This window comes from Nothobranchius furzeri, chromosome 4 (genome assembly GCF_043380555.1).
Source record: "Nothobranchius furzeri strain GRZ-AD chromosome 4, NfurGRZ-RIMD1, whole genome shotgun sequence".
NCBI lineage: Eukaryota > Metazoa > Chordata > Actinopteri > Cyprinodontiformes > Nothobranchiidae > Nothobranchius > Nothobranchius furzeri.
In genome coordinates this window covers 46,520,374-46,592,182 of record NC_091744.1, presented here as the reverse complement: position 1 = coordinate 46,592,182, position 71,809 = coordinate 46,520,374, and the positions used below count along the sequence as shown (strand labels likewise).

The 71,809-nt window shown below is 45.1% G+C and overlaps 3 protein-coding genes and 1 long non-coding RNA gene across 8 annotated transcripts in view; 3 read left to right on the top strand and 1 right to left on the bottom strand.

Annotated features, from left to right (window-relative positions):
- Positions 1-9,029, top strand: part of LOC107388413 (uncharacterized) — a 19,162-nt gene extending 10,133 nt beyond the window's left edge. For 3 of the 4 annotated variants that reach the window (XM_070550645.1, XM_054732860.2, XM_015963935.3), the window contains 6 exons: positions 529-709; positions 825-1,360; positions 1,463-1,586; positions 2,888-2,962; positions 4,052-4,204; positions 6,393-9,029. In XM_070550645.1, the coding sequence (XP_070406746.1) occupies positions 529-709; positions 825-1,360; positions 1,463-1,586; positions 2,888-2,962; positions 4,052-4,204; positions 6,393-6,575 (1,252 nt within the window). In that variant the 3' untranslated portion in view covers positions 6,576-9,029. The remainder of the gene's footprint in view (positions 1-528; positions 710-824; positions 1,361-1,462; positions 1,587-2,887; positions 2,963-4,051; positions 4,205-6,392) is intronic. The other variant, XM_015963938.3, reaches the window with a different exon arrangement.
- An 8,750-nt stretch (positions 9,030-17,779) lies between these two features.
- On the bottom strand, positions 17,780-19,840 carry LOC129160606 (uncharacterized). The gene is made up of 4 exons (XR_011520292.1): positions 19,789-19,840; positions 18,963-19,289; positions 18,682-18,839; positions 17,780-18,237 (listed from the first exon to the last, which is right to left on the bottom strand). It is a non-coding gene; the product is annotated as an uncharacterized lncRNA (long non-coding RNA).
- Positions 19,841-42,062: 22,222 nt separating this feature from the next.
- rerglb (RERG/RAS-like b) lies at positions 42,063-56,650 on the top strand. The gene is made up of 5 exons (XM_015941078.3): positions 42,063-42,869; positions 49,660-49,716; positions 51,617-51,690; positions 52,654-52,802; positions 53,879-56,650. The coding sequence occupies exons 1-5, from the start codon at positions 42,818-42,820 to the stop codon at positions 54,162-54,164; spliced, it is 618 nt and encodes a 205-aa protein (XP_015796564.1). The 5' UTR covers positions 42,063-42,817; the 3' UTR covers positions 54,165-56,650.
- A 237-nt stretch (positions 56,651-56,887) lies between these two features.
- On the top strand, positions 56,888-59,178 carry LOC139069618 (uncharacterized). 2 transcript variants are annotated; one of them, XM_070550205.1, is made up of 2 exons: positions 56,888-57,130; positions 57,191-59,178. In XM_070550205.1, the coding sequence occupies exon 2, from the start codon at positions 57,677-57,679 to the stop codon at positions 58,949-58,951; it is 1,275 nt and encodes a 424-aa protein (XP_070406306.1). In that variant the 5' UTR covers positions 56,888-57,130; positions 57,191-57,676; the 3' UTR covers positions 58,952-59,178. The 2 variants fall into 2 exon arrangements, with proteins under 2 accessions (XP_070406306.1, XP_070406307.1); XM_070550206.1 differs by having other exon boundaries at positions 56,888-57,215; positions 57,276-59,178.
- Positions 59,179-71,809: the final 12,631 nt, after the last annotated feature.

Sequence of the window (71,809 nt, the reverse complement as noted above, 5' to 3'; positions counted from 1 at the left end):
TAGCTTTAACTAACGTGTACAATAAAGTAGTTCATCCTGGAGCTGACACTCTTTGTTAATACTGATTGTGAATCGATTTAAATTGTGAATCAAGAATCGATTCTGAATCAAATCGGCACCCCAAGAATCGGAATCGAATCAAATCGTGAGCTGCTCTGAGATTCACATCCCTAGAAGATACCCAAGGAGAGGGGGGAGGGCTTCGTGATGGTGTCTGATTCAACACACTTGATTCACCTGTGCAGCAGCTCATCAGGCTCTGCAGAAGCCTGTTAATCACCTGCTGATTGAAATCAGGTGTGTGGTAAATGGAGTTAAAACTAAAACTTGCTTTACACCTGACCAGAATTGAATAGCCCTGGCTTAAAGTATTAGAAACTCTTTATTGTTGCTTCAAATTTGTAATTTTTAAGTAATTTTGTTGATTTTTTTGTGATCCAAACAGTTTTCCAGTGATCATAAAGGATTTGAAATAGAAATGTGATGCAACTTGCTGTAAACTCATTAAGCTTTGATTTACTATGGCAGGATTCACCCAGAGGCCCAGAGGATTCTGGGTAATTCCTCCATCGCTGTGGTGAGCCTGGAACGTCTCAACTTCCAGACTGTGTCCTTGTTATCTCTGCAGCCTGTTGTGTCATTGGTCCGACTGCCATCTCAAACACAAACCGAGCACCAACACGATCAGGATTTAAAGCATCATCAGCAGGTGCAGAGACAAAGAAAACAAATCAAAAACACTAACTTTCAGAAATTAAAACATGTGTAAGTCCCTTTTTAAAGAGTTCCACTATTCTTGTTACCTGTGTCTTGATCTTTCCCAGCAGAACGGATTCAGACCAAAAGACATTCTGGAATTAAAAGAAGTTTCACTCGATGCCGAGTCAGCAGAAGCAGCTGATTGGGATCAGACAGGAGCAACATCTTGGACTGAGCTGTATCATTCAGAAAGCGCTTCGTTTGGAGAACCAGAACAAGATTCTGGCTTTGACTGTGAATCCAATCCAGATCAGTCCTACATCCTGTTTGCTTCAGGATCAGAGGATGGGAAAAGCGATTCAGAAACATTCTATTTGGATCCGGATGCAGAACAGGCTGTGCTGTTTGAACTGGACCCAGAAGTTGAAGCAGAACAGGGTCATCTTCTGGGGCTGGAGGATGAGTCTGAGGTAGTTGAAGTGGATCACGGCGAAGATCAAAGTCTGGAGCTGGAGTGTGAAGCGAGAGCAGAACCTGAACAGAGTGAGAGTGAAGATTTTTGTGCCGTTTGTCTGAATGGAGGAGATCTTCTCTGCTGTGATCGCTGCCCAAAGGTTTACCATCTGTCCTGTCATGTCCCTCGTCTCACCAGCTTCCCTCTGTAAGTTCCAGTCACAAAGAGCAGGCTTAAACCTGTGTTCTGCAGTAGGACCATCCAGGTTTGTTTCTGAAGTGTTTTGTTTGTCTGGTAATTAAACCACAGAGGCGACTGGGTGTGCACGCTGTGTCGGTCGGACCAGGAGCCTCCACAGGCCTACGACTGTGAGAACACACACCCCGGTGGAACCGTAAAAGTGCCTTACACACTCTCCCATCAGGACCAGAGGGTGAGCTTGATGTAAAATCCCCACCTTGTCCTTATATGGCAGCTGAAAAACTATCCTGGATATGACAAGGAAATAAAACATCAGAAACTCAACAAAACAGTTCAGAACTTTACTCAGAGTGTGTGTTTGATTACTTCTTTGTTGTAAATCTTCTACAAGTGGAAAAGCGGTTTGTGTCCTCTCAAATGGAGCCACATTTGTATGTAAATTCATTTGTGGGTTGATCAGCAGAGTTGAAGAACCTGCCCAATCGAAACTCATTCTGCTATCGACTTGTTTAATGTTGTTTATCGAATCGAACAGTTCAAGCCTGAAGAAACAAGACATGCTGGCAACAAGTCCGGAATGCCCCGTTGGCTGATGATTTGTATGGTTGCGTAGAGAAAAAGCAACAATTGGGACAAAATTGGCATCTTAGTAACAATTCCTCTTGTATGATTGTGTATATGCAGTAAATGCTAATTCTGTCAGAATGAATGAGTGAATGAAAGTCCGGGCTAGACTGTGACATGGTTTGTGTCATGCACAGTGTGCAATGGATCACATACAAACCAACAGTTTCAGAACAGTAAATGCTTACTATTATCATCCATCTGCAACCAACTTCTCTCTATACCAGGGTAAGCAATTCTGGCCCTCAAGGGCTACCATCCAGCATGTTTTAGTTGTTTCCCTGCTCCACCACACCTGATCTCAATCATAGATGATTAACAGGCTTCTACAGAGCTTGATATTCTGGTGAACAGGGATTCAACCATTGAATTAGGTGTGTTAGAGCAGGGAAACAACTAAAATTTGCTGGATAGCAACACTAGAGGATGATAGCTTAACCCTGCCCTATACATATGGAACAATTTACCTCAATACGTTTTTGTCTTAGGGATTTGTTTAACACCAACAAGCCAAACTAAAGTAGTAAAGAGGCCATTTTTAAAACACAAGGAGTAGAACGTAGATAGTTGCATGAAAGGAGCAGGAGTAAAACAATGGCTAATAGATAATTACTCCAGTGAAGTCTGGATACCCAAAATGTCAACGTTTTTTAAACTGGACACCTTTGGCATGAACATCATCAGACAACAACCAATAGTCTACACTCCAATGCGCTGGGGCTCCATTTACCAAGACAATAATCACGTTTTCCAACAAAAGGAGATAACAGAAGTCATCAACTGAACACTAATTTCCTTACTGCACTTTCTAAATGTTAGTGTAACAAATACTCTCTTTACTCTGGTAAAGAAAGGATGAAAAGCTGTGGAGGTGAAGTTAAAAATGACTTTGTTCTTTTCTGTCTGCAGAGGTGTGAGAAGTTGTCCCTGTTGTTGTACTGTCACACACTCAGCGCTCCTTTCCACGAACCCGTCAGCCCACTGGTCAGTCCAACAGAACCATGAGGAACTATCTGCTCGGCCACTTATTACATATAAAACCTTCAACTCTTAGCCTGGTAATCCAGACTAAATAAATATATTATTTAGCAGAGATGGGAAATTGTGGCATCAACAAGTCATCTCCATGTCGTGTATTTGTTCTGCTCAGCAACAAAACCAGGTCATTTCAATCAGCACAGTGAATGAACCTGGTTTTGTTACTGAGCAGAACAAAAACATCCCATGGAGATGACATCTCTGTAATTTAGGTTGGCAACGCTCCACTGACAGTTCTTGACGTGGGGCGGCTTCTACCGTTGTCTTTCAAATGATCTCTGCATGCTACTGGACAATAACCAACGTGATGTACTCACCATAACAGATGTTGGTAAACGAGGCAGTCTGCTGCTGAAGAAGGCAAAAAATACATCCTTTTTGTAAATGAAGGACTTAAATACATCTATCTGCTCCTGATTCTAATTAAGCCCATGTCCAAATCATCCAAAACTGATATAAAAATTTGGTGCAAACGAGCTGTCTCCATCATGTTCCACTCCGTCGCATCATCCCGCCCACCAGACAAATACAGGGCGCTGATTGCCCCACAAAGCCGATAGAACGCTGCGATTGGTCCACAATGGACCAATCACAGCGTTCTATTAGTTTGAAACCCCATACAGAGCTGTGATTGGCCAGCCAGAATGCTGCTAGGGGCTGCGGCGGTACCAATGGAGCGACCCTAGGTCAAACTTTTCACAGCAAGAATTTGGTCTAGTTCCCTAGGCTATTCAACTGATTATTATACAGCTCTACAGCGCTATCCGGCCCCTGATGCAGAAATGCCACAGCTAAGCATTTACCCCATTAGTGTATGACACCTGCTGTGTGAACCTGTTAAAATCTGTCAGAAGACTTGAGAGCTTTATAAATGATCTGAAACTCTGCAGGGCAGAAACGGCCAAATATGATCACAGTGCTTGTTTTAAAACCACATTACTCACTTTTCTGAATTGCTTGTAAAATGTTCTGCTTCATATTTATTATCAAACGTGGTGTGAACATTACTTCATATCTTTGACACTGTTCCTCCAGGCCCGGAACTACTACCAGATCATCAAGAAGCCCATTGATCTATCAGTCATCCGACGGAAACTAGACAGGAGCAACACTCTCCATTACTTCTCATCAGAGCAGTTTGTTGACGATGTCCTGCTGATGTTTAAAAACTGTGCCAAGTTTAATTATGTAAGGGGGTTGTCCTTTCCACTGTTGCTACATGCTTGCTTAGAATGGGAATTGCTGTATAATCACTGACACAAGTCAGTGACTTGATGGAATCTGCTGGGTTCCTTACAACTTTTTACTCATTGGAATATTGAAAGAAACTCTATTGGATCTATTTACTTTAGCTAGTTTTCCATGAGCACTGCTCAGCCTAAAACAGCGCCATACAGCCAGCAACCAGTGACTCCACCCCCTGGCAAATCAGCGGCCAGAGTCGCGATGCCAGCGTGACTAAGCCTTTCCAGGTACCTCAATAGAGCAGGGACTAAAAATTGGGGAGAAAGTAGAGAGAAAATACTGATCCGTGTCCTTGGAAACTGTGGCCGGGCCGAGCTGCACCGGCCCGAGTTACTCTGAGTACTGCCCCTGGAAAAACTACCTTTTACGAAGTGCCTTGAGACAACTCTTGTCATGATCTGGCTATAAAACAAAAGTAAAGCTGTCTGCAATTTTCATTCTACAAACCTACAGTAACCATGTGGGGCTGCAGCAGTTGGAACTAAACATCGAATACATTCTGTTTAAAAGTAAACTCTTACTGAAGTTAATGTGAGCCTGACGTTTAAATCTCTTGACTTGGGTCCTGTGAAATGGATATGTGTGTCTGTTGTAGAGAGCTTGTGGAATGACCTCAGTTTGGAGAACAGAGTTTACCTGACAGGATTGATCAGCTAACAGCTAGTCACAGTGGTTGTGTCTCCGCTATAGGAGTTCCAGGAAACTTCTGGGAGGGAGAAAAGTGACCTGGAGATACAGTATGATGGCTCTGTCATTGTGTCTCCCTGCTAAATCAGCCCTTTCAAGACTTTGCTACGACGTTAGCATATCTCCTCTGCTTTGGCAGAGACAATGAGACAAACTGGACAAACCCTCTGTGACCTGCAGGTTTCTATGGGGCAGAATTGAAGCTCAGTGGGCAGGTCCGATCACCGCTATCTTGGTCGTGTCACACATCTCGACACTCCCGGACAAAACTAAAAGAAGCAAAGAGGTGGGGCTGAGAGTGGAACTCTTAGGAACTGAGTCTGCAATTCTTTCCAATTACAAGCTAACTAAGATAATCAAAGCTAACAGAGCTTTGCGGGGCATTTAGGCACGGTTGAGTGCCTCTAAAGCGAAGTATGCATCACCCAGCACCAGAGTTGCTGAGGTCTCCCTCAGCGTGCTCCACAGGCCTCAGACCGCATTGATTGGAGCCAGCCATGGTGGGGCGGTAGAGCCGGCTTCTGCCCCACTATTCTCCGACCGCTGTGGGGGAGCGTCGAGCATGGGCTTACTTACGCCGCTGCACTTCTGGAATGATGCAGTGAGAAAATAAACCATTGGGTCACATGTGAGTTTCATACATACACATATATATATATATATATATATATATATATATATATATATATATATATATATACATACGGTACATATACATATATATATATATATATATATATATATATATATATATATATATATATATATATATATATATATATATATACGGTACATATACATATACATATACATATATATATATATATATATATATATATATATATATACATACGGTACATATACATATATATATATATATATATATATATATATATATATATATATATATATATATATACGGTACATATACATATACATATACATATATATATATATATATATATATATATATATATATGAAATAGCATCACTGCAGTACTTTTATTTTGAAAATTACTGGGGATTTTACACTGAAACAGTGTGTGCTTTCCTGTCTAGCCCGACATTAACCGTGTAAATTGATGCATCCCAGAAGCGGCTTGCGGCAAAACTATAACCTGATGCTATACGTGCTGGTGCGGCGCGGCACTGCTGGACACACCTGGACACACCTGGAAATTGCCTCATCGCTGCTGGTTTGAAACACTCCATGGACTATAATGGATTCTATTTGAAGCAGTGACGTTCCGCTGCCGTTCCGCGCTGCCGATGCTTTCATTGTGAAACAGGGGTCAGAGTGACTGATCACTTTCAAAAAGGCAAAATTGGTTTCTCAGTGAACATGTTCTTTAAGATTTGCACTGCACAAACAGAAACATAACGTTTATCCATCAGTTACCAATCGATTAATCCTTACTGTGGTTTTTCTCCCTCTGCTCTGCAGCCGGACTCGGAGGTGGCCCATGCTGGCCGGAACCTTGAGATGTTTTTCTTGAGTAAACTGAAGGAGATTTTTCCTGACCAGACGTTTCCATCAGCCACTCAGAACAGAACGGACAGAGCTCGGCTCCAGTGGTTCAGGAGGAAGAGAAGAAATGTCTTTAGTGGGAAGAAATATTACCTATAAACACAGAAGGCAGTTTGGCAGTTGGTCAAGCTAATGAAATGGAAGCTTTCAAATGTAACCCTCCCACTGTCCTAATGGGTGTGACCCCGCAAGGAAAGTTGACTATTGAGCAGGGTTGATGGTTTATCCCTTGAGGTCCACTGCCACGTGGACCTCAAGGGATAAACCATCAACCCTGCTCAAAGGTCAACTTTCCTTGCGGGGTCACCCATAAAGACAGTGGGAGGGTTAAGAAACTTGTCAAACTCAAAGTATTTAGTGAGCAATTTCAGGTTATTTCCTTTTTAGAATAAAATCAATCATATGTTGTTCTTGGCTATTATTTTGAAAAAATCTTTCATGAAACATAATTTTCCTCACCACTTGGGTAGAGGGTAGAAATGCTTTGTAAATACATTTCTGGGGGTTGGGGGCGAGGACGTGTGTGGCTGGTCTTTGGCTGAGCAGTTGGGAGGGAGGAGGGCCCTTTTGGGGAGTGTTGTGACATGGTCATCAGTGCTGTCCATGACAGCTTTTCATTGTCTCACTACTCTTGTGGTTCTAACCATCAACATATATACTGGACAATTTATGTCCATAGGCTTGAATTGTAGAGTTTTGTTTCCAAATGGGAGGTTCTCTCCACTGCCATTTTGATAGTGTCACACATCCCGTCACGTCCAGACAATCCAAAAATGGGAAAAGAGGAGGGACTCAGGGTGGGGCTGTTACGGTTGGAACAAATGAACCAAGAAGCTAAGAAGGGGCTCCCGGGACTGGGATGTCCCACCCGCATGGCCGACTGGCTCCCGTGCGAGGCTGTAGTCATGCTGGTTGCCTGTGGAGATCTAATATGGCAACACATTCTCACACCTGAAGCTTCGAAAAATGACGTTGGGTGACCAATCATTTGTTTCCGACATGTTGGGAGTCTCCGTTTTACCATGGCAGTCGGAAAATGACGCTCTGGCATAGCGCGTCACCTCCTGACATGCTGGGGCTCCCGACGTGTCGAAAACAAATGTTCGGTCACCCAGCGTCATTTTTTGACGCTTCGGGTGTGAGAATGTGTTGAATATGGACTGAGACTGTTGAATTACAAGCAGAACCTTTGACCACTGTGATCGTAGTTGGGTGCCGTGGCCTTTTACATCAGCTCTTCCGCCATGGTCAGAGATCAGATTAGAGATTAGTTATACGCTAACCCAAAGCTAACCAAGGTTTTCCGGTGGTTTTTAGCAAGAAAAATGCAGTAGAGTAACTTCAAATTGAACGCACTTCCGGCCTGCTTAGTAACAAAATCATAATTAGGTAAGCTGACTGAGGATTTCAGGCTTCGCTGGTCCACCGCTGTCAAAGATCCTTGAGTCCGCCGCTGTGTCGACATCCCACGGAGCTGAGAGTCAAGTCGACAATGGCGAGCACGTGGATCAAAGCCCGATAGCCTCCACTATCCTTGTTCAGATATGTAGCTCCATTTTTTTTAACCAGCAGCCACACTAACACGTTATATTTCAACCCATTTTAGACCAAGCGGTGTTACGGTAAACTCACAGAATTTCCCTCCATTCAACCAGCAAACTGTTAGTGAGAAAAATGCGGTTGAGCGACTCAAAAGTGAAGCAGCTGCGGCATTTCTGTGGTCTCCCTCAGAGATCCACCAATGACCAGCATGATTACAGCCTCGCTGGCCCAGGCAACGGGAACAGCCAGCCGCCTGCTCTAGCAACCGTTCTCAGGCAGGAGACAAGAGAAGTTTTCTTCCACAACTATGGCAAGCCTCAAGGACAATAAACACCAATTACAGTACAACAGTCTCTTCACTTTCAGGTTTTTCTTCTATAGCTCTAGATTCCAACGTGTCACACACACCGTAAGCAGTCTGGTCATAGCCACGCATCAGGTCGAACAATGTGAGAACATGATTTGTGAAATGTGTGTAAATCATTGAATGTTTAGTCATGCAGTGTGAGCTGGAGGCCTACACAAAAACTGAAAATATCAGGCAGTTTCTGCTCTGCTTTCCCACGTCTCCTCTGGAAGAGCCTGACTAGTGTTTTCCCTCTAAGTCAGGGGTCTGAAATCGAGCATGTTTTAGTTGTTTCCTTGCTCTAACACACCTGATTTCAATCTGCAGGTGATTATCAGGCTGAACATGTGATTCGGTCATTGAATGAATTGGAGCAGGGACACAAGTAAAACATGTTGGATTGGGTGGCAGAGTTTGAGACTCGTGATCTAAGTAGTTCATTGTTGGGCTCTGTACTACTGGGATGCATCCTTGCATGTGAGTTGCTTTGGATAAAAGCATCAGCCAAATACACAAACATTATTTAAATGGATCTTCCTGTTGGCTGGAGCTGGAGTCCCCCTTTGTGGGTAGCTGCTGTATCCGTTCCTGTTCCTGGTTGGTACATGCCATGTTTTATGTGTTTGTTTTCACTTTTACTGCTGAATAAATCGCCCCCTCCATCAGTTATCTGTGCATCCCTGCGTTTGGGGCCAGAGGGGTCACACACACACACACACACACACACACACACACACGCACACACACACACGCACGCACGCACACACACACACACACACACGCACGTGCGCACACACGCAGACACACACACGTTTCTGTGGAGCAGCAGTGTTTTGTCTGATGCTGGGACAGGATGCCAGAGATCTTATTAAGGGGAAGTCTGATGTTTTAACCTACTTTTATCCAGTCTATTAAACTTTAGTCACATGTCGGTCTTCCTGCTTCCTATAAAGCTCCAGTCCCCCCCCCATTGTTTTGAGTTGCACTGTGCAGAAGTTTCATTGAAGAACATCAAAGCCCAGGAATGAGCCCCTTTGCTCTGTCTGTTTTAATCACTCATGCACACGAAGAGCAGGAAATGGCAGACATACCTCACGCTGCAGAGGAGATAAGAGCTAATATAAAAAACCTTTAACATAGTTGTGATTACTCCCTGATTCTCCTCCTCCATCTCACGGGAACATCGCTTTAAAAACATATATTTCAAAAAGGCCCTTGCTGAGATTTACTGCAGCTCTTTGTGTGATCTGGGGTCATTAAGACTCATTTCCTCACTTTCCCGATAAGCTGTTGCAATAGAAAGAGTTGAATCTTTGGATTTACTTCAGGCATGAAGCATGTGATGTTTTCTTTAGCCGCTGATTTTTTTCTCTTCACCCTCCTGTCAAAAAAACAAGTTGGACTTTATGTTTGCTCTGGAAAATAACAAAAAGAAGATATTGTGGCCCTTTGAGCTCAGAATAGTAAAAGCTGAGAGACTCCATCAGTCATTATTTATTTCACTAGATAATGGTGAACTCCCAGCAATGGAAACAGGATTTCTGAAGCCAACATTTGAGAAATAAACATCAAGAATAGCCTGACTAATTATGTGAGTACGTTACCATGTCTCTTGCTTTGTTCCTTGTTTGGATCTGTTCAATATCTGTTCAATGGAAAAAGAAGAGGAAGAAATGTCCCTGGGTTGGATAACCACAGGTTCTGGATTTCATCCATCCAGCCTCATAACAGAGGCTCAGCTCAGAAACACGTTCAAGATGTTTGTGTGAATTAGTGTGACAGGATCTCTATGGCATGACAGTAAGGGACGGACACAGCTTAGATCATACGAGCATGCTTAAAATATTAAGGAACAATCAGCAAGTGGCACAAAATGATGGCCTTCATCTCTGGTCTCTGAGAAACAAAAAACATATTTGTCCTGTGCTAAATCAGAGGTTCTTACTGTTTATGTTCTCTGAAAGAGATTGTTTTTGTTTCCTTCAGTCAACTGCAAACATCTGGATATTATGAAAGAACTAATGAAACATTTTCAAACAGCTGTAAATAATTTTCTTCTCATTTTGTATCACAAAACAATCACACAGAGTCAAAAAGCTCTGCTGTCACTTTAAGGAGATTGAGTTAGGATGCACCTTTCTGGTACCGAGGACTGAGACCCATTTCTGGAGTGGCTGGTGCTGATTGTAGGGTAGGCTAAGAGATATATAATAAAATGCAGCAGATTTTATTCTAACAACAGAGCATAATATAGATGTAAATGAATAAAACCTGCTTCAAAACAACATTAGGCCCCTTTCCAGCACAAAATAAAACGCCAAAGCCATGTGGTAAATGTCCTGTATTTGTATAGCGCCTACTTAGGGGTTCTACAACCCCCCAAAGCGCTTCACAACAGCTTCAGTCATTCACACACATTCACACGCTGGTGGGGATGAGCAACGATGTAGCCACAGCTGCCCTGGGGCGCGCTGACAGAGGCGAGGCTGCTGAACACTGGCGCCACTCCGACCACCACCAGTGGCGGGTTAGGTGTCTTGCCCAAGGACACAACAGAATTCTCTGGTCAGAGCAAGGATCGGATCTGCAATCTTCCGGTTACTGGACAACATGCTCTGCCTCCTGAGCTACTGCTGTTCGAAAAGAGCCTCTGTTACAGAATAGAATAGAATAGAATAGAATAATCCTTTAATAGTCCCACAAGGGGAAATTTGGTTGTGTCAGCAGCAACATCACACATATACAAACAATGCAGGACACAGAACAGAAGCACAGTTATTACATATTTACATCATGGACAATAGTTACCAGAGCAGAGTACAATACAGTTGTTTATATAAGCGCACACATAATGTGTAAGCATAGCAGGATACTGAAGATGTTAAAATAGTTTTAAAAGTTTAAGATGATTAAAAGAGTGCAGATTGTTTATTTTTTACCCGTTCATTAAAAAGTAGACATGTAGCCTTCAATAAATTATTGCATGTATAAGCTGAGAAAAAGTAATGTGTAAGTTATAATTGTAGAAGTTATTACAGCACTGATGCCGACAACTGTTTTTTTTGGGAGCAGTTCTGATTGTACAGTCTAACAGCTGCAGGGAGGAAGGACCTTCGGAAACGCTCCTTCATGCATCTAGGATGCAGCAGTCTGTCACTAAAGGAGCTCTGCAGTTCAGCAACATTTACATGCATGGGGTGGGAGACTCTGTCCATCAGAGATGTTATTTTGGCCAGAGACCTTCTGTCTCCCACCACCTGCACTGGGTCTAGGGTGCATCCTAGAACAGAGCTGGCCTTCCTGATGAGTTTATCCAACCTCTTCCTCTCAGCTGCCAATAAACTGCTGCTCCAACATACCACGCTGTAAAAAATGACAGATGCTACCACAGAGTCATAGAAGCTCTTTAAAAGCGCTCCCTGTACCCCAAATGACCTCAGCCGCCTCAGCAGGTAGAGTCTGCTCTGACCCTTCCTATAAAGAGCATCTGTGTTGTGGCTCCAGTCCAGTTTATTATTCAGGTGAACACCCAGGTACCTATAAGAGTCCACTATCTCAATGCCCACTCCCTGGATGTTCACCGGTGTCACTGTGGTGGGTCTGCGTCTCCTGAAATCCACCACCAACTCCTTGGTTTTCCCGGCGTTGATCAGCAGGTGGTTCTGCTGACACCAGTCCACAAAGTCCAGAGTCCCCCGTCTGTACTCTGAGTCATCCTCACCTGTGATGAGGCCAACTATGGCAGAGTCGTCAGAGAACTTCTGTAGGTGGCAGCGTGGGGAGCTGATGGAGAAGTCAGCAGTGTAGAGGGTGAAGAGGAACGGTGCCAGCACAGTTCCCTGTGGGGCCCCCGTACTGCAGACCAGCGTGTCAGAGACACAGCCCTGTGACCTCACATACTGTGGTCGTTCTGTGAGATAGTCCAGTATCCACTGAGACATGTGGTGGTCCACTCCCGATAACTCCAACTTATCTTTCAGAAGTCGTGGTTGGATGGTGTTGAAAGCACTGGAGAAATCAAAAAACATGATCCTCACAGTGCTTCCAGGCTTCTCCAGGTGAGTCAGAGCTCGGTGCAGAAGGTAGTTGATGGCGTCCTCCACCCCAATGCCAGGCTGGTAAGCAAACTGTAGTGGATCTAATGAAGACCTCACCAGGGGACGCAGATGGTTAAGAACCAACCTCTCGAGTGTCTTCATCAGATGCGATGTGAGGGCTACCGGCCTGTAGCTGCTGAGGTCCTTGGGATGGGAGGTCTTTGGTACCGGTACCACACAGGATGTCTTCCACAGCTGTGGTACTTTCCCAAGCGATAGGCTCAGGTTGAACAGGTAACCTAGTATGCCACACAGTTCATCTGCGCAGCACCTCAGGAGCCTGGAGCTGACGCCATCTGGGCCTGCAGCCTTATGCACCTTGATCTTGCGAAGCTCGTTCCTCACTTGAAATGCTGAGATGGAGAGAGTGGGTTTTGGGGGAGGGGTGTGTATAATGGAATCCACAGAAGCCGGGGGTGGGAGTAATGACTGGGAGCTGGGAGGTGTGAAGCTGAGAGGTGTGAATTCCTGAGGTGAAGGACAGGCAGTCCCTGAAGACAAAGGAGATTGCAGCAGGGGGGACGATGCTGTGGGAGGGGTGGGTGGTTGATCAAACCTATTAAAATATTTATTTAGGTCATTCACCCACCCCACGTCTCCCACAGCCTGGGGGGTTGGTTTTTGTCCTGAGATTGTCTTCAGGCTGTTCCAAACCCCTCTGATGTTGTCCTGCTGTAGCTGCTCTTCCATCTTCCTCCTGTAGTTTTCCTTTCCTTGCCTTATCTTCCATTTCAGCTTCTTCTGAACAACTCTCAGCTCCTGTTTGTCCCCCGATCTAAAGACTCTCTTCTTCTCCTTGAGGAGAGCCTTAATTTCAGGATTTATCCATGGCTTGTTGTTGGAAAAACACCGTATCTTTTTGATGGGTACGGTGTTGTCCACGCAGAAGTTCATGTAATCCGTAATGCAGTCTGTGATGCTGTTGAGGTCATCCTCCAGGGGGCTGCAGAGGTTGTCCCACACAGTCGAACGGAAACAGTCCCTCAGGGCCCCTTCAGTCCCTGCCGACCACCTCCTTACTGTGCGTTTCACTACTGGTTCTCTGCGTACTAGAGGTTTATACACAGGCTGGAGATGAACCAGATTATGATCTGAGCCCCCCAGGGGAGGGAGAGGTGATGAGCTGTATGCCTCCTTGGTGTTGGCATACAATAAGTCCAATGTTTTATTGTCTCTGGTGTGGCAGGTAACATACTGGGTGAAAGTGGGGAGAGTGGAGGACAGGGAAATGTGATTAAAGTCCCCAGAGATCAGGAAAAGGGCCTGAGGGTGCTGTGTTTGGAGTCTGCTGGTTACAGTGTGCAGGACCTCACAAGCTGCTTCAGTGCCAGCAGAGGGCGGGACATACACAGCTATCACAATAACATGTGTAAACTCTCGCGGTAGGTAGTACGGTCTCATGCTAACCGCTAGCAGCTCAATGTCCTTACAGCATAGCCTCTCTTTGATAGATAAATGCCCAGAGTTACACCATCTATCGTTCACAAACACAGCCAGACCCCCTCCTCTCTTCTTACCGCTCTCCGTTGTCCTGTCGGCCCGGATCAGATGAAAACCATCCATGTTTATGTGTGAGTCCGGAGTTAGCTCAGTTAGCCACGACTCCGTGAAGCACAACAGGCCGCACTCCCTGTAGCTCCTCTGATGTCGGGTAAGAGCCGCCAGTTCGTCTACTTTATTGGGGAGAGATCTCACATTCCCCATAATAATAGATGGAATCGCTGGCCGGTACCTCCTAACTTTACTGCGACGCCCGATCCCGGCCCGAGTACCGCGTCTCTTCCTCCTCACCTCGCGGGGGATGTTAGCTTGCTCAGCGGTAGGCATAGCAGAGGAGGCTCCGAGGGCTAACAGCTGATCCCTGCTGTAAACAATGGGAGATTGGCCCTCCACGCTCTCTCCAGACAAAGACGCCGTAAAAAATGTGATAAAGAACACAATTGTCCAAAAAATTCTGAGCTCCATTGTGGGGAGCAGCACTCCACAATAGAAAAACAAAACAAAAAACTCAAAAAAAAACAACAGAGAAACATATAATTAAAAAGGGACTCGGTCCGGTCAGAGCTGCTGATACTGGCTGCCAGTAAAAAGTTTTAAAGGGTTTGTAATTTAAATCAGACTTTTAAATCTGCTGCTTTGTGTTTTCACGTTGATTTTAAAAGTTGACATTTCAGGAGGAACAAGATGTCAGCCTGTGTTCCCAAACCAAGCCTTCTTTTGATAACACCGCAGGATTGCTCACTCTCATGAAAAGGAACTTTTACAACTCATAAATTAAATTAAATAAGAATATGGTTGAATGAACAAATGTTATATGAATACTAATTAAATGTTTTTGATTAATCTGTGCTTAAATTACTGTGGTTGAAATGAATTCTATTATTACAATGAAACATGTTGGTGTTATGATCAGTAAAGTTAAAGTAATTTCTGCACTTAGATATTTTCTTACCCACAAATCGGAGCATCCTGTGTCTGAAAGAAGGTGTGATGTTCTGAGGTTTGTTGTTAACACCTCTTAACATGGCATGTCCCGATTGGCCAAGTAAAGCATAATATGAGAATATTAAAACAGAATCACTTTCGGAGTGATTCAGCATTCCAGCATTTCCGGCATGCAGCATTCTGTGAGATTCAGCATTCCTTTAGCTGAGTTAACTCTGACTGGCCATCGGAGGGACGCTCTGCTCACACCGCATCTCTTGACTAGCTTTCAACAAGCTAAAAGCTGCCTACAGCTAACAGCAAAACGGTTCCTTCAGCTATTCAGAAACAGCTGCTCTAGACGCAAACTAGTTCCAACCTGTGTGCCCGGCGACATCTCTGGACTGGATCGTCGGTGCTGCGGTTAATCTACTGTACCTCGGTGCCCAGAGGTCATCTGACCTCCCTGACCTCCGGATCCGCGAAGAGGATCTCCAAAGAAAGCGTGAGGTAGACACACATGATTGTGTCTGATGCCGTTTTGATAAGAACCAACTTCATAGTTTAATGCAAACCAAATCCTTTTCACACCCAGAACTCAGTTCTTCTAGATACAAGGTTCTGATAAACACACACCATTAAATCACCAAACCTCACATCCCATCCACTTAGATTCATCCATCACAGTCGTCTTAGTGAATTGTTTAAATTCTGTAAAGCATTCAAACTATAGTTATCCTGTTTCTCTTTATTGTTTATAGTTTATTTTGCTTCTGCACGTTTTTTGGCATTTAACTACTTCCACAACTCTTCAACTATTTACACGATTTTGGTATCAAAACGTTCAGCTCATTCAGCTTATGCCGGCAATGACTTTTGGTATTACAATATTTTATACTTTTTGAGATATTCAGCTTTTTCTGCGATTTTTGGTCCCATTGAAATGAATGGGAGCGCTCAATTTTCAGCTAAATCCTATCACTTTTTTGAACACTCACTCTTATAGGTTAACCCTTTAGGCGCCATAGTTTTCTCAGTAAAATATGATTTTTATATCACTATTTAAAGAGCTTGTAGCTTAAATCAGGTTAGAGATAGAGGAATATTGTAAATTAGAAAAATATTCAGAATGAGACAAATTTTGTGAAAGGAACAAATTCACTCACATAATTTGCACATTATGACGTCCTCATGTGGCAGCCATATTGGATTGTATCACATTTGCAGATTTTTCTTTTTTTGTTTTTGTCTTATTTTCTTAGTGTTGTTATTGTTTATGATACATCAATACATATTCCTGTGTAGACATATATAACTATGTATGTATATATATAATATTTATTACTTTATTGGTATTTTGTTATGTTTACTGCGTATCAGTCAAGACCACTGTTTCTGGTGCTTCAGTGTCATGAACACATTTCACTCATCCCTTTTTTGGTTTATTTCAGGGGTGTCCAATCCTGGTCCTGGAGGGCCGGTATCCTGCATGTTTTAGTTTGAACTCTGTTTCAACACACCTGATTTCAATCAGCAGCTAATTAACAGGCTTCTGCAGAGCCTGATGAGCTGCTGCACAGGTGTTTCAACCACTGAATCAAGTCTGTTGGAGCAGAAAAACCACAAAACCTGCTGGATACCAGCCCTCCAGGACCAGCATTGGACACCCCTGGTTTATTTAGTTTATAATATGTACGTATACATGTGTATATATATATATATATATATATATATATATATATATATATATATATATATATATATATATATATATATATATATATATATATATATATATATATATATATAATCCTCAATCTCAGGCTTTTCCACAAGCCCCATGCAGAACTGAATGAACGCTTTCATTCCTGGGACAGTTACATCGTACCAGTCATTATATCTGGAGCTAGATTTCAGTTCCTCCCCTCTCTAAATACTGGTGAGCATATCGGTTAGTTTCAGTTGTGATGAGGGTCCAGAATTCCTCATCCAAAAAAACTGACAGAAAATCAATGTGTTCTGAATTCGACAGATCCTTGTCTCCACAGTATCCAACTGGCTCATCAAAATGCTGATCCACTTGGAATACTGTTCCTCTTCTCCCAAACTAACTCAGCCATCACCATTATTATTGTCACTGAGGCTGAGTTGGGCCACCCCCTGCTAGCAGTGATTTTCTTTTCCCGCAGTTCCTCCCCCTCCTGCTGCATTTCCCGCGGATTACACCCCTGGGGCTGAATCAATCACCAGCGGAGTTTTCACTGGCCCGACCACCGCCACCACGTACCCATCCCCCCACCCCCACCCCCCCACCCCCGGCACGGTGGAGCAAAGGATCAGACCTGGTACCCCCCCGCAACGTCTCTTTCCCAGACCACGGACACGGTGACGCGAAACATCGGACAAGGTAAGGGCTGGATGGGCTGCTTGTGTAACCGCGTCGTCAGACTCCCTGTTGCTGCGTGCTGAAGCCACGCTTTCCGTCTCGCTAGAAGACCGCAGATCATCCTCAGAAAGGAAATATTCTTCCTCCGAGTCCGAATCTGCCAGTACTACACGAAGAGCTTCGTCAGCACTGAACGTTCCTCTTGGCATTGTGTTTTTTTTCCTCTACCACAGTGGTGGCTGGTGAAAAATATTTTTGGTGGGGCTGTGCTATTTTTTATTTTTAAACAAACTTGTGCTTTCTGAGCTTTGTGCACAACTTCACTATTTCCTGAATTAAGTACAGCTCTTTTATTTCCTGTCTTACATCATTGGACAAACTGATTAATCCAGGTGTGTCTGACTATTGGCACGCTGCCTTGCAGACCAAGGTTGAAAAATACTGCATTAAATTGCACATAAAATAACACGACCATAAATGGTAAATAGGCAATGCAAGAGGCAAGTAATAAAAACATTTTGTTTAATTTCAACATTTGAGTGAACACCAAAAATTATGAGCAGGTCACTGTTACAGTAATGGTAGTAAACACCACTTAGACAAAATGCCAGAAATTTACACTGTTAAATATTTCTGGAGTGTTGTGCCAAGGTCAACTTTATACAAAGATCAAGTGGATGCATTTGTGTGTGTGTGATACCTCATTTGTACAGAAATTTTGCCCTTCTGTCCTTCTGAGTGGCAAAGCTCTCGATTAGCTTTTTATTGAAGTCAGGAATGTTTGTGACAAGCTTTTTTTTCCCATGGAGAGCATGGCAAGAGCATTCAGCCCATCCTGTGTCATGGTGTTCCTCAAGGAAAGTCTTAATCCTCTTTAAAGTAGAAAAGCACCTTTCTGATTCGGCTGTGGTCATGGGTGTGGTGACAAGAATCTTCTTTTGCATGGCTCAGGATGGTGTGAAAAACCTGTCATATGATAAATAAAAAACAACAGATAAGTACATAGGAAACACTTTCATAGGAAATAATGTCATCAGTATCCTCTTACAAATGTCATATTTCCCAGTTTTTGGGACAATAAAACATTTCTGATTCTCAATCAGATGTTTTTACATTTGAGGTAAAAACATCTAATTGAGAATCAGAAATGTTTAATTGTCCCAAAAGCTGGGAAATTTGTTTGCTGCAGCAGAAGTGTAACAAGTAAAATGGAATCAGATTGATGTATGTACAAATTTACATGAAATACACATTTACGTGATTAAATATGTATAATAAGTATGTGTTGAAATTAGTTTTTACAGTTATTGCACTTTAAACATGTTATTAAACAAATGTCCCGGTTTGTGGGACAACCAAGTATTTCTGATTCTGATTGTCTTGTTCACAGAAATGTAATGTACAGCTTACCTCTGCACAGCTGCTGTTGTTCCCTGCATGGCAACGTTAGCTCTGCTGCCTAGCATGGCTAGCTTCACTGTGTTGTTGTCCATGTGTGCCCGGGATGACTCGTGTTTCTTCACCTTCTCAGAAAAATGTTTCATGTCCGTAACTCCTCCATGCCTTATCTGTCCCAGCCGTTTTGAATAACAAACACGGAAAGCAAAATAACGCATTAGCGTGATTGCATCCAGCTAGCCAAGCCTTCCTGGTGTACCAATTTTGGGAGAAGCCTAGTGTGTACAGTTTACCTCTCTCCTTCTCCTGCTGGCTTATCTTTACGTCGGGCTGATCTGGTCCAAGCTCTTTGACATTCAGTTTTTCCACCATAGTTCTCATCTCGAACGGATACTGGAGAAGTGACCGAACTGAATTCAGTGGCTGCTGAGATCCGGTATCCATGCTGGTTGTAGTCACTGGCGGTGTGATAGAGTGGGAACTCTGGAAGTTATTTGCTGATCTGACAGTATCTTCAAGATAAGGGCTCCGGTCAGAGAGCAGGGCACGGAGAGACAGTTTTACGTATTTAATGACAGTTGAAGTATGGACATCTGTACATTTCTGTGGTTCCGTGTGGTCTGTTTAAATAAATACAAAGAATGATGTAAAAGGACTGTACAAATGGTGAAATAAATGTGCAAACGTTAAAGACTATGCAAAAACAAATATATTCCCAAATGATGCACATTCAAGGGTTACACAGAGTAAATATTGTGACTTCCAGCCTCAGAGGCACTGACAAATTATATGGTCTTCAGGGACCTCTGGTGTTCAAACCAAGGTACTGCAGTTGCAAGTACCACACTACTAAACCATGCTGCCAATTAGCCTAGCATTATACCACACCTCAACTGAACTGACGTCATGGATGGATACACAAACCAGTATTTAGCACACAACACAAATTAAGAGAAATGAAATGCAGACTACAAGCGAGAATAGCAACTGATACCAATTAAACTATAGGAACTCCCTCTAAATAATCCAAACAATATGTCCAGACAGATATAAAGAATACTGAATGAACTTATAGGTTATTTATGTATCCATAGAGGTGCTACGGTTGACCAAACTTACATGTCAGTCATGAAAGCACACGAGGCTGTCTGCCATCACCAACAGCTTGGACAAAATGGTAGAAACGGCTTTACAGGAAGTGACTATCTAGAGGAAGTGATGTCACAAACTGTACCACCAAAATAAGAGTGGGGTAACTTTACACATGGATCTTCTAGAACTGCCATAACTATAGCCATAACTATAAGCCTTTCAGACAAAGCCGCCCCCGAATTTAGTTAAAAATTCAAAAACTAGAGGAAAGTCTTATCGGGTGTTTAGCCAGAGTCATCTTCATCTTCCCAAGCTGGCAGTCGCACCAGGCGCACAACTGGTCGAAGATAAGTCTGTCTCTTTATCCTCACTTCAGCAGCCCTGACTCGACCGTCTGAGCCTGGACATGCCTTGACAATCCTCTAAAGTTTGGAAGCTGGTCTGTAGTTCAGCCCCTCCACCTCGGAAATTGGTCCCTCTGTCAGCTAGGATTTCAAAGGGTTTGCCATGGCGAACGATGAAGCGACGTAATCCCATAAGAAAAGCATCAGTGTCAATGCTCTCCAGCAGGTCGAGGTGCACACAACTCATTGTCGTGCATTTAAAGATGATCCCCCATCGCTTCTCCATGCGTCGACCCACCTTGATATTGTAAGGGCTGAAGCAGTCCACTCCGGTAGACCAGAAAGGTGGCTTGTATAGACGGAGTCTTGCTGGGGGAAGATCTGCCATTTGTGGGACTACAGGACTAGCACGCCATTTTTGACATTCCACACAGCTGTACTGATGCCGTTTGATAGATTCTCTTCCACGTAGGATCCAGTATCTTCTCCGAATTTCAGCTAATACACGCTCGGGGACCGGATGCAGGAGCTGTTGTCATATTTCTTGATGAGGAGCCTGGTAACATGATGTTTTGGGTCAAGGATAATTGGATGCATGGTATCTAGATCCAGATCTGCTCTTCGCAGCCTGCCTCCCACTCTTATCAGCCCGACAGCTATATCATACTCAGGAGCAAGCATGAGTAGGCGGCTTTGTTTGGAGATGGGATTCCCCACGGCAAGGAGTTTCACCTCTTCCTGGAAGGTCTCACTTTGGGATTGTCGTAGGAGATGTAGTTCAGCTTCTTGTACATCTGCAGCTGTCATGGTGGGGCTCGCCAGGTCTTTGGCTGCCCCGTGAAGGCTCATATCAGTGGCTCTAACAAGGTCATCCCAGTTGTCGATGTTAGTAACATCCACTTCATGAGAAGGACAGGTAGCTGCTGCACAAAACACTGTCTTGCGTAGCGCATCCTCATCTTCTTCCTGAGCTACTTCCATTTGTAGCTCTGGCCAGGTGTCAATAGGCTGGTGAAGAAATTGTGGACCCTGACTCCACCAGTTGGGCTGACTGAGCTCATGGGGTGTCTTCCCGCGGGTAAGGTCATCTGCTGGATTATCAGAGGTGCTGACATACCGCCAAGTTGACCCTTCGGTAAGTTCTTGAATTTCAGCGACCCTCGTTCCAACAAAAACCTTGTATCGACTTGAGTCTGATTTCAGCCATGTCAACACTGTACTTGAGTCGGTCCATAGTGTAATTGCTCCGTAGGCTCTTTCGGAGGCATCGCAGAAGATTTGCGCTTGTCTGTTAGGCACTTCAGGGGCCAAGGTTGCTGGAACATAGCATCTTGGGATTTCCACTTGTGGGAGGTAGACCAGCTCGCTCTCCCATTGTGTCCATATTTCCAGTAGAGCCTTGGGTTGAATCTGCTCATCCCAGTCAACTCCCACTTTCCACAGGTCTTGGATGAGGATCTTGGCTTGAGTGGTGAATGGGATAAGATAGCCCAGTGGGTCATACTGCGTGGCCTTCACCTTGTAGACCTTTCTTGCCTTTCCATTATGGTGGACAACATGGTGAGGCAGATACCAAGACTCCTGGGAGCTGTCTACTGTAGCTGAAGGAAGAGGTTTGGCATAACCTAACTGTTCAAGTTTATGGATTTCTTGACAGTAGGTATCTGCCAGAGCTGGATCTTTAGCCAGACGGCGTTCAGTACTACGTAGCTGTGGGAGCAATGTGTTCTTTGATGCCCAGAGGAGGGGACTATCCTTGCGCCTGAGAAGTGGAGTAGCATATCTAGTCACTCCATCCACTTCCACTTTAGTGGTGCGTTGCTCTAACAGGTCTACAGCCTGTTGATCCTCTTTAGAACGTGTGGCAGTCTTTATGTTCACATAAGGCGAGGTGTCAACTTCCCACAGACGTTCTACATGGCGCTGGAGCTCTGAGTTGGGAGACATGGTGAAGTAGCAGTGCGGGTGGTCAGCAGAAACAGGACTGAAGTTGGCTGGGCCTTGTAAGGTCCAACCAAGAGGAGTGCACACCGCTAGGGGGCTCCCAGGTGGGCCAGCTATTACTGGTTGCTTAGGGATGAGTAGATGAGGGAAATCAGACCCAATAAGAAGTAAAGGCTGCACTCTGTCCAAAAGTGGAAGTGGAAGTCCTCCCAGATGGGAGTACTTTCACTTGAGTGACTTTACAGGGTAGCTGTGTTCTGAAAGACTTAGTTCATCAGCAGTGAAGGCATGGTGAATGCTGTACTTTACTTTGGGAGTGTGAACTGGAGATATTTCAAATGAAACTGTTGCTCCCTGAAGGTGAATCACCTCATGGCGGACAGTGCGCAGGGGAAGGTTTTCAGGCTTTTTTAGTCAGATGGAGGCGTCGCACTGCTGATGGGAGGATAAGAGTCCTCTCGGACCCGTCATCGAGGATAGTAAAGCCTTCCAGGGAATACTCAGCATTGTGTAGACATACTTTGACCAACTTGAGCATGACTTTATTTGGGCGGTTTGGACGGTCGATGTACACTGTCTTGGAAGCAGCGTTGACCATTAACACCTTCTTCGGTTCTTGAGGGCACACATCATGGAGCACAGTAAGATGTTGTTGCTTACATAATTCACAGGGCTTCTTTAGAGTGCAAACCTCAGGTGCATGATTCCTGCCGCAGCGCCAGCAGCTTCTGTGTTTGATCCATGTGGCAATTTCAGCTGCTGAAAGAGCATTGAATTTAGGACACAGGCTCAGGTAATGTCCTCTGTAGTCACAATAAGTGCAGTAAGGTTTAGGACCTGATTTAGGCTTAGGTGATCTTATATGGCCAGCTGGATCTGGAGGTGTGGCTTTAGCCTGGTTCTCTGTGTTGTAGTACACATTGGATGAAGGACCCTGAGGTTTCTTCTGATTCCTCAGCTTTGGTTGATCTTGACACATGTACGCTGCTCTAGCGGCGATTCGCTTGGCTTGTGATTTCAACTGGAGCCATGTGGAGAAATTTGACAGGGTATAAGTCTTATCAGTCCCAGTTGTCAGAATGCCACGGTTCAAGCTATACTCAACAAAGCTGTCTCTGTAGTTAGTGGGCAATTTGTTAAGTAGCCTATCAACATGAGAGCCACATTTGAGTTCGTAGCCATTTTCACCCTCTAGCGATCGGAGCATGCCTACTAAAGCTTGTACTGAGAGGGCAAAATTGTCAAATCCATCTGGATCACCAAACCTAACTGGAGGTAAGTTTAGGATGGCTCCTAGCTCACTTTGCACAAGCTGGCGGGGTTGCCCGTATTTATCTTGAAGTGCCTGTAGGGCCGATGTGTATGGTTTCGGGTCATACATAAAGGCTTGTGCTAGCTTGTGAGCACTAGGCAGCTTGAAATGCTGCAACAACACTTGATATTTAAATGGTTCGGTGAGGTGAGCATGTGAGCTTAGCAGGTTATCTAGAGCCATTTTGAGCAGTGCAAAGTCTGCCTCTCTTCCAGATGTGAAGTAGGGTAAAGCAGGCTTAGGAAGTCCATATGAAGTAGCTATTAATAGCTCCATTAGGTCTGTACTAGGTGCAGCGATTGAGCCTGGAGGAGGAGCTGTCGTTGAGTATGTGAATTGTGGCTGGGTCGGCAGGTTCACCATGGCAGGAGGTTGCGGTTGAAGGATAGGCGAAGCTCTAGTTGTTAATTGGCTTGTTGAGACAGGAGGATTAGTCACTGCTGCTGTAAAGGCTGGTGGAGGGCCAATAACTGTAGGAGCAGAGTGTGCAGGTCCATGTGCACCTTGTGAGGGTGGTGGTACTCCCATGACGTCAGCTGGGGACCCTTTGTTGGATTCATCTCCACTTTGCGGTCTTGAGGCAACAGAGCTACTCATTTCCTCCTTTAGGAGGGATGTAATGAGAGTCGCTTTCTCTAACTCTATTTCCTTTTCCTTTAGTTTACGCTGCAGCATTAGCTGTCTGGTAATAGCCTCTTTTGCCTTTAATGCCATTTCTGCCTCTTCATCAAGCTTACGCCTCTGTATTTCTTGTTCTCTTAGGAGTTCCTCTCTTCTTCTGAGGGCTTCCCGAGCTTGCTGGTCCAGATGCCGGTACTGTTCATCCATCAGACTTTCCTCCGTTATCTGTCTTTGCACCTCTGCCAACTCCATGCGCTTTATTCTCTCCTCCAACATGGCTGTCTGTATATCAGATAACCCATCGATGATTGACCTCCTTGTTGACGAGCTGGCGCTGCCCTGGGTCTTAGCTTTACTGCGCTGAGAGACAGATTGGCTTCGATCTGATGATGCTCTCCTACTAGGTAGGCTAGGTATGGCTCCAGTGATAGCAGCTGTCATCATTGCAAGTTGATCTGGAGGATGAGCTTCATGCCCAGCTGGAGCTTGGGCTGCTGGATGATGGAGAAGTTGAGGTTGATATCCAACTTCATAGTCCTCCAAATACGTTGGTAGTCGTCTCTCCCGCTGGGATCTAGAACGCACTGCTGGGTCTGCAGATGGTTGTCCTAGCTCCTCCATAATATCTCTAGATGACTGTGGATCCGGCTCGAAGGACCATGTGATAGAGTGGGAACTCTGGAAGTTATTTGCTGATCTGACAGTATCTTCAAGATAAGGGCTCCGGTCAGATAGCAGGGCACGGAGAGACAGTTTTACGTATTTAATGACAGTTGAAGTATGGACATCTGTACATTTCTGTGGTTCTGTGTGGTCTGTTTAAATAAATACAAAGAATGATGTAAAAGGACTGTACAAATGGTGAAATAAATATGCAAACGTTAAAGACTATGCAAAAACAAATATATTCCCAAATGATGCACATTCAAGGGTTACACAGAGTAAATATTATGACTTCCAGCCTCAGAGGCACTGACAAATTATATGGTCTCCAGGGACCTCTGGTGGTCAAACCAAGGTACTGCAGTTGCAAGTACCACACTACTAAACCATGCTGTCAATTAGCCTAGCATTCAGTGGCGGCTGGTGAAAAATATTTTTGGTGGGGCTGTGCTATTTTTTATTTTTAAACAAACTTGTGGTTTCTGAGCTTTGTGCACAACTTCACTATTTCCTGAATTAAGCACAGCTCTTTTATTTCCTGTCTTACATCATTGGACAAACTGATTAATCCAGGTGTGTCTGACTATTGGCACGCTGCCTTGCAGACCAAGGTTGAAAAATACTGCATTAAATTGCACATAAAATAACACGACCATAAATGGTAAATAGGCAATGCAAGAGGCAAGTAACAAAAACATTTTGTTTAATTTCAACATTTGAGTGAACATGAAAAATTATGAGCAGGTCACTGTTACAATAATGGTAGTAAACACTACTTAGACAAAATGCCAGAAATTTACACTGTTAAATATTTCTGGAGTGTTGTGCCAAGGTCAACTTTATACAAAGATCAAGAGGATGCATTTGTGTGTGTGTGATACCTCATTTGTACAGAAATTTTGCCCTTCTGTCCTTCTGAGTGGCAAAGCTCTCGATGAGCTTTTTATTGAAGTCAGGAATGTTTGTGACAAGCTTTTTTTCCATGGAGAGCATGGCAAGAGCATTCAGCCCACCCTGTGTCATGGTGTTCCTCAAGGAAAGTCTTAATCCTCTTTAAAGTAGATAAATAAAAAAACAACAGATAAGTACATAGGAAACACTTTCATAGGAAATAATGTCATCAGTATCCTCTTACAAATGTCTTATTTCCCAGTTTTTGGGACAATAAAACATTTCTGATTCTCAATCAGATGTTTTTGCATTTGAGGTAAAAACATCTGATTGAGAATCAGAAATGTTTAATTGTCCCAAAAGCTGGGAAATTTGTTTGCTGCAGCAGAAGTGTAACAAGTAAAATGGAATCAGATTGATGTATGTACAAATTTACATGAAATACACATTTACGTGATTAAATATGTATAATAAGTATGTGTGTTGAAATTAGTTTTTACAGTTATTGCACATTAAACATGTTATTAAACAAATGTCCTGGTTTGTGGGACAACCAAGGATTTCTGATTCTGATTGTCTTGTTCACAGAAATGTAATGTACAGCTTACCTCTGCACCCAGCTGCTGTTGTTCCCTCCATGGCAACGTTAGCTCTGCTGCCTAGCATGGCTAGCTTCACCGTGTTGTTGTCCATGTGTGCCCGGGATGACTCGTGTTTCTTCACCTTCTCAGAAAAATGTTTCATGTCTGTAACTCCTGACTCATCCATGCCTTATCTGTCCCAGCCGTTTTGAATAACAAACACGGAAAGCAAAATAACGCATTAGCATGATTGCATCCAGCTAGCCAAGCCTTCCTGGTGTACCAATTTCAGGAGAAGCCTAGTGTGTACAGTTTACCTCTCTCCTTCTCCTGCTGGCTTATCTTTACGTCGGGCTGATCTGGTCCAAGCTCTTTGACATTCAGTTTTTCCACCATAGTTCTTCTCTCGAACGGATACTGGAGAAGAGACCGAACTGAATTCAGTGGCTGCTGAGATCCGGTATCCATGTTGGTTGTAGTCACGGGCGGCGTCCATGTTACATCTGCGTCACGACCAAAAACGACTCTGCCGAGTTCTACCGAATACCAACGAAACCTTTGGCGGTAGCTCCATTGCCCATCATGCTTCTGAAACGTTCTGAAACAACGTCGACGCTGATTGGATACATTCCCATTCCTACCCTTTGATATTCTTGTCAGCAATTGGACAGCTGGTCTCGTCCTGTTTGGGCGATTGAAAAACAGCACACAGCCTCCACCGCTCAGGCAGAGACCGGCAGAGATCGGCAGAGACCAGCAGAGACCAATATAGATATATATATATGATTTATTATTGTTACAAAACACACAATTAACTTAGAATATGTGATTATTGTTAATTTTATTTTTTTTTTAAATAAAAATTAAAAACACGGAAAAACTGGGAGGGCGGCGCCCTATCGCCCTCTACTGGCCAGCCGCCACTGCTAGCATTATACCACACCTCAACTGAACTGACGTCATGGATGGATACACAAACCAGTATTTAGCACACAACACAAATTAAGAGAAATGAAATGCAGACTACAAGCGAGAATAGCAACTGATACCAATTAAACTATAGGAACTCCCTCTAAATAATGAGGGTTCACACTCTTTTCTTGAAATAATTTTCCAGGACTTTTCCAGGACATTTTCAAGACTTTTTCAGTGTACAAGTCAAGTTATCATAACTGCGGTTTGCCGATATCCCGATATATTTAGAAACAGATATGATATTGTACCTACCCACACCGTTATTTTGACAATATAGTTGTGGAAAGATTTTTGTCTTTCACAAGCCCACCTGCTTTCCTCTACTTACAATGCAACACAACTAAAACAGAAGTTATTCTCTACTTTAGTTCATACCAGAGGTGTGACATTGTGGCATCATTAAGTCATCTCCATGTCCTGTTTTTGTTCTGCTCAGCAACTGAACCAGGTTAATCCACTGTGCTGAATGAAATCGTCGTCGTCTTCCTCCGCTTATCTGGGTCTGGGTGGCGGGGGCAGCATCCCAACTAGGGAGCTCCAGACCGTCCTCTCCCCAGCCACCTCCACCAGGACCCCAAGGCGTTCCCGGACCAGATTGGAGATGCAACCTCTCCAACGTGTCCTGGGTCGACCCGGGGGCCTCCTGCCGGCAGGACATGCCCGAAACACCTCCCCAGGGAGGCGTCCAGGGGGCATCCTGACCAGATGCCCAAACCACCTCAACTGACTCCTTTCGATCTGGAGGAGCAGCGGTTCTACTCAGAGTCCCTCCCGAATGTCCGAGCTCCTCACCCTATCTCTAAGGCTGAGCCCGGCCACCCTATGGAGGAAACTCATTTCGGTCGCTTGTATCCGCAATCTCGTTCTTTCGGTCATTACCCAAAGCTCATGACCATAGGTGAGGATTGGGACGTAGATTGACCAGTAAATCGAGAGCCTGGCTTTCTGGCTCAGCTCCCTCTTCACCACGACAGATCGGCTCAACGTCCGCAGCACTGCAGACGCCGAACCAACCTGCCTGTCGATCTCCCGATCCCTCCTACCCTCACTCGTGAACAAAACCCTGAAATACTTAAACTCCTCCACTTGAGGTAGGACCTCTCTCCCGACCCGGAGTTGGCAAGCCACCCTTTGCCGGTCGGGAACCATGGTCTCAGATTTGGAGGTGCTGATCCTCATCCCAGCCGCTTCACACTCAGCCGCGAACCTACCCAGCAAGAGCTGAAGGTCAGAGCTGGATGAAGCTAGGAGGACCACATCATCCACAAAAAGCAAAGACAAGATTCTCCTGCCATCAAACTCGACACACTCCACACCACGGCTGCGCCTAGAAATTCTGTCCATAAAGGTAATGAACAGAACCAGTGACAAAGGGCAGCCCTGGCGGAGTCCAACCCTCATCGGGAACAGGTCCAACTTACTACCGGCTATGCGGACCAAACTCACGCTCCTCTGGTAAAGGGACTGAATGGTCCTTAACAGAAAGCCACCCACCTCATACTCCTGGAGCGTCCCCCACAGAGTGCTCCTGGGGACACAGTCATAAACCTTCTCCAAATCCACAAAACACATGTGGATTGGTTGGGCAAACTCCCATGCCCCTCCATCACCCTTGCAAGGGTATAGAGCTGGTCCACAGTTCCACGGCCAGGACGAAAACCACATTGCTCCTCCTCAATCTGAGATTCGACTATCGATCGGACCCTCCTCTCCAGTACTTTTCCAGGGAGGCTGAGGAGTGTGATCCCCCTATAGTTGGAACACACCCTCTGGTCACCCTTCTAAAAGATGGGGGCCACCACCCCAGTCTGCCACTCCACAGGAACTGCCCCCGATGACCACGCAATGTTGCAGAGACATGTCAACCATGACAGTCCTACAACATCCATAGCCTTGAGATACCCAGGATGAATCTCATCCACCCCTGGGGCTCTGCCGCTGTGTAGTTGTTTGACTACCTCAGCAACTTCTGCCCCCAAGATTGGACAGTCCATCCCCATGTCTCCTGGCTCTGGTTCCTCCTCGGAATGCGCGTAGGTGGGATTGAGGAGCTCCTCAAAGTATTCCTTCCACCGTCCGACCATAGCCCCAGTTGATGTCAGCAGCTCCCCATCCCCACTGTAAACAGTGTGAGCGAGTTGCTGTCTTTCTCTCCTGAGGCGTCGGACAGTTTGCCAGAACCTCTTTGGAGCCGATCGATAGTCTTTCTCCATGGCCTGACCAAACTCCTCCCACGCCCGAGATTTTGCCTTGGCAACTGCCACTGCTGCACCCCGCTTGGATATCCGGTACCTATCTGCTGCCTCCGGAGACCCACAGACCAGCCACGCCTTGTAGGCCTCCTTCTTCAGCCTGACGGCTCCCCGAACCTCTGGTGTCCACCAGCGGGTACGGGGGTTACCACCACAACTGGCACCGGCCACCTTGCGACCACAGCTAGCAACAGCCGCCTCAACAATTGCAGAGTGGAAGAAGGCCCGCTCGGAGTCAATGTCCCCCACTGCTCTCGGGACACGGTCAAAGCTCTGCCGGAGGTGGGAGTTGAAGACCGTCTTGACAGGGTCTTCTGCCAGGCGTTCCCAGCAGACCCTCACTATGCGTTTGGGTCTGCCAGGTCTACGCAGCATCTTCCCCTGCCATCTGATCCAACTCACCACCAGGTGGTGATCAGTTGACAGCTCCGCTCCTCTCTTCACTCGGGTATCCAAAACATTCGGCCGCAGGTCAGATGATACGACTACAAAGTCTATCATCGACTTGCGACCTAGGCTGCCCTGGTACCAAGTGTACCGATGGGCATCCTTATGTTCGAACATGGTGTTCGTTATGGCCAAACTGCGGCTTGCACAGAAGTCCAATAATGAAACACCACTTGAGTTCAGATCAGGCGGGCCGTCCCTCCCAATCACACCCCTCCAGGTCATGCTGTCATTGCCCAGGTGAGCATTGAAGTCCCCAAGCAGGACAATGGAGTCCCCTGATGGAGCACTATCTAGCACTCGTCCCAGGGATTTCAAAAAGGGTGGGTACTCTGAACTGGTATTTAGCCCATAAGCGCAAACTACAGTCAGGACCCGTTCCCCGACCCGAAGGCACAGGGAAGCTACCCTCTCGTCCACTGGGGTAAACCCCAACACACAGGCAGAGAGTCTTGGGGCTAGCAAAAAGCTAGTTTTGAAAAGTTTTGAATTGGCACCGTCTTCCTGACATCACTCACTCCTGCCTATAAAGGACACAAAGACATATTTTGAAAGATTGTTACTGTTTATACAATAAATTAGGCCTACTTTTCAAACCTTAGCTCTTTCATATCTTTCATATTCTATGTATTATACTTACTGTACACACCACATTACACTTTACTGCTTATTCCACATAGTTGGATGTTAAACTGCATTTTGTTGTTCCAGTAATGGTCATTTTAGGTTAGTCCAGTCATCCAGAAACAAGATTCAGGATAGATGACTAGGCTAATATCTCCTGCTAACACCACAGACATATTGAACCTGAAAAATATTTTTTTCTACCTCAGAGATAAGTACTTGTAGTTGTTCGCTACCATTTTAGTCTGGACTGTACGTAACATTACTATGATAAATATATAGTTACCACTTAAAATCATTCTAGTTATTAATTTAGCCGTGTTGAATTCAATTTAATTACGTTAACAACTTTGTTCAATGACCATGCCAGTCCAGTTCTCACTGCCACCTGGCTGCGGTCTGTGTAGCTAGCTAAAAACAGTATGAACAGCTGAGGCTCTGTCCTCTGAGCACATACTTAGTATTTTGATAGAATCAAATTCATGACATTTTTATCATTCACATATTTTTGTTTCTGCTGTTGGACGATAGAACAAGTATGAATTACTGAGTGGAGCGCGGGTCCGGTAGACTACCTGCTTTCCGTTGCTATCACGAAGCTCTCCTCAAGTTCACTCGTCTCATCGCATGAGTGAAAAAAAACAAAAGCTCTCCGCTGCTCCTTTGTCACTCAACAGAGAGAAGGAGAAAAACCTCTCGCTCTATAAACTGCGATAACGTAATACTCGCGAACCGAGTCGCTACTTTTGGCCCTTCTTTAGAGAAATAAATCTAGGGGTGAAAAATCTGTAAATCTAGCCAAAAAGACAGTTGGAAAAACAGAAGTGGAACTGGAACTGAAGGGGATTATGCAATCTGATTGGTTGGAAGCGTCATGTGGGGCGCTGTGCCAGCTAGATGCAGAAATTAAAGGAGAAGCGCTACAGCCCAATATTGCCCAAAATGTTTAATCCAATTGTTTATCCACAAGGATGGAAAATTATTTTCCAGGACAACTCAAAAATTTCCAGGACATTTTGCAATTCCCCCCATTTTCCATGTGTTTTCCATGACTGGAAAATTGGACTATCATTTTCGAGGTTTTCCAGGTTTTCCAGGACGCGTGGGAACCCTGAATAATCCAAACAATATGTCCAGACAGATATAAAGGATACTGAATGAACTTATAGGTTATTTATGTATCCATAGAGGTGCTACGGTTGACCAAACTTACATGTCAGTCATGAACGCACACGAGGCTGTCTGCCATCACCAACAGCTTGGACAAAATGGTAGAAACGGCTTTACAGGAAGTGACTATCTAGAGGAAGTGATGTCACAAACTGGACCACCAAAATAAGAGTGGGGTAACTTTACACATGGATCTTCTAGAACTGCCATAACTATAGCCATAACTATAAGCCTTTCTGACAGGCGGCGTCCATGTTACATCTGCGTCACGACCAAAAACGACTCTGCCGAGTTCTACCGAACACCAACAAAACCTTTGGCGGTAGCTCCATCGCCCATCATGCTTCTGAAACGTTCTGAAACAACGTCGACGCTGATTGGATACATTCCCATTCCTACCCTTTGATATTCTTGTCAGCAATTGGACAGCTGGTCTCGTCCTGTTTGGGCGATTGAAAAACAGCACACAGCCTCCACCGCTCGGCAGAGACCGGCAGAGACCAATATAGATATATATATATATATATGATTTATTTTTATTACAAAACACACAATTAACTTAGAATATGTGATTATTGTTAATTTTATTTATTTATTTTTTTTAAAATAAAAATTAAAAACACGGAAAAACTGGGAGGGAGGTGCCCTATCGCCCTCTACTGGCCAGCCGCCACTGCTCTACCAGTCGCTCCCTCTCACTCAATCTGACTGCTCTGACAAGCCCCGCGACTCTGCGACTGGTGGGCGGCGTTCAAGTTTTAAATACTTCCAAAGTTTGAATAGCAACACACCCACAACTGCTGCTTGGATTGAAGTTACAGGTGTTTGCCACCCCACTATGTAACTGCATGAGGGCTCATTTCTGCTGCTGTGGCTTATTAAATCCAACATTGCTGCTTGCCGCAATTCTGCGACTTTGGCGCTTAAAGGGTTAACTTTAACCTAGAGACTTCATTCAAGTTTCAACAAACTCACAAGACTTTCAGCTATTACTGGTTAAAAAATCTTTTACATATCTATTACAGTTTCTCTAAAATCACAGGTAGAAGTTGAGGTACGGCTTGAGATTTTCAGAAAAAATCTCAAAAATTATAATGGGCAGAGATAGGAGCAATGACCCTCCTTTGCTCCATTTCTGGCATTGTCCTGAGAAAACCGTAAGTTCGATTGAAATGAGGCGCACGCTGGCTTGCAGCTAACGGATATACCTTCGTTTTGAGCTATAAATCATGAATGTACCCCAGACATTGTGGTCGTAGGGTTCGTTTGTTTGAGAATATTTAAGTTTAAAAAAATGTCTCTCACCCCTCTAAACTGAAAATTCCGCACTGTAACTTTTGACCTTCACATTTCCTGGAAACAAGTCTTTCCAACACCCAGACCATTTGGAGTACCGAAACAAGTTATATCTCAAAAAGTAGGGATTTTTGTTCTTTTTCTACACGCCTCAGAAGGAGGAGAGACCCTGATTCTGTCCCATTGAAACCCATGTTAAAGGAGCAGAGATTTTCTCCTCCCATCGGCTTCAGACAGCTAAAATGTTCTCGTCATAACTTCTATACAATTCATGGTAGGCACAGAAAAATTCACACAGATGACCATCAAAGCCTTCTGCCACTCAAGCTTTTTGAATTTTTCCAATAGGTGCAGTGGTTTTTGAATGGCGATGAGACGTTTCAGAGGTCTGAAATAACATCTGAGCTCTGTTAAATGCATGATATATGAAATCTTGAAACAAAAATTTCCATCGACCACATTTTTTATAGTACACTAAAGATTTTCTCAAATTTTGTAGTTTTTTTTTCAGCTTCAAAGTGCTGTCTTCAGTTTTGCTGTTGGTATTACATTATTTGTGCTACAAGCCCCAGAACGTGGACTGTGCCAGCTTTCCTCCATTCTAACCCCTTTAGAAAAAGGCACCTGTGGCCGACAGACAGCTGAGATGTTCTCCTCATATCTTCTAGAACATTTGTGATAGGCACACAAGACTCCACTCACATGATCTTCAAAGCCTTCTGGCACCCACGCATTTTGAATTTTTCAAATCGGTGCAGAACTTTTCGAATGGTGATGAGAAGTTTGACAGGTCCAATTTCACTTCTGAAGGACAGATTTAAAGGCTTCTCTCATTAACAGGAGTACAGCTGCAGGCCTCCAACAGCCAGGGGAGAAGGCGGGAAAACAGTGCTGCTCTCTGATTGGTTGAGAGTGTTCAACCATTTTCTGTCCAAGCAGGATCCAGCACCCACACAAATGACACATCAAATCGACCAGGTTGGTCTCAGAAATCTTGTCTAAAATTTAAATGCGTCATCCCTGTCCAAATGGAAGTGATGAGTGCTGCTCCATGCGGCTGCACGCACTGAAGTGAGGAGAGTCCCAACCCTGCCTCCCCACCTAGTGGACACTTATGCTGTGTAATGTCTGAAGTCTGTGTGCATATCTTTCTGAGGTGTTTTTTGCATAGCAAAGCTGCCCTCTCTGTGGAGGGTAACTTTGAAGTGTCTTTTTTTCCCTCCCCCTGACTCTATCTTCATATAAACCCTCTTGATCTATTACGGTAGCGTGACTCGGGTTGCGAAAGACCACAGTCACCAATTCTTGTCATGTGTCTGTATGTATGTCTGATCTCAGAATTGTGTGTACTGAAACTCCAAGTTCCCTCTGGGATTAATAAAGTATCTTTGAAGTTGAATTTGAATTGAATCACATTCACACACCATCACACCTCACATTCCATCCACTTAGATTCAGTCATCACATAGTGTTTTCTAGTTGTCATGCTTTTAATTGTTTAGAAAATAAATGTCTTTCTTTTTATAAACTTGACTCTGTCTGAATTAATACGAAGTGTCTTACAATCCCTGAATAAACAAAGAATTCTTATCTTCTGGTTAAACATTCAAAGACCAATCAGACTGGATTTCCATGTTTATATAGAAATTCACATCTTATTGGTCAAAGTGTGGTGTAGTATATTGAGCTTTAAAAGCACCCAAAATACATACGTATGCTACTCCTACAACTCAAAACACCTGGATAAGCAAACCCATATTGAAACACATATGTCAACAGTCTGACAGCCAAAGACTAGGTGTGTAGTCTTCAAATGACTTCTCAAGTTAAACCAAGCATAACTTCCCTCGTGTTACATGTCAGCTAATCTCATTTCCCAGAATAAACAGAAGCCATCCAGAAATGCACACAGCGTACCACTGCCGCCATGCTTTGATGGCGATGTGTGTCATTCTGAGAGCACATGACGTTCTCCCATGTGAAGGCCTCTCTGGGGCCATGTGTTGATCTGCTCAGGAGAAATGTCTCCTTAGCAGCTTGATCAAATGCTACTGTGGGACTTCCACTGGGTTCTCACTTCACAGGGCGACTAAAAGAATTAGATTTGAAGGGATCCCAGCAGGAACACTCAGATGGTGTGAAAGCACAAGACAAAACAGCCTTCCTGCACTTTCAGTCCTAATTCATCAAACATTCAAAATTCAAGAGAATTGTCTGTTTTTTTCCTGATTTTTATTCTGTTTTTTAGAAATAAACATGATAAAACATGTTTTATGAAATGGAAGGGTTTGTGCTTTCTATCCACATTTGAACTGCCCAGTGATAAAGCTCTTTGGATCCAATTATTTTTGCCTCACACAAGTTAATTTTTAGAGTAGATGATATGTAAACATGGCTGAATGGAAAGAGAATAGTTAACATTTCAAAAGCGTAATGATTCCACATTGTTCTGCCATGCCTGTCATGTTTTTTTTCCTTTCTGCCAATCCTCCTGTTACTGATCAGCTTCACACAGTTCACCTGAGCCCTGCCTGATTGTCTCCTTGCTGCACCTGTGCACTCCACTTCTTAAGCAAAGCTCAGGCTCTCCCTGCAGTTTAAGCAGATTTTGTTAAATTGTTGGACTAGCCTACAGGGGTGTGCAGAGGAAGAAAAAGTGTATAAAATTCACAACGTCTAATAGTTTATCAGTTTTTATGGTGGAATTGTTAGCAATCTCATTTAGCTTATTTTGGATAGAACAGAATAGAATAAAAAAGTGTATATTATGTACAGATTCTCTTTCGGCTCTAATGCCAATTAAGTCATTGTCAACTGATAGTAGACCTGATATTCTTTTAGAAGTATTTGAATTTTTATTTAGATTGAATAAATTAGAAATAGAAATACGATTTATGTGGGTTCCAGCACACAGAGGCTTGAGGGAAATGAAATAGCAGATTTTTATGCAAAACAAGCAAAAAAACTAAACACATGGGTAGAAATTCCATCTAGTGTCAAAGAAGTGAAAGCAATGATCAGGAAACAGATGATGAATGAATGGCAGGAAATGTAGGGGAGAAAAGGGAAGGCATTTATTTAACATAAAGGGAAAGGTGGGTATGATGAAAATTATGGAAATTAATAACAGAGAACAAACAATAATATTTTATGTTATTTTATTTATTGTTGTAAATATGTGGTATATAGAAAAATGTAAAAAAATAAAATAAAAGTTAGAGGATATGGAGAATTGAGTTTAAGGACTTTGTTAAATGGGGATAACAGAATTTATAACAGTGTTGGAATTCCTTAGGAAAAGTAGTTTAGTTAAAAGAATATAGTTTTTTTTTGTTTATTCTTTCCTCATTCTGACTCACACTCCTTCACAGTGGGTGGCGAAAATTCACCTTAAGTTGGATGCCACCCACCATTTAAACTAAAGAAGAAGAAAAAGATGTCTCCCTGCCTGATGATTGACGGCCTTGTGCCAGTAGAGACCCCAGCGATATTTATCAGCCAATCCCTTGTCTGATTTTTTTTTACCACGTTTTCTGTCCAGAGATTCTGCCTGCATTGCCCCTCACGGATTCTCTCGCCCATCTGTCATCTGGACACCAACCTTGGCTCTGAACTTTGACTACCGATTCCTGCTCTACCCCCTGATAGGGGCCGCCACAGCCGACCACTGGCGGCGGTGGTCGGCTGTGGCGGCCTGGGTGCTTTCCATGTGTGCCTGGGTGGTGGTGGGGTCTCTGCCCTCCCTGACCTGGGCGCCCGGTGTCGATGCCTCGGCTGCTGCTGTGGATCCACTGCTGTCAGGGCGGATGGCTCCCCTGATGGCGTTTCCTTATCCTTATCTTAGCTGGTCTGGCTCATCTGATCTCAGCCAATCGTGTTTTTTACCATGGGGAAGAGGGCATGTGTGTGTGTGCGTGTGCGTGTGTGTGTGTGTGCGCGTGTGCGTGCGTGTGTGTGTGTGTGTGTGCGTCGGTGGAGGAGTGTTGTGAAGGGGTTTTTATTGTCAGACTGTTTTTAAAATTCTGGGGATGGGAGGGAATGTGGGTATGTAGGGCCTTTTTAATTTGTTAAGCACTTTGAGTTGCATGTATTGTAGGATTAAGTGCTATATAAATAAAGTTGATTGATTGATAAGTATTACTGACTTCTGCCTGCCTGTGTGTGACTTTGCCTGTACTTCACCTAGACATTGGATTTTGGATTCATGAATTTCTGTTGGGCTGTATAAATTTGTGTCATTCTGAGGAGAGGAGTTCCCATAGCTGGCACCAAGACAGTCCCCTCCTCTCCCTGTCATCACAGCACATGCTGCTCTGTCTCCGGTTTTCCTAACAGCAGAACTTTCTACTCTTCCCTTCCCCCACATTTTAAATAAATATCATCTTTAAACGTTTAACTGCTGTGTTTTGGCTACATTTTCAAGTCTTTAGGTTATATGCGTTACAAAAAGTACGTCTTTGTACCCAAACAATGAGCCATTTCAGTGTTATGGCTTTAAAACATCCAAATATTTGATCCCAAAAGCAGGAAAATGAAAATCCATTCATCTTTTATGAAGGAATTTTGGAAAACTTTCATGTGCAAAAGTTTTTCGGCCAAAACCCATGTTTAATTTCTGCCTGACTCTACAGACTCGGCCAATAAGAATCCTAAAAGTTGATGTTTTAAATCAGTTTTAATCTGCTCTTTAGACACGCCATGTTTGCTTTCATGTAATGCTGCAGAACATAAGAACTATGCTGCCAAGTTGTGACAGACCTCCTCAAAATTAAGTGTAAAATAAAATTTTCTGAGTTTACAAACAAAAAGAAGCTAAATCAAATAAAGATGTTTTAAAATAGACCTTCTGCGCCCAGACCAAACTCTCAGAGGAGCAGGGGGAGCACAAATGCAGCTTTAATCAAAGAATATTCATTTTGTTTTCTGCCGTTTCTGAGTCAAAGCTGAGTGATTCATTGGGCGTGTTTCATCTTGTGTGGAGACTAAAAATGAAGTGGATGAATTTCTGGTCTGAAACAATTCTATTTACTACCAAAAAGATGACGGGTGCTGCAGGGACTTTACTGCTGGACTTGTTAGAAGTTTGTATCGAGAAAAAAAACGTTTTTTTTTGTTTTTTTTTTTTTACTATTGAAACCCTTTAGAAAATGTATGGTGGAGTAGAAAGTACAGATAAATGCTTCACACTGTTGAGTAAAAGTAAAAAGTAAGTCTCAATAAAAGAAACTGTACATTGCTCTGGAGGAAGAAAATATCTGGATAATGGTCTCTGTGTTGGATTATCGGAGTGAAAATCTTCTCAGAGGCTCTTCTCTGTTTCTCTAACTCCTGAACTCTGATAGTCAGACCATAAATGAAAAATTAGCACATTCCTTGTTGACCTCTGGTCTGTGTTTACCCTACAAACCTTCCTGGACCTCGTCCACCAGAACCAGCTTACAAAATCTTCATTTAAAACCCAAATCCAGTGTAATGATTTCCACCACCTGCTCAATAACCAGTTTCTTATCTGCAACCAGCCTATTTTAGATTCAGAAGTATCTGAGACTCTGCCAAAGCATTTCAGATTAACTGAGAAATGTGTTTACTTGAAGGAAAATACAACATTCCAGTACAATCTAGGATCTGCATCTCATCTATAAAACATGGGGGTGGTGGCATCTTGATTTGGGTCAGTTTGTTGCATCCAAGTTGAAATACTTTTTCGTATCTTTGCTGGAATAATTCTTTTTTTTTTCCCGTGTCCTGTCTGGCTGTGAAGCAAGCAGAATTGATGTCTGAATGCTGGTAACAAGCCTTACAGATTTACTCTCAGGTGGAGCATCAAAGCGTCTGCTTTTAATGTCACGCCTGATACTTAAAACTTTATTGTTATTGTTTTTGAATGCTTTGTAATTCCGACCAGACACAGAGACAGAGGTGAAAGAGAAAGGAAAAGAAAAGGTGGGGAGAGAGGAGGAGGAGTGTGTGTGTGTGTGTGTGTGTGTGTGTGGGGGGGGGGGGGGTCCACAAAAATAAACAATAGTGAACAAGAGTCTGCTTCTAGACCTGCAGAAAAAGACAAAAAAAAAGCAAAAGAACAAAAAAAGGGACACAACAACAATACAAGATCAAGCTATCACTGCGTCAACTTGATGAAAAAATATATAATCAACATTGTTTAATTGAACAATCACACGATAATAAATCACAGTGCATTAAGTGCCCACCATAGTCTTAAGACATGTGTTGAACGTGCCCAAGCCCTTATTTTTGAGAGCACCATGTGAGCACCTGTGTGTGTACACGCGCTTGCTTATGTAAGGTTTCTCTATAGGAGCGTCCAATAGAGAGTGTGAGGGACCACAGATCCACCCCCCAAAGATGCGCAGGAGACAGAGGGAGCTCCAAGTCCCAGAGATCCAGGCGCTGCCCCAGAACACAGGAACCCCAAGGAGACTGCAACCAGAAAGGCCCCCGCCCCCCTCAAGAGGCACAGAGGATCGCCCCGGGGGGCCACAACCAGCAGCCGGCAGATTCCCGGGAGACATCAGCGGCAAGCCCACAGGCCCGCCCGCAGCCTCCCACCCCTTAGCCGGCCGAGCCCGGGAACTCAGCGACCCGGGACCCAGGGGTGACCACCCCCGCCGGGGACCCAGCAGAGCCCAGGGACCCAGACCCCACCAGGCAGCCACCGGGATCTATAAGGCAGATGCCAAAATCTTAAACCCCCAGACCCGGGAGCCACGAACACTCAGGCAGACCAAGGCACCACACCCCACACCAGGTGTGGCAGGGAGAGGGGGGACGAAGATCTATATCATCAAAAGAAGTTCCAGGAGAGGGGAGGAGTCAAAGGCCCCACCTGACATATACAGTCATACACAAACACAGTCACACACTCCCTCCCTCATGCTCACACATGCACATACAACCAAAGACTTACAAAAATGCACGCCGGACAGCCACTCATGCTCCCCATACACACCCTATTCACTCTGGTCCCGGTACTGCTGCACATGGGGTACAACCATCACCGGTTACCAGAGTTTGACCCTTTCTGCTGGGGTGCTGATGAGCAGGCTCCCCCGCCCAACGCTGAGCACAGCAACCCACCACCCCAGACCCCAACCAGACGGCCAGATCTCCCTCCTAGCCTCCAGCCCCAGGAAGCCAAGCAACAATAGAGGTGGCTAAGACCCCCTAGTCTCCCTCCGCCTGCTCCAATATAGTGTTGTGTGATCATGAGGTGTATTCCATGGCTGTGGTGAGCGGGCAGTGCGGGCATCATCCGGCCTATGCCAGCTGATGCCACCGCACCACCCCACTTACACCCTCAGCCCTCGGTGTCTAAGTGCGGTTTGAAATTGGAAGTGGGCACCAGCACTCGGGAGGAGGCTGAGAAATCCCCCTGCCAAATGCCGTTGAATGTGCTCACCCCCAAGGCCCTAAGTGTGTGTTTGTGTGGAATGTCATCAGTGGAAGTGTATAAGGTACAAATAAAATTGGGGGGCAGGTTGCCACAGGAATGCGGAAATGGGGTCCATACCCGCACTCCCTGACTTGCCCACCCCCCAAGGTCCTATGTGTATGTTTGTGTGATGATGTGAGGGAGCAGGAGGAGGGAAACATGCGGAGATGGGGAGGAATGGCTGGGTTGGGCTTAGCCCTCCAGGGAGCCAGCTCCCCCACTGGCCCCAATAGGTACCTCTGTTGTCAAACTGGCACCCAGGGCATGGAGACCCCAGCCCATCCTGCCAGTGCCAAAAGCAGCAGCATTACAGAGCCTCACGGAGTCCGAGGGCACCAACCCAGCCCCACCCCAGCAGAATATCTATGTCCATCCCTGCATTTGCACAACTTCCATAATATAAAAGACATAGGACATCCAGGTAAGGTTGGGTCCTCCCCCTCCTGGACCTCCCCTGTGATGGAACGGCAGAGGAGCCAAGGTCTACCTGAGGCCCCCAAACCCGGGCCAGGCACTGCTGCGTGTTCCTGCCTTCTTCCCGGCAGCATACATGTCAGGACCCGACCCCCAAGGCTGGAATAATTCTTAATCATGACAGATCTTCTGTTTGTGAAGCTAAGAGTACAAAATGCTTTCATACCATGATGTTCATGATTCAAGTCCCTGACTGATTCCACTTAAGTTCCCTGTGGTTTCAGCTCCCTGCAGCCACAGCTCTGATGCCAGACCGTCTCCAAGCTTCATCCAGACAGATGCAGCCTGTTCCAGTTCACTTCAAGCCAAGCCAATAATTGCTCCATTCTGTGTGTTGGCCTAATCCTAGGGTCCAAATCTCTCAAACAGAAATTTTTCATTTAAAATCAAATACGTCAAATTTATTCATTAATTTATTTCACATAAAATTAAATATTTTCTGTTTCATGTGTCCACCTGCTTCTCTATGGTGAGCTTTTGAGAACAACTTTTTTTTTCTTTTCGGATTTTAGACTATTTCAAACAGCTCTTTTAACGCAAAGTCATTATTTGTTAGATAAAGAGCAAAAAAATGTGTTGCATTTAAAGATTTTATTTTCAAACATGAACATAAGAAACAGTGTTACCTTCAACCATGTCATATACATTAACAGAGAAGAAAATAAACACTGGTTTATAATTTGGAGCTATAATTTATATATTTTTGTGACTGGAAAAATAATTTTATATGAATAACAAAAATAAAAAGAGTTTCAACTACTTTCCTTTTATATTTAAAAATAAACAGTGATTTAGACAAAATGTCTCATAACAAAAGGATCTGGTTCTGTTGGCTTCATCGGACAGTGATCTCCAACCATGGAGCGGTTTGCAGCTGAGTGTGAAGCAGCCTGCATGAAGATCAGCTCCTCTAAATTTGAAACCATGGTCTTGAGCCGAAAAAGGGTAGAATGCCTTCTCCAGGTCAAGGATGAAGGTTCTGCCTCAAGAGAAGTTTAAATCTTGGTAAGGGAAAGATGGAGCGCAACACTGAGAGGCGGATTGGTGCTGCGTCTGCGGTACTGTATGTACCAGTATCATCGTGAAGAGAAGGCTGAGCTGGAAGGCGAAGGTATTGATTTAGCGGTCGATGTACATTCCAGCCCTCAACATATGGTCATGAGCTATGAGTAGTGACCGAAAGAATGATACAAGCGACTGACATTAGTTTTCTCTGCAGGGTGGCTGGGCTCTCCCTATAGAGTGAGAAGCTCAATCATTTGGGAGGGGCTCGAAGTAGATCTGCTGCTGCTCCACATCGAGAGGAGCCAGTTGAGGTGGCTCAGGTATCTGGTCTGGACGCCTTCTGGACACCTCTCTGGTGAGGTTTAATGGACACGTCCAACTCGGAGGAGACCTAAAGGAAGACCCAGGACACACTGGAGGGATGTTTCTGGGCTAGCCAGGGAACGCCATGGGATTCCCTGGCATCGGAGGAACTGGCCCAAGTGGCTGGGGAGAGGGAAGTCTGGGTCTCCATGATTTGGCTGCTGCCCCTGTGACACTCATATATGTCGATCTCTACACAGAAGAGTGTTCAGATGGTTCCTAAAAGTCATTGTGAGGGATGTTTCATCCACCTATGAAGGGTATTACAAACGTTCCCTAAACTACAGCAGCAGTTACAGCAGAGGATCAGCACAATAGCTGTAGTCAGTGGTGACCTTTCAGTAACCCCTATGTAGGAGGGAGGGGGGTACAACAAAAAGAAGTGGGGACAAGGAGTGAGGGTTGGGGAGAGAAAAGAGAGAAAACAGACATGAGAGGCAGAACAAGGGGTCCTGGAACACTGTGTGTGTATCTCCCTCTCTCTCTGCTCGCTCTAGCTTTCAAAAGGGAAGGTGGTTGTGTTTGGTTGTGGAGGTGTACCTCCACCATCCTGCCCGCCTGGACTGAGGACTACATAGGGGCGAGGCTGCATACCAGAGGCAGCTCAACGCTGCAGCCAGCTGAGCAGCTGACAGGACGGAGGCATGAACGACGTCAAACTGGCTCTTCTGGGGAGCCCGGGGGCTGGGAAATCAGGTGAGAGCTGGTATTACAGACGTCTGTTCAAAACATGGTTATTAGTCTACTAATCTGCTCACTTTCAAGCAGTTAAACTACAACTAAACTGTTTTGAGCTGATAACGTGGTTTTGGTGTTACACGGGGTTCCTACAGGACTCAGTTGGGAGTTAAATCCATATGACATTTAGTTCTGAAAACAATCATTTTTAATTTTGATAATTACCTATTTTTCTGCTGTTTCAAACACACAAAAGTGTCAAAAAACAAATCTAAATCAAGCTACGTTTAAACATTAATCTAAACGTAAAACACCAACAAATAAAATGCAAATATGTATAACTTCTAAGATTAAACCATAAACTGCTATTAAATTTAATTTATTTTGAGACCCAGGTTTGAGTTTTCTTGGTATTTTCTCCTCCTGTTTTAGCCGGACGAAAGTCTTGCTTCCAAATTCTTTGGATAACTTGGATACTTTTAGAAAATCAAATACCTTGTAAGTAAAAAGTACATTTCTCCTTATTCTAGGTGTTTTTCGCTGTGACTGGACAGCAGACTTTAGTTTGTCTGAAGCCATATGAGAGAGATGAATTTAATACCCCCGTACTTCATCATGCTCACAGAAACATGGAGAATGAAAGATTAACCCTAACGGTGGCTTTGTGCTTGGACTAGACTAACGCTCCATCTGCCTAGATGTCTGTATTCGTCCTCATTCCTCACAGCTGCTTATCAGAAAGCCAAAGAAAAGGTTTAATGACCAAATTTAGCAATTTTTGGAATTTTGCAAAAGGAAGAATTTCACACACAAAGATGATAACAGACATTTTCAGACCATCTTGTGTACATATGTCTGATGCCATTCATTGTTTTTGCCTTTTTAACGATAAACAACAAAAGTGAAACTGCTCCAGTCTGTCCAGATTTTGACAGCGATCTATTTTGGAACCAGTCTTACCACCGTTAAATAAAATGATTAATTAACAAGCAATTAATAATGAATTTGATAGAAAATAATCTAGTTCAGTTTGATTTAACTTCTTAACATTCCAGCATCCCACCTATGGGACAAAATCCCATTGCGTTCATTAAACCTGGAAATTTAAGGGGTTAACCTTGCCCGGAGAGCCAGTTGACAACCAAGCCAGCAGCAGAGGGCTATTTTAAAAAACAAAACAATAAACAACAACAACATTTATATTTAATGGGAATCTGGAAAGACATCAGGTTCAAGTAAACTAAACTCATTTATTCATAAAGTACAAGTTCACAACAACGCCATCGCAAAAGCATTTTTCAAATCAACAAATGTAAATCATTTATTTATTTATTTACTTATATTTCTAGAGGATGAAACCGCTTGAGATGCATCATCTCGTTTTCAAGGGGGTCCTCCTTTGAAACACAGAAACAATGAGAGAGAGCAAGACTATCAGTGGAACATGAAAAAAAACACAAATAAATAACATAAACAAACACCTCGCTTTGACAACATGATTATGTGACATCAAGTACCAAATTCAAAAACATTTAAGAAGATGCAATATGTGAATAGAGATCATTTTTAAATCGTCAAACAGAAGTAATCAGTCATATCTGCGGAGGGAGTCTATTCCACTCTGCTGGGGCTTTGACACAAAAGGCAGTTCTTCCTGATTCTCGTTTGAAAAAAGGTGCAACAAAAGAGAGTTGATCATTCCATACTGACATTCTAAAGGAACTAATTAGATCTTTAAATATCCCAGGAAATCAAAAAAAGATACATTTGAAAATAAAAATAAGCCAGTGAAACCTACATTTGGCTTTTAGAGGAAGCCAAGACAAACTTTGATTCAAGAAACAATGATGTGTTAAACGGGCAACATAAAACTAAAAGATGCTGAAAACAGGAAGCAGCGCTGTTTTGATAAACAATGTCAGCATAATCTATAATTGTGAACAAAAGTTGAGTAGCAATATGACTTCTTACCCTGATATCAAAACAATTAATTTATTGATACAGGGTCTTATTATATCAGGTCCAGATCCGTGCTGACAGACTGCAGCATGTGTAGTAGTAAAGAATTAGGTTAGTCGAACCGTCCTCAGATAACGAAGCCAGCTGATTGGACAGAAACACACACACACACCGTACGGATGGCGTTTATTTACACTGCTCTAGCAAGTCCTCTATTCCCAAACATGATGATGTCATCTTTGAGAGGTTTAAACAAAGTCAGGCCGATAAAATTGGCCTTCCATTATTATTGACTGATGTTTTCATGACAAAATGGAAATTAAGTTTTTTACTTTTAATGGCATTTACACACCATGCAGGTGTTACACATCAAACTGTCCAGCTACTCTCCTTTCACTTAAAATATGAAAGGACAGATTTGAGGTAAAGTTTTTAAGATTGTTTTGTTCGTCACAACTGGCTTAACTTAAATTCATATTGTTATTTGTCATATTTTGCACAGATATTGTTTAAAGTTCAAGCAGGACTAAATAAATATGTAAGATACGTACAATCAAAAAATTATTTAGTACGTCTTTTTTTATTGGGTTGGGGACCTCACGTGTATTGGTTAGGGTTTATGTCGGCATCGGAAATGAAAACTGAGACTATATCGGAATGATATCAAACATCTCTAGTTTAAACCAGCGACCTTGTTGACCCCATAGGAGATTAGCCACCATATGAAGCCACCAGGTCACCCAGATGACCCCTCCTATGGAGTGGTCCCTATGGACATGCAAACCTGCAATCCACTCCTGGAAATGCAAATCCTGACTCCATGGTTCTAACTAACTACAGCAGCCTCATTGGTGAATATAAATGATAAATGAACTGTACTTGTGTAGCGCCTTTCAGAGTCAGAGGACTCCAAAGCGCTTTACACTTCAGTGTATCATTCATCCATTCACACACACATTCACACACTGGTCGTGATGAGCTACAATGTAACAACAGCTGAGGTGAGGCTGAGGGATTACAGGTGCCACCAGTCCCATACCATCATATAGGCAAGGCAGCTTTATTTATAGAGCACATTTCAAACACAGAGGCAACTTTACAGAGAGGCTTTACAATTATCAGAACATGACTTGAAAACAACATAAAAACACAAATTAAAATATGCACAGGTAGAATTACAGTTTAGAGGTAAAGGAGAAAACAAAGTTACAGCGCAGATTACAGTGGAGATGACGCAGCATAAGAGACAATTCATTTAAAAGCTGATGAGTACATTAGGGTTTTAGTTTGGTCTTAAACAACACCTTGAACCGTCACCTTACCGTGGTGGAGGAGTTTGAGTGCCCTAATGATCCTAGGAGCTATGTTGTCTGGGGCACTTTGTGCCCCTGGAAGGGTCTCCCATGACAAATGGGTCTTTGGTGTAGGGTGAGACAAAGAACGGTTCAGAATATCTGGGGGGTGCAGCAGTGGCAGTTGCCGAGGGAAAATCTCGGGTGTGGGAAGAGTTTGGTGAGGTCATGGAGAAGGACTATCGATCGGCGCCAAAGAGGTTCTGGCAAACTGCCAGGCGCCTCAGGAGAAGGAGGCAGTAACTCGCTCACACTGTTTGCAGTGGGGATGGGGAGCTGCTGACGTCAACTGAGGCTATAGTCGGACGGTGGAAGGAATAGTTTAAGGAGCTCCTCAATCCCACCGATGCGCATTCCGAGGAGGAGCCAGAGTCGGGAGACCTGGGGGTGGACTGACCAATCTTGGGGGCAGAAGTTGCTGAGGTAGTCTAACAACTACACCGCGGCGGAGCCCCGGGGGTGGGTGAGATTCGTCCTGGGTATCTCAAGGCTATGGATGTTGTAGGGCTGTCATGGTTGACACATCTCTGCAACATTGCGTGGTCATCGGGGGCAGTTCCTGTGGAGTGGCAGACCGGGGTGGTGGTCCCCATCTTTAAGAAGGGTGACCTGAGGGTGTGTTCTAACTATAGGGGGATCACACTCCTCATCCTCCCTGGAAAGGTCTACTCCAAGGTACTGGAGAGGAGGGTCCGATCGATAGTTGAATCTCAGATTGAGGAGGAGCAATGTGGTTTTCGTCCTGGCCGTGGAACTGTGGACCAGCTCTATACCCTTGCAAGGGTGATGGAGGGGGCATGGGAGTTTGCCCAACCAATCCACATGTGTTTTGTAGATTTAGAGAAGGCTTATGACCGTGTCCCCAGGGGCACCCTGTGGGGGACGCTCCAGGAGTATGGGGTGGGTGGCTTTCTGTTGAGGGTCATTCAGTCCCTTTACCGGAGGAGTGTGAGTTTGGTCCGCAAAGCCGGTAGTAAGTCGGACCTGTTCCCGGTGAGGGTTGGACTCCGCCAGGGCTGCCCTTTGTCACCGGTTCTGTTCATTACCTTTATGGACAGAATTTCTAGGCGCAGCCGTGGTGTGGAGTGTGTCAAGTTTGGTGGCAGGAGAATCTCGTCTCTGCTTTGTGCGGATGATGTGGTCCTCCTAGCTTTATCCAGCTCTGACCTTCAGCTCTTGCTGGGTAGATTCGCAGCCGAGTGTGAAGCGGCTGGGATGAGGATCAGCACCTCCAAATCTGAGACCATGGTTCTTGACCGGAAAAGGGTGGCTTGCCAACTCTGGGTCGGAGTTGTTCACGAGTGAGGGTAGGAGGGATCGGGAGATCGACAGGCAGGTTGGTTCGGCGTCTGCAGTGCTGCGGACGTTGAGCCGATCTGTCGTGGTGAAGAGGGAGCTGAGCCAGAAAGCCAGGCTCTCGATTTACCGGTCGATCTACGTCCCAATCCTCACCTATGGTCATGAGCTTTGGGTAATGACCGAAAGAACGAGATCGCGGATACAAGCGGCCGAAATGAGTTTCCTCCATAGGGTGGCCGTGCTCAGCCTTAGAGATAGGGTGAGGAGCTCGGACATTCGGGAGGGACTCGGAGTAGAACCGCTGCTCCTCTGGATCGAAAGGAGTCAGTGGAGGTGGTTTGGGCATCTGGTCAGGATGCCTCCTGGACGCCTCCCTGGGGAGGTGTTTCGGGCATGTCTTGCCGGCAGGAGGCCCCCGGGTCGACCGAGGACACGTTGGAGAGGTTACATCTCCAATCTGGTCCGGGAACGCCTTGGGGTCCTGCCGGAGGAGCTGGTGGAGGTGGCCAGGGAGAGGACGGTCTGGAGCTCCCTAGTTGGGATGCTGCCCCCGCGACCCGGATAAGTTGAGGAAGACGACGACGACAACTTAAACGATACAAGGATTGGGGCAGATCTGAGGTCATGTGGAAGCTGGTTCTATATGTGAGCAGCATAGTAGCTAAAAGCAACTCAGCGTTGTTTTGTTCTGACCCGTGGTTATATATATATATATATATATATATATATATATATATATATATATATACACACACACATCTTTTGGCTGTTTAGTTAACTTCAGGCATGCTAACATTATGTGACTAAATGGTTGCAAATCCTTCAGACTTTCAAAACCAATGAATGCAAAGGCAACAAGTTCTTGTGTTTTAGGAATTACAGTTTGCATCTCGCTTAACTTAGTTGCAGCGTTTTTAAATGAGTCTGTATCAATTCAATTCAAAAATACTTTATTAATCCCAGAGGGAAATTCAGCAGTATGACAGCAGTATTGGCATCGGTGCCGTCTAATAAGACAGAACCTGACAAACCTGTATGGATGGAAGGTTTGGGATTACTCAGCCCATTCTTTCAGGATTTTTTGTGCTCTAAACTTGCCAATTTATTTTTCCAGGACGTTTTAGTTTTTATGATTCTAATATAATAAAATTTCAACATGTTTAAGACTGACATCCTGAGAATCTTTTTGCAGATTTTAGATTTTCAGTTTCTGTGATGCTGATTGAAGTGGACTGACTCCATATTGTGAATTCACCTACAGCGCTTTGTGATTTATATCTGTGAAAGGCGCTATATAAATAAACTTTTACTTACTTACTTACAATAGAACATCTAGGTTCCCCCTGCCTGGCAGTGTATCAGGATTGTTCCTGTGAATCATCTCAGTATGTTTGTGCATGCTTGCACCCATTTATGATGGCTTATGCTCTACTTGTTGCTGTCAGAAAGTGTTGTTTTGGTCTTTGTTTTCTGGTGGCGCCACAGGAATCATTGAGTTAAAGTGTCATGAGATGCAAGTCCTTTGTTTTTCCTCTAAGTGTATGCATGCTTAACCTAATGCACATACAGTATCCATGTTTCATGTCCTCGTAACTGAACTATAATCCCCACTGGAGGCCCGCCTTCATCACATTTTGACACTGGGGAACGCCATCCCCTAATTAAACCAGAACAGGACCAGAACTGGTCCAGTCAGATTAATGTGTAGCTCACTAGGGGCAAACGTAGTGATGGTGAATGTAACCATTGAGTTTGCTATGCAGAGATCTTCCAGCAAAGCCGTGTAGCCTCTTTATGTGTAAGTGTAAGTCAAAGTCCTATTAGTCATCATCACTGGTGACCTTACATCTCCGCATTTGACCCATCCCCATGGGGAATGGTGAGCTGCAGCAGTGGCTGTGCTCGGGAACCATTTGGTGGTTTAACCACCAATCCAACCCCTTTATGCTGAGTATCAAGCAGTATCAAGTCTTTGGTATGACCCGATCGGGATTTTAACCCACAATCTCCCAGTCCCAGGGCGGACACTCGACTACGAGGCCACTGAGAAGGTTTCAGCATTCCCAACTTGCTGGAACCATGTTGAGCCTGAGAGAGTAAATAAGGGAGTCTTTCCCGTCATGGCTGCCACCTGTGAGAAATGAGAATATAACAATGCTATGATTGATCTAATTGTTAGTTTCATCTGTTTCCTTCAGCTGTCCTTGTGCGTTTTTTGACCAGACGATTCATCGGTGAATACGCCTCAAATGCCAGTAAGTGTTTCCAGATTTAACAAAGATAATACCCTGATGAGGTTTTGTATACAAACATTCATTTCTCAGACACCCAAATGTTGCTCAGGCAAATGTCATCTAAGGCCTTGTCTGTGCTATTCTATAGACCTGTCTGAAGATTTGTTAGTTATTAGACAGTTCTTACCACTGTAGTCAAAACAGAAGAGAACCACCACCCATCAGTAGAGCGAGGGTTCACTGCATCAAAATTGGAAGAAGAACATTCTTCAGTTTGCTCAAATTTATACATTTTTAAACACAGCTGAAGATTTCAGTTATAAAAAAAAAACCATATATTGTTTATGAGGCCTAAGCATTCACTGCTCATGTTCTTACTCTCACATTGTCATGTTGTGGTGAAGAAATCTAACCCACGACATACAGAATCAGATCTGAGACGGTGTAAAATGGTTAAATAAGGATTTATTAAAGGGAAACCAAGGAAGCAGCGTAAACGTAGCCGAGTTCTGGCACAAGGAAGCTGGTGTGGGAAATCTGTGGACAGATCGGAGTTAGATCCAATTTGCGGAGGGATCAAGGAATCGGACTTGTGCGGAGGACTTACGGTCTGGAGAGGAGGGAACTGGTTAGAGGGAGGAGTGGTCCGGTCTGGGTTGAGAGGAGATTCCTGAGGCTGAGATCCAGAAGGGGAGACGTGGAGGGAGCTGAGTTTGCTGAGATCCAGGGAGCTTAGGTGGGCAGCTGGAGGTGGTTCTGGCCAGGGAGAAGCTGAGAGACAAATGGGTAGGAGTTCCAGAGAATAGCCAGTCGGGGATGAAGGTGGATGTTTGATCTGGTGACAAGAGCAGGAGGTCAAAAGGCAAAAATCCAATTTCCAAAAACACATCAAATCTCAAAACCTAAAATCCAAAAACAAATCTAAGTCTCAAGAGGTTAAAGAACTCGAATAGGTTACACAAGTGGATGTTAGAAGGTACCCAGGTAGAGTAATCATCCAGCAAAGTGTAGGAGTCTCCCAGCTGCTTAAATACCCCTGGCCAGCTGATGAGCAGATCTGCTGCAGCTTGGTCACCTCCAGACACGCCCACCTGCGGAGGGAAAACTCAAAAGACAGGGAGTGATAGCAGGGAAATACCTCAGACCATGACACACATGGTAATAAGTGTGTCTTGTTTGGCCCCAGCTGTAAGAGTTTATCTTGCCCAAATTCTTATTTTAGTTAGATTATTTTAAATCTGAAAAAAAAAATGATGCATTAAATTATTGCTTTTAAAACAAACCCACACAATCCGTGTCTTCAAAAGACAATAACGCTCTTTTATTTGATGGGTTAACTGCTTTATTATAAATCTAAATCTAAACATCAAATAAACAAACAACTAAAAGAGCAAGTCACCCCCTACCAGAGACTTACTCCACTCCCATTTCCAGAGTGCCAAAAGGAGGAGAGGGCAGAGCCACACACACACACACACACGCACGCACGCACACACACACACACACACACACACGCACACACACACACACACACACACACACACACACACACACACACACACACACACACACACACACACACAAGCTCACAGTGACATTGTGGCATCATATGGTACCAGCTAACATCATAGGGTATCTCTTAGCCAATAGCGATGGCAGATTTAAATTCAAATGCAGTGCAGAGTTTTTACCTGAAGACGGCACAACACTGACAGTTTTAGGCAGAATATTTACATTTTGTTTAAGATGCACTAAAGTGCAAAACTATTGACTACACTTGTCTACAGCACAATTAGACACTCGTTTATATAGTTTATAAGCAAAAAAGTTGATTTGGGGGTGACTTGCTCTTTAAGAAATAAGCTCTAAAATAGACGTTGAAGCCAATCATTCCTAATATTTAACCTGGTTTGATTTACAGACTCGCTGTACCATAAAAGACTCTCCATAGATGGCAGGCAGCTGAATCTGGAGGTGTTTGACCCCTGCTCTCAGGTACAGGACATCACATCCAGAGAGAATAACCATTATAGAAATGCTTTAGTAACTTTTGCTGCAGTTGGAGGCATTTTCACCAAAACAAAAATGATATTAGTGTCTGTAAAAAGTCATTAAAGCAGCAGAAATCAAATGTTTGGTCAGTAACTAAAGATTAGATCATGACTCGTCATCACACACTTTAATATGTTAGAGTGGATTTAAAAAGTCTGTTGAGAGTTTGATTCCATCTGTCTGGTGTTCCAGCTGCAGGGGAAGCTGCACATGTCCTTGACCTTTAGCCGTGGCTCTTACATGTTCTGGCACATGTTCTGTCTCCGGTGCTCTTAAGTTGGAAATCCAGAGAGTTTACGAGAGTATCCCCGGGTGATTTATGCTGAAGGCTTATTTCTTTGAAGACAAGAGGAGCACAACTTTACTTTCTTCTCTTCCAATAACACAAAAGACTTGAGACAACTTTTACTAGAGTTGGCCATTAACTGGAATGCCTCTAGGCTCAGCAGAACACGAACTGGTCCTTGTCTTTGCCAGTTGGACTCACTCTAACCCATATGAGTTCATATTCTGGATTTCTGACCAAAATAACTGCAGTTAATAAAGAGAACAGGTTTAGACTGGTATTTACAGCACTCAGGCACGTTCTCTTGCTTTTTATTATTATTGCTCCTTCAGGTCCAAACTGTGTGTACAGTTTTATTTTGCACGTGTTACAGGAAGTGACTGAGTTCTCTTTTGAAAGGGTTTCCACCATGTCAGAGTTTGTTGTTTGCATGCGATCAAACAGGCTGCAGCAAATCCTTATTTATTATTTGTTTTTCTACATATTTAGCAACAACTCTTTATCATTAGAGTGTTGAATTTCATTAAATATTCTGCAGAACCATGAAACTGTCTCACATCTGTGGGTTAAAACACTTCAGTGAGTAGGTTTCCATAAAGCCTGTGTCTGTCTCTTGGCAGAGCTCTGAGACCAGGTGTATACTGGAGGAGCCGGTGGACTGGGCGGATGGATTTGTTGTGGTTTACAACATCAACGACCGCACGTCTTTCATCAACGCCAAAAACATCCTGCTGCAAATCCGGGAGGCTCGCATGGACAATTGTAAAGGGTCAGCAGCAGAAGCATTTAGCGGGCTGAGCCAGTAGCGTGGGTCGTTCCTAAAGAGGGGGTTTGGGTTTTTTCTGAAGTGAGGCTCTGTGTCAGGGGACACTCAAAAATACCCATACTCTCACAACTAGGGACAATTTAATGTCTTCAATTAACCCAACATGCATGTTTTTGGTCTGTGTGAGAACTGCAATGCCCGGGGAAACCCACATGCATGAGGAAAACATGCTAACTATGCTGCATACAGAAAGGCCACAGTCAGGAAGCGGGTCACCATGATGCACACACATTAAAATCCCCAAATTACAGCAAACTCAAAAACATTCCACAAATCACCACTCTTGTGTGTGTGAGTGTGTGTGCATGTGTTTTATAAAACGTGGTTGTATTTTCTGTTTTGTGCAGGTTTTAGTTACTTTGTTTTTCCCTTCAGTGCAGAAAGATCACATTTAACTTTTAATAACAGCTTCAAATGAAAAGGCCCTTAACTGTTGTTATTATTAATTACAACTACCAGGTTTAGTTTGTAGGAGAATGTTTGAACAATAAAAGTAAAAGCATGTTTGGAATTTCCTACAAAGCAGCACCCACCCAGACACACGGACACAGGGCAGGGAGGCTGAAGACAACAGAGTGACCTCGTTTCTTTGAAGCTGAATGAGGATCTTTGCGCAGGTTTGATTTTGAAGAATGCTGGGAGTCCCGGCTGTGCCTCCTGATTAACGATTCACCATGATGAGTGAGGGGTTTGCTGCAAACATGCAGCATCTACAGAATTTGATGTGCTGAAAAAAAGGCCATCCATCCATCACAATGTTCTGTCTGTGCCAAGGCCTCCTGCCAGCAGAGGGAGGAGGCGTTCCGTGTGTTTAGGGAGTAAAAAGAGACCCGTAACTCCTGCTTCTGATAACACATCCTGATTTATTTAGATGTTGTGACACTTTAAAACATCTGCTTTAAACTCAGAAAGAACAGGCACGTTGTTGCAGATTTTGTTGAATTGTTCTGAATGATTCCTGAGAAGGAATCATCTCAGCAAACTGGGAACATTTTTTAAAAAGATTCTTCCTGTTTCAGGGACATGGAGGTCCCTGTGTGTCTGGTGGGCAACAAGCAGGACCTGTGTTACGCCCGAGGGGTGAGAGAGGAGGAGGGCCGCTGCCTGGCACAGGAGAACCGCTGCAGCTTCCAGGAGGTTTCTGCAGCTGAAGGCTATCAGGACATCGCCAACCTTTTCACTCAGCTCATCCGCCAGGTGATGGAGCACCTGAAGTACCGGGCTGACCGGCGACGCTACAGCGGCTCCAAGTCCATGGCTAAACTCATCAATAATGTGTTTGGAAAGCGACGGAAATCAGTGTGATGACCCCAGTGAGGTCAACTGTTTAAAAGTCAGCTGGGACTGGTTTTTGTTTCTGTTCAGATCCTTAGAGAAGGTAAGCAGCCTGCTGGAGGCTCGGTGTCTGACAATCACTCCGGGTTGATGACGTGAGCAGATAGGTGAGAAGGTCTGCAGCCTTCAAAACTTTGTTATCTTAAAGCTGAGTTTAAACAGCTCATTTACACATACACAAGTCATGTCATTTAAATGTATTGCATGTAAAAATATATTAGCATCATTTTTGGTGGTTTGAAAAAACTTAATTTAGCCCTTGTGCTAGCATGGGTTTTCATCTGCAATCGGTAACTTTCCTCAGACTGAAGCACATTTTTTGGCCTTTTTCAGACCTTTGTAGAACACATGAACAACAAAACAAAACAACATGAAAACAGCTTTATACAGAAAAAAACAAAACCTAGCAAGCCAATTAAGTGTAAGGGCCTTAAAAGTGCATGAAGTATTAATGACGTCCCATGGTCAAATCTGCAATCCATGTATAAAAGAGCAGCTGTTTCCAGGAAGGAGACATTGGCCGTGTTTGAGTTGAGCTGCGCCTCGCCTGGAAAACAGATGAGAGCAGACGGACGCAGCAGGGGGAGTGGCTGAAAGCCGGCGTTTAAGTCGGACAGATTTCCTTGCATGTGTAGCTCGCAGGCAGAGGTGGAAAGTAACAAATTACATTTACTCACGTTACTGTAATTGAGTAGCTTTTTTGTATATTTATACTTTTTAAGTCGTTTTTAAAAGCTGTACTTTTACTTTTACTTGAGTAAGTTTTTAAAAAAGAATTGTAATTCGCTACATTTTAAATCATATCCGTTACTGAGTAAAAATAAATTATAGGCTTAATAAATTGAAAATATTACGTGTAGCGTCGGAACGGAAAGAGACACCTGCATGAGCGCCACGTTTAAACTGTGGGGGGTGTGTGGGTGTACACTTTTGCTCAAAGACATCGGTTCAGTTCCTCAACTCGCTGTTTACATTCTCTCTCTCTCTCCTCTCCTGTGTGTTGGATCCCGCACCTTCGCGCACCGGTGTGACGTCATCAGAATTCTGCTCAGTTCGGTAGCCGGTGTTCCGTGTTTGAATTGTGTTTCTCTACCGCTCCGCACGGAAGCGGCAAAATAACGTTTAGCGCTCCTAACATGCGGATTATTAGCACTTTGCTCATAAAACAGAAGACCTGCAGGTCTCTGTGAGTTAAAGCATCCTGATACTGTTCAGGTGTAAACATTGTGCTCCATCCCTGTTGTTGAGGGTCTGACCTCATGAGGAAATTACTATGCAGTGATTTTCCCCAAAATGACTGTGCTTAAATTGCTCTGAAAAGCAAATAATCACATCAGCGCCAAGAAACTTCATTTCCCATGATGCTTTGCACACGGAAGCATTGTGATGACGTCACCGCCTAGTACCAGAAACACGTTCTGCGCATGTGCGGGAAGCCGTGGAGCTTTTCCCGCGAACTAAGACCATAAATCTTCAGCAGAGACAAAGAAACCTCGTTCTTTTGCCCAGGATACCTGGCGGTGAGGACACGCTTGTCGAACGCTCCGACTTCTTTGAGCACGCGGAAGCTCTAAGAGCCAAGTTGAGCCCACGGGACCGCTGATCTGCTCGTTTCTGCTCCCCTCCAGCTGATGTTTGAGGACACAGAACCCGCGGAGGGAAACAACAACTCCATCCAGCTCTCAGAAACGCTGTAAGTTGTCAAACTCAGCCCAAAAGGAACTTCGTTTTCTTTGTGTCCAGCCGTGGAGAAACACTCGTGGAGCCAAACAACGGAGAAAGCATCAAACCAACGGACGACGCCAAACTGCGGAGAAACACGGAGAACCGTCAAATCAAAACAGTGAGGGACGCTTCACTGTTCTGGTGATCAGAAACTCATCTCTTTCTCTCATTCTTTCCTTCTCCCGTTTCCTCTATAGTCTCAAATAAGCAATAAACCGCGTCTATTGCTTAAAAAGTAGCTTCGTGTTTTCCTCTTTCGTCCCAAACACGTCCGTCGGGTCATTTTGAAGAATAAACTGCTTATTGATCATTGTTTGGTATCTTAAAATGGTTTCTGTCATGGCCAGGCTGAAACTAAAAGATATTAATTTGTGATTAATCTTTTGTGTTGTTTCATGATCTTTTGAAATGTTTTGAGTGATTTAAGGTTAAGTTACTACTGATTCTAAGTGCTTTGGAAGTTAAAGTGCAAGTTGCCACCCACACTTTAGCCAGACAAAGGGGTCAGCCATCTTGTATTCAAGACTCCATTTTGAATCCATACACACGCACACACACACACACACACACACACACATACACACTACTCCTTTGTGAGAACAAAGGACCCCATTCATACATCCTCCATCACATGCAAACACATCCATCTTCAATCATATCACACGGTTATTATTCATCTATTCCACTGTTTATTCATTTGACAAATTGTTAATTAAATGTTATAAAATTCAGATTTTTGTGTCCAGTAGCTTTGTTGTGTCGAAGAGAAGTCTCTGCTCCAAGGATTCTACGAACTTCAAGAAAGACTGATAAGAGTTTTGGATTCAATTTTTCCCCGGAAAAAGGGGAATGGTGCCCCGTATATCTAAGAATATCTTAATTAATTAATAAATCAGTAAATATTCCCATATTTACAGAATTTATTGAAGAATCCAAAAGTAAGTTGAAGCTTACTAATTGTTCGCTCCTAATAACCCCAACATTTTATTGGTGCAGCCCGCGTGAGGCTTGGATACACAGAGATTTCTATCCGGCACAAACAAACAAATAAATCCAAAGAGCTTGAATTAAAAATAATCCGTTGTTCAGCCTTGAACCAGCAACAGAGTGGTGCTGATTTCGCTGAGCAGGAAGCTGCATCGAACTCTCACCAGTAACTCAGTGCTTCTTTAAAGGTGCAACGTGTAAATTAATTCTGGTTAACCTTTTAGGTTAAAATTCAGCTTTTCCTTAAAGGTGCAACGTGTAATTAATTCTGGCTAACCTTTTAGGTTAAAATTCAGTTTTTCCTTAAAGGTGCAACGTGTAATTAATTCTGGCTAACCTTTTAGGTTAAAATTCAGTTCCTCATTAAAGGTGCAGCGTGTAAGTAATTCTGACTAACCCTTTTAGGCTAAAATTAACTGCTAATTTAGCGACTTTAACTCACAGTGGCTATTGTAACTAACTGAAACCTTCACTCAAAGACTGATAACACCTTGTTTGCTAATATTCTGAAGGAATAACTAGCATATTTAACACTGCAAGTGTTGTAAGACGTTGCTACGGCAACGCACCAGCTTTTGCTAAAATACTGAAAGGAATAGTATTTTAAGCATCAGTCACGGCATTCCGTGCAATCTTAAAACGCTAAAACCTGTGCGCACAAAGGTTAATTTAGTGTTTTTCTGCTACAAAGCTAGCAGTTGCTGCCCAAAAGGTGCAGCTTGAGCTATCTGCAGAAGCTCTACTAGGCTATTTTTGGTTCGGTTGTTAAAATGGAGGGACAGAGTAGTGAACTGACCAACTCCCGGCAACCAGGTGGCGCTGCGGCCCACGACTATGAACCTGGCCTACTTTCTGGACAAATATTGTCCAAACTGGTCGCGGTTGCTCGAGAACCCGACTACCCTTCTAGGGATTTCACTGAAGAACAGCGTAGCGACGAGCTAGAAGCTGTAATTGATCAAATAGAAAACCCGGATGGTACAAAACCAATCCAGGTTCACTTAGCTAAGTTAGCCTTGATCCTCTATCAGAGAGAACTCCAACATGATCGAGAGATCATGAAGCTCCAGAGCATGCTAGCTGAAAGGCAGCAAAATGGAAGGCAGAAGGATGACGAGGAGGAAGCCAGCACCGATTCTGGGGAAGATGGGGAGAAGACCCCGCCCCCTTCTGCTGATGACAACAGACAGTGGGAAGGGGGGGAACACCGTGACTCTGAGGCTGAGCCAGAGTGCTCTCCCACACCGGTACGAAAGCAAGCCGGCAAAGCCAACCAGGGTCCGCCCAGGACGATCGCCAAAGACCAATTGGTTCCCTCCACCCAAGGTAGCGAGGGACCGCCGTCCCGCCGTAAAGGTAGGCTACCTCCTGATACGGCTCCATACGATAATCAACAGTATGTGGTGTGGGACTCTCTGGACGGACGCACGCCGCAGGGGAGAGATGAAGCTTATCTGTCCCAACCTTCGGCCCCGTTCCCTACACACACTATAGGGCATTCAGGACCATCTAGGGGCCGAGGGCAGTTCGCCCTCGAACCCCAGGTTGGACCACCACCCTCATCTTCACGGCCTTCTCAATCAGTGAGAAGTCGACCAGCTGAGCGGCACCTCTATTTAGACCGCTCCCCCAGTCCACGAAGGGTGCAAGGTGCCGATTGGGGTTATGCACCCCAAGCTGCACCTCCACCATCCACCCATCCTAGCTACTCCGGTATTCGGCATGCCGATAACCAGCTGCAGGACAAAGCATCATACGCCAGTCCGTACCCGGACAAAGCGTATTACGCAGATGCCCCAGTTGAAAGACGCAGGCTGCACTACGCAGACGTGCCCGGGAGGAGGATCTCCCAGGACACCCACGTGACGTGCCAGCAGCCCGCCACAACATGCCGGACCCCGATTTGGGCCCCAGGAGTCAACATTGGGAGCCCAGAGCACACCAGCGATATCCAGCGCCCTCTGAGACAGACCGTGGGTCAGAGTCAGAGGATGACGCGCCGTACCGTGAGTCAGGGCTCCGTGTACGTCAAATTGAATCGCTAGCTAAAGACATAGAACGCTTTGATCCTAACACCAATGAATCCAACGTCGACGATTATCTCAGGGAGATAGAACGTTGTCTGCTTGATCTTCCAGCACCCTCTTCAAGGGAAAAGCTCAAGCTAATTTGGAAAACCACATCTAGAACGGTGCACGGTTTCATGGAAACTCTACCACCTGACATTCGTGATCGGTACTCCTCGCTCTGCCGAGCGTTGAGAGATGAATACGCCACGTATGCAGACTCTGCGTCAGCTACAATGGGGGCCTTCTCCATCAAACACGGGAGGAACGAACCCCCCAGAGAGTATTATCGCCGACTCAAAAGTGCTTATTTCCAAGGTCGAAACGGCCCTGGGCTCGAGGAAGACCCTGCCTTCAGATCCCTGTTCATTCACAACCTGCACGAGTGTGTTCGCTCCGAAGTCTCAATGTATTGTCGGATGAAAAAACTGACAACTCAGGAGATTAGGAGATACGCTCAACAGGCTTGGGAAGCCGGCGGAAAGCCCCAAAAGCCTGACGCACATCACCGCGTCATGCACCTAACTCCCGACACCGAGCCGCGTTTGGAGCTTGAAGGCACAGAAGCTCCACCCACTAAGCCAAAATCTGCTAAACCTAGACCTGCTAAACCGCGAGAGCAGTCCCAATCTCCTCAACAGGGGAAGGGGGGTGCTGATTGGCCACCTAGGTCTGGACAATCAGACAGGAAGTGGCCCAACCAAAACCAACGGCAGGCAGGTCGGAACAGTGGAAGGTTTAAGGAGCGCCGCCCACAGGTAGGTCCCGAACACAAGTCCGCAGGTGAGTACTTGACCAAAGCCGACCTCCAGGAGATGTTTCAGCAGTTCCTAGCTAAACAGAAGGAACAGCTGAGATCTGCAGATGAGACCCCTGAACCAAAGTCTGCTTCTAAGAAGCCAGACTCAGAGCCAACGTCCGCATGACTAGGCGTGGCTCAACCCCCCAGCGTGGCCAGGACTTACCTGATCAGTTGGGGAAACACTACTGGTAGACCACAGGAGTCTCCTGAAATCTACCCCCCAGAGAAACCAGATACTAAATTTCTGAAGTTCCTTGGTGACTTAACAAACCATGATCATGCTCGCCGTTTGTACTGTAGCACCAATCTAGGTGGATGCATACAAGTTGATGCTCTGCTGGATACCGGCTCAGAAATCACCCTGATGTGCTCCACATTGTTCCATCGCGTGTCTGACACCATGCGGTCGCTCGGGAAACCAGTCCAGGTAGAACCCTGTGACCTGAAAATCACCAGCTACACCCAGACCCGGGAGTGTATCACTCACCGGGCGTGGCTGGACATCACCTTCCAAGACATGGCTCTGGTTCACCCGTTTTATGTCTGCCAGCTAGACACTGAACCACTTCTCGTTGGTCAGGACCTGCTTGAACGTCTAGCTCCCCTCATCGACTGCCAGAAGGGTCAACTGTGGGCCCAGGTGGACACACCTAAGCCCTGGAACCCAGATAGCAGCCGACCATCCTCCATTCTTGAAGTCAGCATAAGTGAGCCGCAAAACCCTTGTTCCAAGGTCATGCCCCTTCCTACGGCTCCCACAGACGATGTCCGCCTGCAAAGGCACGAAACCGCTCCTGGAACTCCTCTCTGCACACATTCATCTTTTCTCTGCTCGCTGAAGAACGTCAGCCTGCAGCCATATGCACCACACATAGTTGGTGGTCTTACCATCAACTGCACCCACATCTCAGATGCTCGCCTTGCTCTTTGGTCGGAAAAGTCAGCCATCAGCCAGCAGATGTTTGAACACCTGCGTCAGAAGGACCCCCTTCTGGTCAGTGTGACACGTAGCCATCGGCTCTTGTCACCTACTTGGCCGCAGAGGCTCCTGAAAGCGCCAGAGGTCTGCTCTCTGACTATCCAGCTTGGAGCAAGACAGCTCACACATACATTCAGCATCATACCACAGCTTGATCCACCTGCACTCATCGGAGCAGATCTGCTGGTTCGACTCGGTGCCCAGCTGGACACTTGCAATCAAGTCCTTTGGGCCCGGGCCACACCATCCTCTGAGCCTGGCTCAGAAGGCCCTGAACACTTGCTGTCCGGTCAGACCATTCCACAGGCCTGCCGTGCAGTGGTTGAGGCCAGCACGGTTCTGCCCCCACAGGTCAAAGGAGTGCCCGTTCGTCTGACTCTGATGAAGCATCAGAAGCTGCCAGGCACACAGGCCTTCTTCCAGCCATCACCACACTTCTTGGAGCTCAACTTAGCCGTCTGTGGCACGCCACTCTTGGAGCTGAACAATCGTTCTGCGTACTTGTTGGTCGAAAATCCGACCCAGAGTCCTATCCACCTGCCGGCAGGAAAGCCCTTGGGCATGCTGATAGATAGCTCATTCCATGACTTCGAACTTTCAGTCCCCGTGATCGGACAACTTCCGTTGTTCTTGAACGACAGACAGGTTGGTGCAGACACATTCAGTACTTTCCCTTCACAAATGATTACCATCAAGCGGCATGAAGCCCTTCCTGAGGAACCCATTTGCAGTGCAACCTTAGATACTGACGGCGGTCAGTGTCTAACGGTTTTTGCAATAAATACTCAACCCTCTGAGTCACCGGTTGAAAGCCCGGAACACCAGAGACCCTCCTCCTCTGAACCTTATGACGGCTTCGAGGCCGAAGTCAGCCAGCAGCTTGACAAAGCGGATGCGCTGGAGTCAGAGGAGCAGAGAGCAGCGCTTAGAAGCCTGTTCTATGAGTTTCAGTCCATCTTATCCAGGGACTCCCTGGACTGTGGACTCACAAACCTGCATACGGTTCGCATTCCAACGAACCCGAATGCCCCTCCTACTTTTGTACGTCAGTACAAGATTCCCCTCGCTGCTTATGAGTCGATCCAGGAGATCCTCGATCAGCTGAAGGAGAAAAACATCATCAGAGAGTGTAACTCCACTTACAACTCTCCCATCTGGCCGGTTCTGAAACCGACTGGGAAATGGCGTCTCACCATAGACTATCGCGCACTGAACAAACAAGTACCTCTCTCCAGGTGGCCTATGATCCATTTAGATCAGGAGCTAGCCAGAGTCAGAGATGCTCGTTTCTTCTCTACGGTTGACGTAGCCAACGGCTTCTGGACCATGAAGGTTGAGCCGGCGGACCAGTATAAACTGGCTTTCTCCTTTGGAAATCGCCAATATACTTGGAACCGCTGCCCCTTTGGCTACTCTAACTCACCTGCCGAGTTCAACATCTTCCTCCACAAAGCCATGTCAGATGCTGCTTCCAGAGGGAACCTCATATATGTCGATGACATCTTGATGAGGAGTCGAACCTTCGAGGAGCACCTGGCCGAACTCCGTCACGTGCTGCAACAGCTCGCTGACGCCGGAGCTAAATTGGCGATTCTCAAGGGACAGTGGTGTCGAACCAAAGTGGAGTATGTTGGACTGCTGGTTGGCCCTAATGGAGTCGAGCCCCAAGCGGGACGCATTAGAGCCATTCAGGACATCAAAGCCCCAGCTAATCTGACCGAACTCAGGAGCTTCCTCGGAGTCTGCAACTACTCCAGGCAGTTCATTGAGGAGTACGCTGAAATAGCGAGGCCCCTCACTGAGCTGCTTCAGAACGACACACCTTTCGTGTGGTACAGACCCCAAGAACTCTCCTTCCAGTTCCTAAAACAGAAGTTGGCGTCCGCACCCTGTCTGGCTTACCCAGACAAGGATAAAGAGTTCTACATAGAGGCTACTTTCTCCTCTCACTGCCTGAGCGCTGCTTTGAAGCAGAAACACGATCAGGACATGAGAGTTGTGGCATACGCCAGCAAGCCTCTGAGCAAGGTGGAACTCCAATTCTCAGACTGCGAGAGAGCTCTCCTCTCTACAGTCTGGGCCGTCGAACACTTTCGTAGTTACATCGGTGGACAGAAAGTGATCATTGAAACGTGTCATCAGCCCGTCACCTTCCTAAACAGCCAGCGACTTCGCGAAGGAAGAGTGTCAAACAGCCGCATTGCGACGTGGATGATGGTGCTCCAAGGATACAACATTGAGGTCAAGTATGGTCAGAACACCAAGCTAGCGCTAGGACAAGGGCTAGCAGGCTGCCAGCACTGTGACTCTGACTCCGTCATGGGCCCCCTGGACACACCTGCCGCAGTCTACCCAACCGCATCCAATCATCGCTACTTTGATGAGAATGTTTGCCAAGGGCTTCCGAAAGTTTACACTGATGGATGCTCCTACCTTCACGAAGGCCAGCTCCGTGCTGGGGTTGGAGTCGTTTGGGTGGACTGTGACACTAAGCAACCAAATCACTACCGGTTGGGCCAAAAGTCTAGTCAGTACGCCGAAATTGCTGCAGTGTTGATAACCCTCCAGCAGGCGGCAGCCTTGGACATCACTCAAATCGTCCTTTGCTCAGATTCAAACTACGCTAGACACAGCTTCATTTCTCACTTCCCCATGTGGAAGGAGAACCACATGAAAAACGCCAGGAACAGAGACGTGAAACACTCGGAGTTATTCCTAGCGTGTGATCTGCTCACCACTGAGAAAGGCATAATGGTCTACTGGAAAAAGGTCAAAGGTCACTCCAGGACCCTAGGTCCAGAGAAAGATGGTAATGACGAAGCTGACCGCCTTGCTAAGCTCGGTGCTGACCAGGGAACCTGCTGGGAATTCAAAGACGAGTGGCTTCCACCCAAGGCCGTTCACAAGGTCTGCGCGATTACTCGTCGCCATGCTAAACAGGCAGACGAACCTCGGACCGTTGAGGTACCCGTGTTTCTAGGCAGACAACCACAGGACGCGGACTTAGTCACCATGCAGGAACAAGATCCTGACCTGAAGCTCATCCGCGAGCTTCTCCAAAAGGGCCCGATGTCTAAACAACCATCACCACCTATTGGTGCAAGCCAAGATTTGGTAAACCTGCATCGTCAACTCACGCACCTGAAACTACAAAACGATTTGTTAGTTTACATGCGTGACGATCACAGCCCGCCGCGCTGGGTTGTTCCACTCGACCACAGAGGAGTGATGCTTGCCTACGCCCACGACACTCCGGTTGGAGGTCACCGCGGAGCAAAAGCTACCCTCGCGTCACTGACAGAAGTAGCATATTGGCCGTCGATGTCCAAGGACGTACACAGCTATGTCCAAGGCTGCCTCATCTGTGCCCAGTTTCAACCCTCCCAGCCGCTTGCTAGAGCACCACTGCAACGCAGGGGAATAACCTTCCCTTGGTCCCACCTGCAGATCGACTGGGTTGGACCGGTTCCCAAATCGGCAAGAGGAAACAAATATATGCTAACTGTAACTTGCAGTTTCACAAAGTGGGTTGAGTGCCTTCCAGCGCCAAACGATACAGCCGTCACAACCGCTGTACTGCTGATTAACCACGTTTTCAGTCGATGGGGACTTCCACTCTGCATTGACTCTGACCGAGGAACTCATTTCACATCCAGTGTAATGACGTCCCTGTTTGAACTTCTGGGAGTGGAAGTGAGATTCCACCTTCCCTATCACCCACAGTCATCCGGACAGGTCGAACGGATGAACCGCACGGTCGTCTCTATGCTCAAAAAGTACGTCTGCTCCACTGGGAAGGACTGGGACGTCAAGCTCCCTCTGGTCCTGATGGCCATACGGTCCACTCCACAGCGATCCACTGGGGTTACGCCCTTTGAGATGATGACCGGCAGACTGATGACTCTACCACTGCACCTCCTGTATCACCCAGAGGATGTCAGTGTTGCCACTGCCTATACCGCTCATCAGTATGTGGCAGACTTGAAAACACACCTCAGAGCTACGTTCGCGCACGCTCAGAAGAAACTGGAGACCAACGTAGAAGGCGCTAAAGCCTACTACGACCAAAAGACAACCAGCCGCGAATACGAGGTGGGTGACAAAGTATTCTACTTTCGGTTCGCCCAACCGGCACGCAAACCTAAGAAGTTCCTGCCCTGCTGGTCAGGACCATTTGAGATCGTGGCAAAACTCTCTCCAGTTGCATACAGGTTACGCATCACCAAAGCGAGACAGGAGCCTGTCTACAAATGGGTACATGCAAACCAAATCAAACCCTACGTCAAACCATCCCCGCGGGTACAGAGACCAGACTCCCCGCAGGAGGTAGACGTAGTCTCGACATAGTTCTATGCATGGAAATGGAAAGGGGGGGAAAGTGCACGTTTAACCCACTAACATGTACTAACCGACAAAGAACCAGGCCCCCCCCCGCCGTCACTTTCACTAACCAAGAGAAACTCCTTCCTAGACCGCTAACAGGATGTACCTACTAAAACCTTACAGAGTACTCTGGTACTTATACTAGGCTCTGATTAATGAATCTCTACGTGCAATCAAGACTTTGTCTGAAACCATACATCAGGATATTGTGTACACACGAGTGGTGAGAGATTTGATGCAGGACCTGCTCAGGGAAGTAAGTTCCACGCTGGACAGCTTGGTTGAAAGTCGTATTTCCCCGTACTTGGTACCACTGGACCTGCTCAAAGTTAGCTTGACAGCTGCTACCCCTCTACTGTGCACCTTTCACAAATCCACCTAGCGTACAGCCTAGGTAGTGCAATTCCCATTCACGTTGATGCAGAAAATTAGAACTCGGTTTCCTGTTACATGTTCCCATAATTGTGACACCTCACATCTATAGGTTTAAGTCGATGCTGAACATTGGTATTTGAAAGGACGGTAGGCATTTCCACTTTGAACTAGAAACCTGACACTCCATCACCTCAACCTCGAACAGCATGACTCAGAGATTGAGATCATGGACGCTTTCCAGGGTTATAACTTTGCCTTCGATTTAGAAATTGACCAACAATTACTGATTGAAGGAACCAAATTTGCTAAGTTCACACAAAACCCGCGTGAACTTACTTTGACGCCCAAGACGCTACATTGACACAGATTATACGACTTTAATCTGCACATTGGTCGCCCTGGGGATGGAATGGCTCATCACGGCCGTGATAGCTTATTCCGCCTACAGGCGTGTTAAGAAACTCCAAGATAAGATGCACTTGCTCACCTACGGTGTGCCTCGTGACCGCGTTCGGGGAGACTCCAAGCGTGAATGTACCACTCCTGTCTAAAGGGGGTGAGCAACATTTTCTTTGTTATTTTGTAACCCTAAGAGTAGTTCTCACTTTAGTCTACCTCACATTTTTATCTGAGTGTTGCATTATGTCACATTCTTTATAAGCTACACACTGAATGTATGACCTAAGAATGTATTTTATGAGACCTCAAGGTTGCTATGAATTTTCTTGGATGTTATATGTTACATGTTTTTTTTTTTTGGGTTTTCTGTATTTTTGTTTCTTACTTGGTCACATATTGACTAGTGGTTATGTGCCGGCCCAGCTCAGTCTGTCAATGACTCTGTCTGACGCACCAGCACATTGTAGTACCTCTTAGTTTTATGGTCCTTGTTTTAGCCCAAAGACTGTCCTGATCCACCCTTTGGACCAAAAAAGGGGGGAATTTTGGGACCACATAGGTCAATGCGCGTTTGCGAACTATGGACCTCGTACATCACCGCGTGCTCCATAAACTGAACTGTATGGCCGGCGGTGAGATGCCTTTGTGTCCACTCGTGGAGTTAACCGTCCACCGACCTTCCTCCTTCTACACTACCTCTCGCATGGACGACATCATCATTGCGTACCACCTGCGTGAGTGGCTTCTTCTCGTTATGCGCGTTGGGGACTATCCCGTTTCCTATCCTCTTTGTGCCTGACCAGGATCAAAGACCAAAGGCGCCAGGATCCAAGACAAAGACCAAAGACTAAGGCGTCCAAGGAGACCAACGTCCTAAGGGACAAACCCACCTGTGCTTCCGACAATCAAGTCGACCTACGTTCATGAGGAACAAACCCATCTGTGCTTCCGACGATCGAGCTTTGGGCGCGATCCCCGAAACCAAAAGGGGGAATGTTGAGGGTCTGACCTCATGAGGAAATTACTATGCAGTGATTTTCCCCAAAATGACTGTGCTTAAATTGCTCTGAAAAGCAAATAATCACATCAGCGCCAAGAAACTTCATTTCCCATGATGCTTTGCACACGGAAGCATTGTGATGACGTCACCGCCTAGTACCAGAAACACGTTCTGCGCATGTGCGGGAAGCCGTGGAGCTTTTCCCGCGAACTAAGACCATAAATCTTCAGCAGAGACAAAGAAACCTCGTTCTTTTGCCCAGGATACCTGGCGGTGAGGACACGCTTGTCGAACGCTCCGACTTCTTTGAGCACGCGGAAGCTCTAAGAGCCAAGTTGAGCCCACGGGACCGCTGATCTGCTCGTTTCTGCTCCCCTCCAGCTGATGTTTGAGGACACAGAACCCGCGGAGGGAAACAACAACTCCATCCAGCTCTCAGAAACGCTGTAAGTTGTCAAACTCAGCCCAAAAGGAACTTCGTTTTCTTTGTGTCCAGCCGTGGAGAAACACTCGTGGAGCCAAACAACGGAGAAAGCATCAAACCGGCGGATGACGCTGAAAACTGCGGAGAAACACGGAGAACCGTCAAATCAAAAGGGGGAGGGACGCCTCGCTCTTTTGGTGATCAGAAAACTAATTTTTCTCTCATTCTTTTCTTCTCCCGTTTCCTCTATAGTCCAGAATAAGCAATAAAACCGCGCTATTGCTTAAAAAAAGTAGCTTCGTGTTTTCCTCTTTCGTTCCAAATTCGTCCTTCGGGTCATTTTGAAAGAATAAACTGCTTATTAATCATTGTTTGGTATCTTTAAATGTTCGGCCATGGCCAGGCTGATAAACTAAGGATATTAACTCGTGATTAATCTTTTGTGTTGTTGCATGATCCTTTGAAATGTTTTGAGTGATTTAAGGTTAAGTTACTACTGATTCTAAGTGCTTTGGAAGTTAAAGTGCAAGTTGCCACCCACACTTTAGCCAGACAAAGGAGTCAGCCATCTTGTATTCAAGACTCCATTTTGAATCCATACACACGCACACACACTACTCCTTTGTGAGAACAAAGGACCCCATTCATACATCCTACATACACACAAAACACCTTGAACATTATTTTGAATATACATCCTTTTATTATATCACATGGTTATTATTCATTTATGCCACTGTTTATTCATTTGACAAATTGTTAATTAAACGTTATAAAATTCAGATTTTCGTCTCCAGTAGCTTTGTTGTGTCGAAGAGAAGTCTCTGCTCCAAGGATTCTACGAACTTCAAGAAAGACTGATAAGAGTTTTGGATTCAATTTTTCCCCGGAAAAAGGGGAATGGTGCCCCGTATATCTAAGAATATCTTAATTAATTAATAAATCAGTAAATATTCCCATATTTACAGAATTTATTGAAGAATCCAAAAGTAAGTTAACGCTTACGAATTGTTCGCTCCTAATAACCCCAACACTGTGTTTGAACCCAGAAGATGCTTCTTGATGCCACAGATATGTGATGATTTAGTTTGTTTCTTTATTTTACTCAAGAATAAGAGATTAAAATATTACTAAAGCAGTTCAATGTAGTTAAATTAGTCATTCACATGATTCTAACATGCTGCAGTGTGTGTGTGTGTGTGTGTTACACATATAGGACTGCATGAGACAGCGTGGTTTCATCAAATCCATGCAGTCCTATATCTTGGCTGAAGTAATGGCTCAGGAAAATAACATATTACATAATGACGTCTCTGCAGTGTTTATGATAACGTTTTATCCTATCTTTGGTCTGGGAGGTGTAACATATCATGATACAAGCCTTTTAAAACATGTTAAAGTGTTACAAAAGGAGATAAATGCATAAATTTAAAGTTCATGTTTGGAGACCAACCTTCACAGTTTGGAGGCTCACGCTGGTGAGGAGACACCGTTAGTTCTAGTAACACCTGGGCTCCCAAGGCCTGTTCTGACAGGATGGACGTTACGGGACCCTTAAGGATTCCAGTTGGATGATTGGAGGATTATTTAGGAGGATTGGAATGAACAAACTGATTTCAGTGGTGATCGGTTAAATGAGTGAGTGAACCCACCACCAAGGATGAGCTCTGCTAACTTAAAAATCCGCTGCTCTAAATAAGCATGAAGGTCAGAGAGGAGCTCTAGGATGGACACGGATAAAGGAACTGTAATGTAGAGGTAAAGTAGGGCAGGGCCAACGTTAGCAGCGGTCATACGATCCATCTGAAATGTTTGACTGCATTAGGCTTGTTATATTATGTAACAGGTTAGAGCACAGTCTCATGTTAGAGTTTTGTCATGAAAACATTGAGATACCTCACATGCTGATGGCATCTTAAAAAATTATTTTTTCTCAAAGAACAATTTTAACCACAATTGAAACTTACCATCCTAGAAAAACCTCGTCCAATCAATGTGCACATCCTGTTCTCACCGATTGGATAGAAATCCCTCCTTCAAGCTGTGCGTGTGCGCGCACACACGAGCGAATTGTGAACTGGCGTTGTGATTTAGCACTACTTAGATGTAGCCATCCTTACGCTGACAAAAATGTAACTAAGTAACTTTTACTTTGAGTACATTTTGTTTACGATACTTTTTACTTTTACTTAAGTAAAAATTTAGGCAAGTACTTTTACTTGTAATTGAGTAAAAAATTATCAAAGTATTGGTACTCGTACTTAAGTAGGAAATTTTAGTACTCTTTCCACCTCTGCTCGCAGGTGACGATGGATGAAGATATCGCATTAGAGTACTTGTTTAATTTGTAATTTTAATTCCGGTGCGTGTTAGCAACCGAAACACATCCTCACGTGCTTGTGGATATCATATAATGCATATGAAGATATGACTGTAATAATAAGTAAAGGTTATCAGCTGTAGCTTTAGTGTGCTCATAGGAAACGTGACAAAAGAACACAAAATACATTTCTCTTTATGGCCTATATAGTTGTCATCATCAACGTAACATGATTTAAAGAATACACGTGACCAACTAACATTTCATGTTCTACCACCGGATGTTGGGATCAAAATATGAACCAATCAGATCTTAGATCAGGTGAGAGCCAGGCGTTTCCCGTCATCCTCTAGGTTTTGCAGCCGAGGGAGAGCAGCTGCAGCGCCTTGCTCCAAAATCTGCGGCCGCCTTGATCTCACGAGGTTATCGTTGTCTATGTATGCATGACATCAGAGCAAGTCAGACACAAATCTAACCGGCATGCACTGTGCGCCGATCACCGGTGGTCTAATCTGCGCAGAACTGGCTCATCTCGAACACAGCCATACTCAGTCACCTGATGAGTAGATAAATACATTTTGCCGTAATATCGAGTTGTTGAAATTTTAAACAAGTAGCAGGAGATATTGTTAGAGCTGAATATGGTGTTCTAATTCACCACTAGCACTGCTAGCTCAAAATTAGGCTCTATGCTTTGCCAGCTGGTGTCTATTTACAAATGTGATCACAGCAGTGTTTGCAAATGCAGACTTGGCAACCCCATGCGCTCAAATATGATTGGCTCTGGAATCAGGAAGTATGAAGGCAGGGCAAATACACACACAGGTCGTGTTCAAGTATGAACTCTAACGCGATATCTTCATCCATCGTCACCTGCGAGCTACACATGTAGGGAAATCTGTCCGACTTAAACACCGGCTTTCAGCCACTCCACCTGCTACTTCCGTCTGCTCTTGTCTGTTTTCCAGGTGAGGCGCAGCTCAACTCGAACACGGCCAATGACTCCACACCTCTTTGGCTCATTTATTAGGTTTTATGTTTTTGAGCGTTTCAGAAGGATTAGAGCACATATGTCAGACTCAAGGCCCGCTGGCCAGATGTGGCCCGTGGAGCATTTTTATGTGGCCCGCCAGATAAATATAAAAAATATATTAAAACTGGCCCGCTGGCAGATTTTACCGCAAAGACTTCAACTCCCATGATGCTTTGCGGCATCAGCGCGGGGCCGAATCGCCCCCTCCTTTGTGTTTTTTCCAGCGCCTGCTGCCGGTGTCTGAAGCTCCGCTGTCTCGGACAAACTAAACACTTCTATGGCGTTTAAAGCGTGCCACAACCCGTGCACGCACATTGGGTCCACAGCGCGCGTGTGAACGGGACTCGCGAGCGCAAATATACATGGCAGCGCGCGTGTGAACGGGACTCGCGAGCGGAAATATACATGGCGAGAGGTCATTTGTGCACTGAGAGGGAGCAAACTGTGTCTGTGAGCGCACAAGGATGTGCACAAGTGACAAACCTGCGTGCGCGCGTTGTCAACGAGCACACGGCAGAGGAAAACGTGCGCGCGCGGCAGCCTCTGTGCGCGCTCGGCAGCCTCTCTGCGCGCTCGGTTTCTGACTCCTGCTCGCTCGGCTGTAAGGGCTTTTGGCACTCTGGAGGCGTGGCCTGTGGCAGACCTTCTCTGTCCTCTGATTGGTCAGTTTACCCCGCACTTTACCCTCTATCTATATAAAAAAGTATGATATTCAGTAGTTGCTGGCACAGAGGCTGCCGCGCGCGCACGTTTTCCTCTGCCGTGTGCTCGATGACAACGCAGGCACGCAGGTTTGTCACTTGTGCACATCCTTGTGCGCTCACAGACACAGTTTGCTCCCTCTCAGTGCACAAATGACCTCTCGCCATGTATATTTCCGCTCGCGAGTCCCGTTCACACGCGCGCTGCCATGTATATTTGCGCTCGCGAGTCCCGTTCACACGCGCGCTGTGGACCCAATGCGCGTGCACGGGTTGTGGCACGCTTTAAACGCCATACACTCCTCTCACTCAGCGCCGAGTTCACTCAGCTATTTTCTGACGTTGAAGCCCAGAAACTGAGATTCTAGCCGCTCAGTAATGTGTTCACGACTGAAAGAGAAAGTTTTCCTACTAACGTCCA

What these genes read in the sequence shown, in the direction of transcription:
- LOC139069618 (XM_070550205.1), top strand. Translation starts at nt 57,677, where the DNA reads ATGGAGGGACAGAGTAGTGAACTGACCAACTCCCGGCAACCAGGTGGC.
- rerglb (XM_015941078.3), top strand. Translation starts at nt 42,818, where the DNA reads ATGAACGACGTCAAACTGGCTCTTCTGGGGAGCCCGGGGGCTGGGAAA. An exon ending in CCCGGGGGCTGGGAAATCAG is followed by an intron (nt 42,870 to 49,659) that starts GTGAGAGCTGGT and finishes TGTTTCCTTCAG; the next exon opens with CTGTCCTTGTGCGTTTTTTG. An exon ending in TGTTTGACCCCTGCTCTCAG is followed by an intron (nt 51,691 to 52,653) that starts GTACAGGACATC and finishes GTCTCTTGGCAG; the next exon opens with AGCTCTGAGACCAGGTGTAT.